At 39.6% G+C, this 72,089-nt stretch overlaps 1 protein-coding gene across 17 annotated transcripts; it reads right to left on the reverse strand.

The window, feature by feature from the left end:
* Positions 1 to 1,788: 1,788 nt before the first annotated feature.
* Positions 1,789 to 48,075, reverse strand: GPCPD1 (glycerophosphocholine phosphodiesterase 1). Of its 17 annotated transcripts, none has more exons than XM_065059143.1 (21): positions 47,204 to 47,389; positions 38,735 to 38,820; positions 35,173 to 35,266; positions 34,255 to 34,339; positions 27,999 to 28,074; positions 26,167 to 26,208; positions 24,797 to 24,920; positions 22,703 to 22,949; positions 21,447 to 21,609; positions 21,225 to 21,357; positions 20,948 to 21,002; positions 18,950 to 19,042; positions 16,942 to 17,019; positions 15,787 to 15,826; positions 14,953 to 15,008; positions 13,472 to 13,537; positions 11,788 to 11,924; positions 10,491 to 10,626; positions 10,001 to 10,161; positions 7,050 to 7,150; positions 1,789 to 3,558 (listed from the first exon to the last, which is right to left on the reverse strand). In XM_065059143.1, the coding sequence occupies exons 2-20, from the start codon at positions 38,781 to 38,783 to the stop codon at positions 7,096 to 7,098; spliced, it is 1,890 nt and encodes a 629-aa protein (XP_064915215.1). In that variant the 5' UTR covers positions 38,784 to 38,820; positions 47,204 to 47,389; the 3' UTR covers positions 1,789 to 3,558; positions 7,050 to 7,095. The 17 variants fall into 17 exon arrangements, with proteins under 17 accessions (XP_064915215.1, XP_064915213.1, XP_064915216.1 ...); XM_065059141.1 differs by lacking the exon at positions 7,050 to 7,150 and adding an exon at positions 44,428 to 44,490 and having other exon boundaries at positions 35,173 to 35,257; positions 47,204 to 47,284; XM_065059144.1 differs by lacking the exon at positions 47,204 to 47,389 and adding an exon at positions 46,619 to 46,651.
* Positions 48,076 to 72,089: the final 24,014 nt, after the last annotated feature.

The raw sequence follows: 72,089 nt of genomic DNA on the forward strand, positions 1-72,089 counted from the left end.
CAGCAATGAAATTCTGTCCTGCCTACCACAGTTCACACATCTCTGGATTAGTTAAAAAACTGTAGCAGTCCCATGGCTGGAGCAAAGCTGCCTGTGCTCAAAAGCCAGAGGCAGCAGGATCCAAACCAGCCAAAGATAAGAGATTTCAGTAGAAAATAAATACTTAAAAATACCTATGGTCTTGGTTTTGTTCCCTCAATCTGCCAGGGATAGTTCCTTGCTTTTTATTTCTCTGTAGATGGACTCTCAGCCACCTCTGGAAGAGCGAACAGCAAACACCAGCTGAGCACACCATAGCACAAACCCAGTAACAGGGTATGAAACTCTGATGAGGAATGGGAGTCTACCTGCAAAGTAAGTGGTCAACACCTTCTGGAAGCAGCCACCAATTTAGGTTATTTAAATTACAGGCTCTCAGCACATCTTTGTCTGAAAACAGTTACCCAGACCCATCAAACTTAATGGAAAATAGAGTTCCCCTCAACAAACCCACCATCTTTTACTATTTTTGCTTTGATGCCTGTGAGATATGAGCCAGTTAACAGCTGTGAGAAAGACAGGGAAAAGGTTTTGGAGGAACTGGAGGCACCAAACAACCTATACAGTACTGATTTACATGCTGAGCAAGTGGAATGCTGACAGCCACCTTTCACCAGGCAACATGCTTACCTTAGTGACCTGGTGCTGCACACTGGAGAGCAGCTGCCAGGGCAGTCGGACTGTGTAGCCATCTCAGCAGAAATATGGCATTTCCAAGGAGCCTCCATCCCATCTGGGTGTCAATGCAGAGTAGCTGTGTGCCCATGTGAGGGTGTAGGGATGGAACAACTTCACAAAAGTACCTAAAAATCCTCTTTGGCAGCATCGCAGAGTTTCCCTCAAAGAGCTGCACATTCAACAGGTGAGTCTACCTTTCAGGAATCATTTCTCCCCTCAGATGAAGTCTCATAATACTGACCCCTAGTCATTGCAGCATAAAGCTTACCAGCAGCTGATGGACACCCATCGAGCAATACATGTGGACACTCCTGTCTTTGCTCATCACCACAGCATTTCCTTACAACTTTTGGTAGGACATTAGTTGAACATAACTCCCTCTGGCCACTTCCCACAACCCTGCTCTGAGGTTCCCCATATCCCAGCAGCATCGCCCTGCCAGCTGTGGCAGAACAGCTGTTGCTGTGGCCAAGCAAGTGACGCAGCAGAAGAGCTTTTTAAAGGTTAGTCAGGTTTGGAGCAAGTTGCTGACACAACTTACTCATAAATAAGGGAGTTGGCAAGAATACATTACAATTGTAATGCTGCTCAAAACTATATTGTAAAATCATCACCACCATGGGTGTATGTATTTCCACACCTCACCCCCACAAACAGAATAGGCAAATGCTGTTCTCTAGGCACCCAAAGGTTGGGAAACTAATTTTTAAGGGTGCTAAGTCCTTCTCAGCTTCACATGGTGATCGGTCTGACAGGGTGCTTCAGACAGCCTAACTTTTACGCCAAACCACCTTCACACAAAATAGCTGTCATGTACAACAGCTCTGTGGGTACACTAGCCAGCAGGTCTGAGCAGCATCGTGTATAACGCTGACAGGGGTGGCACATCAATGGGCAAAGCCCTCCAGACCCATCAAGAGAACCCCACAGGGGTATACAAAGGAGAAAAAATTAAGAATTGATCACATAGATGAGAAATCTGGACTTGCTGTATCAGATAACAGCCCCAGGTTCCTGATGTCAAGAATCAGGTTCAGTGCCCCCTCCCTCCCAAAAACACAGCTCACACACTTCCAAATTTTGGTTTATTTTTTTTTTTCTTTTTAAATAAAAGACAGCTCCGAGATACCTAATCATTACTGTGCTGTTTGTGCAGGACAAACGAATTCTAGATACTAAAATGCACAAGGCAAGTTTCAAACTGCTCAGCAGTGCAAGCTCAAGCACTTATTTGCAATGGCTTTACTCTCTATATAATCAGTTGTATGTAGCAATGACTGTATATAAAGAATATAGTACACACTGTTGTTTTCATTGTCAATTTACAAAAGAAAAAAATATTTTCCATTCTTATTATACATTAACACTTCAGTAGCAAGTTACAGCTGTTGTGTTGGCAGGACCTGCAGCTTCAGGAAGAAAAAGGACATGCATACATATCTTTAAAGAACTCTAGACTATGACTTTATAATAAATTACAGAGGATAGATACCAGCCAACAGAATACCGATTATCTGAGTTCAGTACATTTGTGACTCTTGCTCCAAGGAAAAAAAAATAATTATCTTGCAAAATACAAAAGCTAGTAGCTTGTATTATGCAAATAATACAAACCACTTAGAGTATAGCCTTGTCTTCAAATGTTTGTGAATAATAGGCTTGTGGTTTTAGGCAAAGAAGACTGAGTAGTTGACTTAGTCCTTGCACCCTTCACACATAACTAGCACCATAAAGATGCAAGGACCTCAACAAACACCTAAACTTCATGCTTAATAACTAAAGCATGCATTTTGTAGAGTTTGTGCAAGATACACATTCTGTTTATTAAGGTTATTGTGCAAAAAACTCTCAACCACTGAAGATGTTTCTGTAATTCTGTTAAAATTTCAGCAACATTTCCAAGTTTAGCAGGTTGTGCGAGACTAATGAAAGAAAAAAAAACAACATACATGTGGTTCACCCTTGACTGCAATACAGAGACACTGTACCAATGGATTGGCAAGTCAGAAAATAATGGCAGCTGCCTAAGTGTCCAATGAAGTGGGGAAAAAAATCAGTTAATATGCATTGCAGTTTACTTTAAAATATATAGATATTTTTAAATGGCACGAAGCTTTGTACAGCTGGATCTATCAGTGCAAATACATACATGAGGTACCAATGTATTCAGACCAGATGTAATTATATGTATCTTACAAGCACTCTCAATCTCCTGTTGTCAGATACAGGCTGACAAGCTGTAGCATTGAAATAAAATCAAAGTCAAAACAATTTTTCAGCATCGTCAATACCAGATCATTGTAATTTCCCAACAACTGATCTTCTGAGCTTTCACTCCTCGCACTAATTTTTTTTTTATTATTTTTAAAAACCTAGTGTTAATACTTAGTTTTGTTTTTCAATATTTGAGAATTGATTATAGAAAAAAGTTAAAACCATGTATGTAAACTGGAACAATATCTATAACTGGCTGAGTATTTTAACGTTGTTTGAAATTTTAACAAGTACTGTCAGGAAGGAGGAACACAGTTATTGCTATTTGGGGATTTAAAATCAAAACAAACAAAGCTGAAAGCATAGACAGAACTATTCCAATGGTGACGGTAAATAGATACAAACCAGCATTCTGCCTAGAGTCAGTCCTTTTGCATTTGAACACTCTTCAAGTTATCTACAGTGTTCTCTTCTGAGGAAGTATAATGACATTTACATGGAGCTATGGATTTAAAATGGCTAACTGTGGGACACACACAGCTTTTCAACTCTGGTAATTCTTTCTTGAGATGTTCTAGCTGCTCCACCTGGAATATATTTGGTTGTTCAGGATTCGAGTCATATATCCTGGGTAAACAAGAAAAAACACTGATCAGTATAACCTGACAGTTCACAGAAATGTAAACTAGATGAAGCAACTGTTTTTTTTCCCTACTAGAGTAAAATCAGTTATCGGCAAGTCTATAACACAGTATGTTTGAGGTTAGCACCTTAAGTTTTGCTGTTCATCTTGCAATATAAAATGGTATTCCTTTTATACAATGGTTAATATTTCATTGGATATACTAAAAAAGCCCTGGCATCTACCTCACTCTCCTGACAAATGTGATTTTACAGCTGGCACAAAGCAGTGAAGTAAGAGCAGAGTTCCAGGCTTGACACTTAAAAGCATAAGACATTTCAGAGCCCTGAGATTATTTGAACAGACTGTGACACACTACTTGTACATAATACTGAATGGAGTTTATACTTACTGTTTCAGGAAGTATTTCAGCCCCCCAGCTCAGAACCATTTTTTAAAATTACCACTACAATATTCGAAGAAGACTGAAAACCAGAAAATCTGACTTTCATTCATACCTTATGCAAATTTAACAATCTACATTATTTTAAGTAGTATATCATCTTTTCATTTTCTTGTTTTCACACACATAAACAAAGCTGCAGGATTTCACTTGTCAACATTGTACTAGATTGTCCAAACCCAAAACATGTTTTGAGTTTGACAGTGTAGGTACTTAGCATAACTAAAATACTATTCTTCTAACTCATTATAAAGCAAAAGCAGTCATACTTCTGTAACCTAACTTTGTTACAGCACTTATTGTGATCAGGATACATTCTCACCTCCCAACATGAATTTCTAACATCAGCATGTTATTTATATCCAAAATTTAAATCCTGGCATCCAGTTCCCCTCACTTTCAGCATACAGAGTTTCAGGTATTGCAGGTCTCCAAGTTTGTCTCCTTCAAATTAGAACTTCTGGAATAAATCACCATGGCTTCTGCTTTAGTCTTTTATGAATATTCATACTTTCCTTTATGATTCCTCTAAAGAAACTGGTTTTTCTTGCATCACCCTTTCTCTTTCATACCATAATTTCAAAATATGTCCAAAAAGGAACATGTCACAACTAAACCAATGGAGTGCTATGTGATACACTGCCAGGTGCCTTTTTACCCTGGCAAGGCAACTTGTGAACTGTTGGCAAGTCCAAGCCATCAAAAATAACATGCAGCTCAAGAAGTGATACAGTAAATGGAATTCAAATGAGGAAACACTTCTGCAGGAAATATAGATATGGATCATCTTCTCTATAGTAAGATCAAAGACAGTTTCTGTGAAGAAACTCCTAGAAGGATAAATGCTGTACAGTTTTATGGAATATGAAGAGAAGGCACAGCAGTTATATTACTTGCACAGCACCTATAATCCAATCCAATACAGGCCTAAGATAAGACCCAAAATTGCCTAAAAGAAGCAAAATCAAAGCCCAGCCTGGCCGCTTTCCTTTCAGGATGCAGGTCCAACCTGTGCTTTCTTCCTTTAAGTTAGTTTGCACCTTATAAATTTCTCTATGTATTCAAGAGAAAGCACTGAAATAAGAAGATAATTTTCTATATAGCAATACAACTTAGGAACTGCAAACCTTAAGTCCTTCCCACCAGTTAGACACTAGAAGAGCAAAGGCAAGTCTCTAAGCCCCTTGTTCTAGAACACAGCTAAGCATGTTTCTAAGCAGCTTTTGGTAGGTATTTTATTAGTTCTTTACGAGGTTAAGTGTGAATTCTGTAATTCTTGCTTCATACTTTTCAAATGAGATTTTGGATGAGTTCAACCCTCCAAGCTCCCTTCAGACTGTCCACTGGAACAGCTTGCTCCAATGCGTATATTGTATTCCTTCTAAACCCAAAGCAGAGAAGACAACTTGAAGCACAGCTTCCCCTGTACCTCAGAATTTCTTGTCCCCATTTTTCATTTGGGTCCGCAAAGGTAAACCAGCAGTTGGTGAAGCCAGAGCACAACTCCAGCATTTCTCTTATTAATTATTTCCAACATCACCATCAAAATAAGGAATAAACTCTCATCTCCCCATCCTTCATTCTTCAACAGAACAATTATTTATAAGTAACTATGCACCAAAGATCCAACTTCCTATTAATAAGCAAGACCTGCAGAAGACTGGGTGATCCTTTAAATATTACTTTTTTAAATCAACACCTTCTGCAAAAGCTTTGCAGGACATTCTGTGGGCGTAGAGTGGGCACAGAACCGATGTGCTTAGCTCCCATCAGGTGTTTTTGCAACCTCTGAAAACATATTCAGCAAGTCTCAGTCACAGCTGTTTTTCTTTGCTATTGCTTTTGATTATAACTTTTTTTCTTTTTTTAAACATTTCAAGGTAAACTTGAGTTCACTTTGCAATTCACAAAACAGGAAAGATAAGACTGTCATTGCATAACATCTTAATTCAATAACTGAGTAGACTGAATTATAAATCAACTAATACTTGTTAACTTTCTCTCTATATATCCATGCTGTTATTTAAATAGCATTCAGTTTCAAGCAAATAAAATGGCACAGATTTAGACAGATGCTTTTGCCTTTATTGCCAGCTAAAATTGTGTCAGTTTAGAAAGTTACTAATACTAATAGAGCACAGAGCTTTTGGCTGGAGCCTGCAAATGCAACATGCAGCCATAAGGAATTGGAGTGTTTAGAGAGGAGACAAACACACTGAAGATTCTCATGCAAAAGCTTTCAGCATAAATGTTTGAGGATTACCGGTTTAATATTTTCATGCAGCTGTGTATTACTCAACAAACAGAACTCAGGTCATGTAAAGTGAATTAAAAAGAAGATAATACGCAAGTGTAAATTAGCACCCACCCCCTCTCCACATTGGTATTTTAACATAAAGACTGGTGTAAAAATGTAAGACCGCATTACCCTTTCTGAGTTAAGTATATTCAAACACAGAAGTACTTCCTGGACTGTTTACACAGCTAATTGAGGAGAAAAAAACACCAGTTAAATCATCCCCCAAGTCAAATCCAGAGAATTTCACTACAATGGGTTGAAGTTTCTTCTCTAAATAAAATTTACATCAAACTAATAAAGCATTTTAAGCATGATATTTAATTTTCTGTGTGAATAAAGGATACCTGGTCATGCATTTAAAGTACTTCTTGAGATTAGAGCCCAAATAGAAGCTTGGAGGCAGAAGTGGCACCTTTTCCATGGCTTGCCCTTTTAACACAAGTAGTCTGGATATCTTAGACACTGAGATTAATGATGAACATAGGAAAAAAGAGGAATATTGTCCTGGCAGCTGCATTAGACCATCCGTTTGGTTTAATGACTTTGAGTATGTCTAATAATCTGTAGCCCAAGTGGAGTAAGGACTGGATACAGACAAACAAACCAAGCCAATCAAAAAAAAATTATTTTCCCTGCTCCAGTGAGATTATTCTTTTGATAGCATTGGCATTTATAAACTTCCCAGGTTTAGCCTTGCAGTTTTTCTCCATGCAAAACAAAGTCAGATCCCCTACCTGCATTTTGTTTTGCCCAACACTCGATATCAGCAACTTTTGGTATTCAGGACACAGTTCTTCTGCCATCTTCACAATTGGCTACAATGTTTTGCTCAATTCTACATGGATGATTAAAGTTTGGAAAAAATAGCTTCTAGAAATCATCTCTACCCAGACAGTTAATAATTTCTGACATAATTACCACATGCAATAACAATAACTCAGGGCCATATCCAAGTGACCTAAAATTCACTAAAATTTCTGTATTCACTTCCTAGCTTATTCATGCAAATAACACTTATTAAGATGCTTTAAGTAAAGGTCTAGTAAACAGCAACACAAAACACCAGGCACAGCAATTTTTGATAAATATGTGGACTTGGCCTTAAGTCCAGAAAACAAAAATTCTGCAGAAAGAAGCCATGGAAAAAATAAATCTCGATTCAGTCCTGGAAATAGTCTGGAATTTGAAGATGCAACCATAGCATAAACTGGCTTTACACTAATAAACAGATAACTGCAGTCCCTACGCATTTCTAGACCTTGAAATATGCGTGGACATCTCTCCCTTTACTTGAGTTCGGCTTCACAGTAGGTTTGAATTTATCTATTTCTAAACTTCAAAATGCACAGAACACAGGTGCTTACACCACCCGTATTTAAACTTTTGACAATTTAAACTCTTGATATTAACTTCATACTCTCAAATTATTTGAAGAACTGCCTGTTTACCAAGCAGCTCCAACTGTGAATGGGAAAACTCGCTGCCAGGTTTCAACATTTCCACATGCCATCCAGGTACCACTCGCATTTCAAAATGTCCAGCTTGAGGTATCTGATGTAACTTTCAGAATGTGTGATATTCCTTCTAAGGAACCTCTGTTAAGGGTAAAGTTAATACTGTTCAGACAATTAGTAAATTTTGGAAAATAATTGAGAATTTTAAAGGAATATTCAAATATTTGTTTTGGACTACAGAAAAAAAAAGTCAATAATGTTTAGAAATTAATGAGCCTGCAACAATTATACTGAAATGAGATAATTGTTTGCTACTCAATTGCAGTTTGTAACTTGAAAAAAGAAAGAAAAAATGCACCACTGAACTACTGTTTTTAAACAGCTTTGGAATTAGGTGTTCCTGTCCTCTCAATGAAGTGGAAAGATGCCAAGAAGATGGAAAAGATACAAAAGGCAGGCAGTGAGAGAAGAGAGGACTAGTGTTAAGAATCTAGATGGTCTAAATAGTGCAGGAAGGTTAAGAACTTTTTTTTGTTCGGTTAAATCCACAAGGGAATTCAGCCTATAAGTAATTCTAATGAATTGGTTAGTCATCATACAGGGAGGTAAAAGGTATCCTCCTGTCATACTGCAACTTAAAACACACTAAACAGTACAAAAGGGAACATAAAATGATACTTAGAAGACTTGAAGGCTTAACAGAAATGCAATATTATTTAAGTAGTGTTGAGCAATTATCTGAAGTAATAAAAGCAACATAAAGTCAGAAATAAGGCTGTCACTTGCTTTCCTATTTTACCATAGTAGTGCATATCTAGTACATCAGGAGTAATTAGAAACTCTAGTAGACTGGATCAGTAGACATCAGATGAACATATTCCACAAGAACACTTTATGCAGTAGTATTTGATTAAAACACCCCACTTGTCTATTTATCCCTTCACCATGGAATCAAATTTCCTAACAACCCTGTGACTGTACAGTGAAGAGTCAGGGTACCATTCTGTCTGCATGCTAATCCAGAGAGATTTTTCATCTACTAAAGCGGCCTCAATCTGGACTGGTAGGAGAGGCAGAACATGTAGTGCTGCTGGAGCAGGAAAGACAATTTAAAGTTTCAATGACTTCAGTCTGAAGCTGATCCCCAATGTCAAAATCTTGCTATTCCTTTTTACCACCAATTAATAGGAGATGTTCTATACAGTACAAGGGAAACCTCTGGAAAACCAGAGAAGCACAGGACCCACCACTCTGGAAGGACTCTCAACAGTAAAGAATAGATTGAAGAGAGTTAACTATTTTTTACACTACAAGCCTAGAACTCTAAGATCAAAAATATTGGATTTCTTGCCTCTAGATACATAAACTTGACTCTCAGTTTTCACTTCATAAAACAGAGCCTTGACAATTAGTTGATTTCCCTCCCTCCTTATCCCCCCACCCCCAAAGCAATGCCCTTGCTAAAGCAAAATGTTTAAAGCAATTCTATAATTTGACATTTCAGATACACTTAATGCTTTCTCAATTACATATTCTTTGTAATCTATCAGAAATTATAATTTAATACAGCTTCCCAAACTAATCATTATCTTGTAATAATTAATTCCACATTTTTTATGATAACAGATCTAAAACTTTGAGGTTCTGTAAGGAAGTAAAATAACACTTTTGTTCAAAGATTTAGCACAGTATTCTGATGTCTATCTGTGTGGATGTAATAACTACTTTCTGAAGTGACTGATTTGGCAGTTTGCCCTCAAGCTAATTTTAATAGGAAAAAATGGTGAATTCACAGCTTTGAAACACAACAGAATGCTGGCAAAAAATAAATTAAAATCATTAATTTAAGTAGTCTAAACTGTTCCCATAACTAAATGTAGAAGCTGAAGATTTTAGCTGAACAGTTAAATCCATTGTACTCATGTACAAAATTGAGAAACTACCATCAGGAATGTTAACAGCGTGTATGCCATGCACTAATTCTTTAGAACATCAAATTACATTTACATTAACCTCACTAGAAACAAAACTTATTTTGCTTCATATACACAGCTGAAATAGTGTTAGTTTTGTTCTTGAACTGGGTTTATAGGCTTCTTGTACTTACAGTACAAAAGGAAGATATTCTGCGCTCAGTCAACCAAAAAGCAATGTGAAAATGTCACAGAAATCAGGATACAATAGTTTCTCAGTTTTAGTATCATAATTATTTTTAAAACACAATCAAGTACCTGTCATATATTAGCCCATGAACACCATATTCTCTCAGCTTCTTCCTGTTATCAGCATCATTTGCATCATCACCCCATGAAAAAACAACTAGGCCTTTCGATTTGGCCCTTTTAATAAACGATGGATTCCTCAGCAGATCTTCAGAATGCACATTAATTCCCTGAAATACAAAAGACTTTGATTAAAATCCATGTTTCTGAAACACTCTCCCATCAGGTTTATCTTTTGACACTTGCAGCTCCTTACAATTTCACCCATAACTGCATTTTTTATTATTATTGAGTTTACTGATAGAACTATTTTTGAGCACTGTATTAAAAATCCAGTTGAAACAAAGGACATTATTTTGGCAGCTACCAAATGTTAGTGTAATTATTTTATGAGGTTAGTTGTAATTTTAAGCATTAGCGTCAAAAATGATAAGATTTAGAAGTAGTAATAATTTAGTTTCAGTTTACTGCAGAGTAATACCAGAACTTGTCATCTTACCAGCAAGTTTTCAAACTGTGCAAAAGTAATGGCAATTGGAGTTGTACGAGATCTAAGATCCATAAGTTCTGGATAGAGTTTAGATTCTCCTTGGGTGAGAAATAACACAGGATACTTGTTTTGCTTATGTCGAACCCTGTTAGAAAAACAAGAAGTTTACAATTTGCAAGTGTGTTAAAAAGCAGTGAAATTCAATCTTACTGTTTGAGGAGAATTACACTCTTTGCTGTGTATTCTTCTAGTTCCTAGCTGGTGCAACGAGATGGTACTACAGTTCAGTATCAAACTGTGTAACAAACCACTCCAACTCTTCCTTTTGCTATTATCAGAGATTAACATACAGTTTAAGGGAAGCTAGACTTCAGGTTGAACTCAGATCCATATCCTCAAAATGTTTACATAAAATCCTCAAAGACGATTCAATTCCATAATTTCCTCTTAAGTGCATGTTAGAGTAAAATGAAGATTCATGGTAAGAACTTCTAAACATGGCTAATATACAACACTTAAACATTACTGATGTATTTTTCAAGTTGGATACCACTACACTGGTACGAGATCACAACAGATGGAAGCAAAGTTTTGGGATCAGCGTGTTACACACTATCACACACTTGCTTAACCCTTTTATCAGTACCTTAATTTGATTTTATCCCACCCACTTCCCCTTCAATGTTATTTCAACAGTGGAATTTCTCATCACATGAGATTTCCATAAAGCCTTTCATTATCAGTGCTAAATCACTTCTTGTAACAAAGTACTAGAGCATACTGTTAGTTCATATGTTCATTCCCCAGTTCACCTCCCGTGCTTTTTCTGTGCCCCAATACCTCCTATATGACATTCCACAAAAGGAAAGCAAACCACTTAACACGACAAAAAACCAAACCACCACCAAAACAAATACAAGTAATCCAAAGTTCTTTCATTTTCTGTCCTTTTTAAAAGGAAGATATAGTAAAAAAATCTAACAATGATTTTTGTTTGTAAGTTAGGCTTGTGTGCCCGTCAAGTATGACTGAAAAAGACTTTGTGATACCAGAAGGAATCTTGACCTTTTTGCTCGTGTCAAGACTGAAGCACTGAGGAAGGCACTTGACAAATGTTCTCCTATTTAATTTTTAGCACAGCTCAGATGGTAAAGTGGTCCCAGTTTAACTCTCAGCTATTTTGGCACCCAAATTTTAGGTCTAGTTAAAACACAGGTTATTTGCTTCCCATTAGGTATTCTCATGTCCAAAGTAAATTTTACCCAATTGAAAAAAAAGTAAACACATTATTTATCTATTAACTCACATCGTACAAATATCCGCATTAAAAGAAGAAAATACAATTCTTCTTCTTCCAGCATTGATCAAAACAGTTTTTAGAATAATATCTAGAAAGAGGTTCATATCAAAGTAAGTTGACAAGTTGCCATCCCACTGTCCGTCCTACAAAAAGAAAGCACAAGTTTCAGCCATTTAAATTAATGCTTACTAAAATTACTTTAACCAGCAATGGTCTTTCATTGAACCCGAGCAGAATGAGAATCCAGTTTGCCTGTCTGAATACAGAGGTCACTCCTTCAAGTCCACCAAATGCTAGTTACAGCTCTACAGGACTGTCAGTTTGGGAGGTATGGCCACATTCTAACAGCAATAAGATTCACTGAAAAATTCACTGTCTTCAGGAATAGTGTGGCCAGCAGGACTAGAGAAGTGATTGTGTCATTGTACTTGCTGCTGGTGAGGCCTCACCTTCAATCCTGTGTTCAGTTTTGGGCCCCTCATCATAAGACAGACATTGAAATACTAGAGTGCAGAGAAGGGCAACAAAGCTGGTGAGATGTCTGGAGCACAAGTCTGATGAGGAGCGGCTGGGGGAACTGGGGCTGTTCAGCCTGGAGAAAAGGAGGCTGAGGGGAGACCTTATCACTGTCTACAAAACACCTGAAAGGCAGTTGTAGCACAGAGGGGGTTGGTCTCTTCTCCCAAGTAGCAAGTGACAGGACAAGAGGAAATGGCCTCAACTTGCACCAGGGGAGGTTTAGACTGGATATTAAGAAAAAATTCTTCACAGAAAGGGTTGTCAGGCATTGGAAAAGGTTGCCCAGGGAAGTGGTGGAGTCATCATCCCTGGAGGTGTTTAAAAGGCATTTAGACAAGGTTTTTAGGGACATGGTTTAGTGCTAGAGTTACGTTATGGTTGGAATCAACTGAAATGATCCTATAATCCTATGAGTCTGTGATTCTCATCCAAGGAGAAAGTTTCTAGGAAGTCTCTTTTAACTTAGAAAACACAAAAGAATTGCATTAAGATCACTACAGATATTTTACATTGCTATTTCTAAATATAAAACGCTACAATAAGATTTGTAGAAACGAATGAGATATCCTTTGTCTATGAGAACAGCAAGTACCAGTCTCCCTGCTGTTGACCTTTCCCAGAGCATGAGCTTGTCTCCACGCATATGGACTTCCACCTACCACTCTTCCTTGTTTCCACATACCACTCTACCTCCTTTGCTTCTCCAACTCCAGGCTTCCAGTCCTATCCTTGACACTGTTTCCTCCTAGACGGAGCACTAAGCAATCAAGCTGAATTTGCAGTACTGCTGATTAGAAGGAAAACAGTTGCTTGTGTTATTGCACCATGTTGTAGCTGCCCCTGCACCAGACCAGGAGAGTTTGAATTTCTTGTCACTTTTCCCATATGTAACACGCCTGACCTGCTGCAATCCATTGACTTTAAAAAGGATATTCCACTAAATCAACTCAACCCCGTAAATCATTTCTATTCTTTTAAGAGTAAGTCTGTTCCATTTCCTAAACCAGTGCTATTATACTCCCCATTTTAAACATAGTGGGTTATAATAAAACAAAAGAGCCACATCAAAAAGAAACAAAATTATGCCTTTTTTTGTAGCTCATAAATTGCCAGGTCAAATTACAAGCTTTAGCCATGGGAATGGCAAAGTATCAAAATAAATTGCACTTACCCTTTGTTGACAGATCCATTTTATCTCTATGTTGAACCCAACATCTTCTGAAACAGACTCCAGGACCTGAGAAAATTCATTATGTAGAGATGCCACACCAAAGGAGGACAACTAAGAACTACGAGTGTAAGTACTGGGGAATACATTGGAATTTAACACCAATGTAACAGCAGAACAAAAAGCTCTGTTTTTCACATTTAACACAAGATAAAGCTACATCTTTTCCTACTTCAGTTTCTAGTTAAGAAATACTTGAAAAATCAATAAAATCGTAATGACAAAATTTTGACAAGTTACAAATATAAGTCAATCCACCTTAACAGGCGTAAGAAATGCCCGTTTGTACTCCTAAAGAAATGGTTTTTTACTGCTCCAGGAAGTTTTTCTGAATGCAAAAAGTATCTTAAGTAAAAGTCCCAAGTATGAAATCCATAAGCTCGCCATTGGGGTGATGAGATCAAAAGTATGTGACATTCTTGTAAAGAATTAAATGTATGATGACTTCAAATCAAAAGGTGAAGCTAATAGCTAATGAAATTAAGGAAACATTGGTAGATGATTCTTTAACCCTATAAAGATGACAGGCATAGAAGGGACTAACATACCCTTTCTTATAGGAAGAAAATTAAACTTGCAGAATCAAACCAGGTAGAGGAATGGAACCTCAGTAGTTTAGCCCATTCCACAAAGTTCTTTATTTTCTGCAGTTATGCAGTAATCTGATTAGACAGTAAAAAAAAACAGAGTAGGGCGTACGACCTGTAATTGATAGATATTTCATACATGCTCTGATATAAGCCTATAAATTACCGGATATTAATCATTTCCATGATCCAAATAAAAAGCAATATAATTGTATAAAACAAGACTCTAGAAGACATGTTCATGCGCAGTTCAGACATTAGGAAAAACAGTAAGAGGAAGAAAAAATAGCAATTCTAGGGAAAAAAACACTGTAAATGGTATCAAACTATATTTGGTCGACAATTGTCAGATGTTTCTGTGCAAAATAAGCCAACACAAAGCCCCAAGTTGGCAAATAGTCATAAATGGGAACATACTCGAAATTCACTTACGATTTCTTCAGGTCTGCTAGATAGCCAAGAGTCTGTGATGAACTCCCAAAGGCCTTTTTTATTTTTTTCAAAATTAGTAAACAATTGTTGATGCTTTAAAATGCAGTGCCCAATTGTTAACAAGCTCCAAAACTGAGTGTATCCTGAGCTATACAACTTGGGTTCCTGAATTAGGAAGCTGAAGATATGCAAACTGTTACTTTTAAGCATTAAAAAGGCTCCAGTGGCCAACAATAAAGCCTTTAAAGGTCCCTTCCAATCCAAACTATTCTATGATTCTATAACTCACAACAGAGGCCTAAAGCCAAAAATTAATATTCCCTGGACATGTGCAAAGCTGAAAGAGAAACGCATGTTTTCATGTTCCACAATCATCATCTCTATTGCTGTATATTCACTGCTTACTCTCTGCAGAGAAGGAAATGGTTGGGTCTCAGAGTTTTCTTCTTCTTTAAAAGATGCTGAAAAGAAATCCAAAATATTGAATCAAAACATAGCAGCACTGATAAACCGAGCAAGAAAAGTCTGCCTCAAAATCTTAAGGCCTTTAAGAGTAAAGAATGGAATCAGGTCTCTCGTTTGATTATGAGCCTTCTCTCTAAAAGTGACATACTCCGAGGATGCTGTTGGCAATTTCTGTTTTGCCAGTGAGAAATTTTGTCAAACCCCTGTCAAAAGTATTGCTGGAATATTTATCAGAAACAGCTTCTCCCATCCCTCACTGTTTCAGTCACTGAATCACATTCAGTAGAAACAGCCTTGCCTGTCAAGGCTTATTATTTATTTAATCTTTTCGCAGACATGTAGGGTGAGGGAGATAACTTTGCCCTTTTTTCCTGACCCTATAAAGGGGATGGATTAGAGCCAAAAATTTACAGCACCAAGACACCCTACAGCAGTTACCAAAGTTCTTGTTAGCAATTCTGAAGAGCTGCCAAAAAGGTACAGTTAGGGAAGTGTAAGATGGAAACATTAGTGGCAACTGTGATACAAATCTCTATTTATCTATAGATTCATCTTCTAACCTCCTGTCCCCTCTTCCCAAGGAAGTAACTTCCATCCACATATTTACTTCTTAGAAAAGAACTGTACAGCACGCACAAAATTCAAGTAGCTAAACAAGCATTTAGAAACATTCAGGAAGAAGCAAAATGTGATGAGAACAAGTGACTGCAACCACAATATATGCCATTACATAGTAACAAACAGATCTCAAGACTCTTGCAAACTAGTACATACCATTGTGATCTTTTACTTTCAGGGCAGTCACATGAGCCAGCTGAATGGCATAAGAAGAGTAAAATTAACAAATACTGCACCCATAGATATCTTGCTATAGGTAAAATATAAGTAATTTTCCTTATAAATTGTTTTAAGTTCAAAGGTTTACAGTGTTAGTAATTTGTAAAAGAATAAAGGAAATCCTAGTACACATCACAATTTTCTTTCAAACTTTAAACCATGAAGATTTCAAAGAAAGATAAAAAAAAAAAGAAAAAAAACCCTGAAAATGTTCTTACTGAAAATTCGGAAAACATGTTAAAGTGTAGAAACACACATAATATAATTTAAGATTAAGATGTGAAGTCGCCTGAACATTAAACCCTCCTCTGTCAGATGTTACGCTCCATGTTTCCAGTCAAGTGCAGAGCACTGACAGTGGGTTTAGTGTAGTCACATACTGAGATAGAATCAGGCCACATCAGAGCAAACTACCTCACTCCATTCAAAATCTCCACAAAAAGGGGGAGACCAAGTCATTTTAAGTAAAAAAAGATTATAGTTCTTTGATCAGACAGATGCTTAATTGTCTGAGGACAGATATCTCAGCTGGGTCTTCGGTGGCTCAGTCTCATTCCCTGACTCCCCTTTCAAGAAGGCAGGGTGCTTCTGTTTAGAAGATACAGTGATACCCAATGTAAGAAAAATGAGGAATTTGTTCTAACCAGGCTGTCCAATCCATACCACTGAATCATAGACCCTTCTACACCTCCTAAGAGTAGTTCAACATTATTTGGATCTCTCTTGTTAATGCAAAAACCTTTGAAAATTAGATAGACTTCATGACAGATATCTTTCTTCTTCAACAAAGACTGCAAAGCATTGGCTTTCAATGAACCATACCACCACTTTCAGCCTTCCTTATTTTCTAAAAATTATTAAATGGATCTACACAAGTGGTCAGGCTATCTTTCTAAAAATATAAGTAATAAAATTTACTCAAGTATGGTGCAAAAGTAATGTTCTTAGAATTAGCTACTTGTTCTACTAGTACAATTTTCAAAATATGCTCTGCCAAACTATCTATAGTTACTCCAAAAAAAAAAACCAACCCTAAGCTTCATACACAATTTGGAATTTTACACATAGCATATCTAGCCAAAGCAACAATACCTTCAATAACTGCAGCTGATCAAATGTGAGTTCTTTGACTGCAATCTCAAACAGTTCCAAAGGTTCCGTATCCAGTTTCTTTGAAGAGAAATAATACATCATTAAGCACCACTGAAAACTACGAAAAAGCCTACATGCTTTTAATATGCTAACATTAAAGGCAACTCATTTTTTCCCTTTTGTTGATAAAAATACAAGTGACATCTTATTATAATACAAGTAAGATGATTGGTTTCCGGGAGACAACATAGGCACTTGGAAACATAAAAGAGGTGTCAGTTTGAAAAAATCAGATTTGGTCTTTCATACAGGTCAGAAGCTCCAATGTTCTTCCTTCAGAAAGCTTAGCACATTTATTTTGTAAAAATCTTGATCAGTTAACATATTCAGGAAAAAAGTTCGGAAGTAAAGAAATGCATTAAAAAAATATTCCAAGGCAGTTCAGTTTATTATTATCTATCCAATGTGTCAGAAACTAATAAAAAAAAGGCAAGTGTCTTGTCAAAAATGAGAAAGACGCACACCCTCGCCCCCAAAATAAAAATCTGGTGTAAAAAAAAATTTCTATCAATCTATTTTTTACTTCCCCTCTTCACTATAAAGGAATTTTTACTCAACAAGACAATACCAGTTCAATACACACTGAATATGCATTTCCCTTAGTCAAAGTTCCATTCTACAACTGTTCAAATCCAAGCTTCTTACAAATTCCGGTATCACTAGGGGTAGTGAGAGTTCAATTACATAGATTTAGTGATAAGACAGAATTTATCTCAGTGTCTGCTCTCCAATACTATTTTAATTTTCACTGACAGAACTAAAAAGGAAGAAAACTACAAGAGAACAGTGTCCAACCTCCCTGCACTGCTGCTGAACACAAGTATTCTGGCCTCAGCGCAGAACATGCAATGGACCAGATGGAAATGCACCTCAGTGGTTTTTGGTTTTTTGAGTCACAGTTCCTTATGCCTATGGTTCTCATTATTAACGACCATGACATTTTATGAAAACATTCAATTGTCATGCTTCATAAAACTTGGGTATTTGGGAGGTGTTGTGCAGACTGTTCAGAGCCCTTTTTAAGGAATGCTTATCTGTAAGTACAAGTAACAGTATTATTCCCTGCCTCTTACATTCCAGTACTCTTGATGCTTACAAAAACAGCAGAAAAGAGCTTTTGGTTAAAAAAAAAGGAACAACAGCAACCTTATGAGGTACACAAGGAAACAGGACACTTGTTTTCAAGAGCCATTTTCCTGCTCCTAGAACCGTCTTAACTCATTTCCTTCTGTTTGACCGAGCAATCCAAAAGCAGTTCTTCAGCCTCGCTGTCCCAACAAGACATGAAGTATATTGTTTACCTCACAGTTAAAGGACATGTAAAATGCTGAAGTTAAAAAGGGTTACAGTTAGAAAAACTATTGGAATCCAAGCCATTTGTGGCTAATCAAACTCCCTAAATGAAGGACATCCTTGTTTCTTCCACTTTTCTGCTTTCCACCTACTAGCCACTACTGGGATACCAAACAAGGTTGACTTTGGTTTGACCTAAAGAGCTTTTATGAGTACATAACTGCTTAAGAGAAGTATACATTTAAGTGGCAGCAGGAGTAACAAATCATGCTGAGAATCACACTAACTCTCCCTCAAAAAAAGAAACAACCATAAAAATCTTACTCTGACAGTCTAAGGGAGTCCCAGGGGTATTACTGAATACAGAGAAGTTGCCTTTGTTTTTCTTCCAAACCATAGATGAAAAAAAGCTAAAAAATAACTACAACAGTTTGAAGAGTCTCAAACTACGTATCTGAAATGTTGATGTTGCTACTACATCAAGTGGAAAAACTCAGCTTCCCTGCTCTACTTTATGCACATAGTAATGCTGCACACTTATTCCCATTTCCATCACTTTATTCCCCATAATTATTTATATGAGAGACTGGCTTTTTTTTTTTTTTTCCTAGAATAGTCACATTTAAAGACAAAATACAGATATCATCTTCTTTACCTTTTTCATGGCCATGCAACATGTGAGATCATGGTATACAATAGGCACATGATCTTTAGAAAGATGTACATCAAATTCCACATAAGCTGCTCCCTAAAGATAATTGAAAAACACACATAACAAAACAAAAACACATGAACTATTTATGCAAAGCACTTCAGAACTGCAGACAAGTTGTCAAGTATCCACAGGTCCTGGGCATCAACCAGAAGTTGAATGCAACTGGCTATTACCAGTTAAATCATAACAAAGGATTAGAAATCAAAAACAAGCAAGACACATATGGGAAAGTATTTTAATTACCATAACACAGTTCTGATATATATATATATAGCTTGCTTAATCTTGTAAACCCTGTGCTAACATTCATATATCATAAATTTGATTTCAGAGAAAGGCTAAGATGATGTTTTTAAAGGTAACTGCCCCTGCAGTGCCCATTCTTCCTCCTCACCACCCCACAAGTGATTGCTACAGATTGGTAAAGCTCCAGGGAGATACTTCATATAGTAGGGAGGTTCTGGAATCACTAGTAATGCAGTAGTGTGTTATAACATGCGCAAGAGCAGAAATAGCTGCGTCAAGTATTCTCCTGTACTTTTCAACTGAATGTTATTTTCTGTTAAGTTTAAAAAGGAAGAAAGATCAAATGAATTTTTGAAAAGAGGAGGGCCAGAAAGAAACACACAGGAACAATTTTTTTACTTATTTGGGCTGTCTGTAAATCATTCCTTTGAAAGGCCTCCAGAAATAACAATCATTGAATTGTCATCCTGACTGGAACACTCTTCTTCAATCAGTACAGAAATAAAATAGGACAGGCTTTTTTTCCAACACTTTTGTCAGCAGAAATATTTTTAGAGTGGTGGCCTTCAGCTTTTTCAGTCTACAAACAGTTGAAAGTACTTTTCTGGTAATGCTGCTGATGACTTCATAGTAAATTTCTGCCTCAGTGCACACTTGTGGGCTTTTAAAAGCTATCTATAAACCTACAGTATCCACCCAGAAATTAAGAACTACTGTTCAAAAGGATAATTGAGTAGCTGCGGTTTTCTTACGCTCTGCAGTCAGTCCAGACATTGTGTTCAAATTATACTCTGACTCCCAAACAAGAGAGAGCTTTCAGCTATGACTCTTGAGGAATACAGTACTCCAGAATCAGTAGCCAATAAACATAATACTCCAGATTCTGCTCCCATCCTTTTAACAACTTTAAAAGATGTGTAGTAAGAATCTACACTTAGTGAAAAAGTACCTGAAAAGGCTCAGGAACCCTACCAGTAAGTGGCAGGTGATCCCACAGCAGCATCTTTATGTGACTGTAACCACAGCTCTTCACGATGAAAACACGAGCTACACAAGGAACCTCTGAATGTGCTTCTGACTCAAGCTACTCTGCGGCAGCATCTCACTAGACTGTCTGGATCAATTTTATCACAGATCACTTCAGTGACCAAGATAAAACTGACCACTTCAGCCAAAGAATTTAAGCACCTAAAGCTGGTATCTCCCAAACTGAAAGTCCCATCTCAGAATTCCAAGTCTTAATTGTAGCAAGCACTGAACGAAAGGATTGTTTTATTCTACCAACTCTGTTCCCAAGTCTCATTTCTGGACACCCATTTCATGTACTCAGCAATCCCTGAGTGAGACCTTTGCCACCTGAGAGTATACTGACAGACTCCAGCAGAGCCAAAGTTTTATTCTTTTGTTCAAAATTATTCCAACCCTATGTCTCTGCAGGGTTGAGATTCAAATATTCCCTGTATTAGAACACCTCCAGCACATATAAGATCGAAGTTTTGACTTTTTTTGAAAAACTTGAGAATGAGAGACTAATCTAGCTATTACTTCTCTTAGGGAACTTCCACAGTGATTTGATATAATTTTTTATCAGTGCAATTACCATTCACTGTATTGAATCATGGAAATTAAGCAAACAAGCCAGGCTAGTTTTAACTATACAGGTACTATGTGCATGCAAATGTGCGTACATACATGACTAGCAGCATTTCTCAGGGAGGCAATAGTGTTCTCTTGAACTTTAGCAAGCCTGAAATAACACCAAAGAAAAAGGTTTTGTTAGATGCAGCATAGCACAAAAGTCCATTGAAACAACTGAAATATAAATCATTTAGAGAACACCCACATTTGACATTGAAATGACTTAAATGATTACGGGTTATAGCTTTTTATTTTAAACTGTCTGTTTCCCCAATTGATGTCAGTGAAACTAAACATAAAGCCCCCCAAATGAAAATGCAAATGAATTTACTTGGCTGTTGTTGTAGAATTTCCCGCTCCCCTGTGTCCAACATCTAGAGTTGTTCTTGGTTTCCAATATTTTGCATACGAAGCCTTCATATCACAAGTATATCCCTGGATTGGCTTAATAATTATGTAGTCCACTACAAGAAAAATACCGAACACTTCACATGTTAACAGATAACGGATGACTTAGAACAAAGTTATCTACATCTGTTTGCATCAACTGTACCTCTAACTTTTCCAATTGTCCTCCTTGGATTTCTGCTCATAATAGCAAGTGTAAGAATCCCAGCACTTTTTCCAAGTTCTGCAATTGTGGATGACAGGAGGCAGGCAGAACCTACATGACCTGGGAGCGCATCGCCTTGTACTACCTTCTCACTTAAATCTTCCTAAAACAAAACAAACAAAAAACCAAAACACCTTATGTTATATGTAGGTGAGAATTCTGAACAAACTTTTCATCCTTGCTGTTCAGGAAGATATATACAGGCAGTTATGTAACAAAAATTTGTGTGTTACAGAAAACACTAATTTTAGGCTAAAATTGTTTAATCTTACAGTATGTTCCAAATTACACTCTGGAATGTGAAACTGTTGATGGAAATCTACAAAACTCATGTACATTTGTCTTTGAAAACTCTTAATTTTGATAAGCTTTTCAGAACAAAATTGCATGTGTGGAATAGTCTGTCTTGTGAAAAGCCCAAGTCTTGTTTAGAACAAAGATGAATTGGAACAATATATATGCTTAATATACCTTTGCATTCATTTGCAGGGAAGGATGAGCGCAACTAATATGCAGAATGCACTTGACCATAGTCAAGTCCAGGAACTATGTAGCCGCTTTACAATTATGAGTGTAAGTGCATTAAGGACATTTTTAGATCAAAAAGAGTGCTTAAAACTTTCTTCTGCATAAACAGTATGGAGAGAAACAAGTTGTTTTCTTTTAAAAAGGACTTAGATTATTAGGGTCTTCCAGGAAAAAAAAAAAAAAAAAAAAGAGTGCAAACTAACAGATGAAGTAGTAAGAATCCACAAATATCCAGTTTTAATTTGCACTGGTTAGTTCAGAGAAACCTCTTGTTTATAACTTGAAAATTAAGGTCAAATATTTGTAATGTAATTAGTTCATATACACAGTGTTCAGGTTCAAGAAGGATGAGCAAAACTTAGCTCTGGTAAAGGATAAAAATCAAGCCAACCTAACTACTTGCAGTACTGCACACAAAGATTTGAGTCTAATTTGTACTGACTTCTAAATAAGCAGAAACTGCAAAACTTTCTGTGCCATATTGAGAAGACACACAAAACCTTTCTACAAAATAGGGTAGTAGCCAATAGCTTCATAACTTGTTTACACAAGTCACAAAGGTCAAGAATATTAGCAATAGCCCTATCCCAAAAGTACAATCTTCAAGGTGATTGACTCTAACTCCCAAAGGCAGACTGGAGTTGCTTCTTAGTGGTAAAGAGACATACCTCAAAAAAATCAAAGATTAATTCCAAGTTATCAGGCTCCATGGTCTGTATTGTGTATTCTATCCACCGGTCTGGCTGCAAAGCATAACCACAGTCTGGCTGAGAGTGTCGACATTTATATTCATTGTTACTTATTAAGGAGAACTCCACAGTGTTTGCCATTTTCTGAGGGACAGTAGGGGATGTTTTCTCTTGACCCTCCTCGTCATCCTCATCTTCCTCTAGGCCTTCTAGAGTCAGTTTTACTCTGCTCAGCCAGAAATACAACACAAATGATTAATTTACAGAAGTGTCTTTGGAAATGCTAAAGAATTAGAAAGAAGCTTGAACAGAAGATCATGTAACACAAGAATTCTTCTCAACAGTACCATCTACAGTACAGCACTGCACACAGTGGACTCTGACAAGAGTCAGTTTGCAGGTGTTATCTAAATCTTATTTTAGTCAGATTTAAGTGCTCAAGTCTCTTCTAAAATTGGAACCTGGGTAGAAGTGAAAATTGTACTAGTGGTCTGAGAAGCAGCACTTCACCAAACTAATGATTTGGGTTACCAAACACCCAGCCTTTCTCCACAGATTGATACCCATAATCACAAAAGGCTGGTGAAAAGCATTGAAAACAGCAATAATCCTCAAGATCAATACCTGAACAGTGGTAGTTGCTAATAAACGCACACACACAACTTTAAGTCTCTCTGAACACCGATAAGGCAGACAAATGTATTCCAATAGACATATACAAGATAGCCTGAAGTAATTAGTAAGTCCCTTCAGAGATCCTGAACGGTCATTAGAAATAAACTGAATGCAATTTCTGAAGAATCCTGGAGTGAGAAGAATAAGCTTCTTTTGTAAGGCTCAGAATGCATTATTATACAGAGCAAACCTTCCACACAGAATTAATTATGCCAGTGATGAAAGCAGATATGAGTAAACCAAATCTCTTTCTGAATCATCTAAGCAACAGATGGAATAAAGAGTCATCATTTAGTTAGATGCCAATTCACTAGTAAAACTGAAGTCATATCTCAAAGAAACAACTATAATCATAGAAATTCTTTACACTGAGTCCATGTCCTGGTTTTGGCTAGGATAGAGTTAATTTTCTCCCTAGTAACTGTTATAGTGCTGTGTTTTGGATTTAGTATGACAATCATGTTCATAACACAGTGACGGCTTAGTTGTTGTGAAGCAGTCAAGGGCTTTTCAGCTTCTCATACTGGCCTGCCAACGAGAAGGTGAGGAGTGCACAAAACATTGGGAGCAGACACAGCCAGGACAGCTGACCCCAACTGACCAAAGGGACATTCCACACCATATGACATAATGCTCAGTATATGAAGTTGGGGTAAGGAGGAAGAAGGGGGGACATTCTGAGCGATGGCATTTGTCTTTCCAAGGAACTGTTACATGTGATGGAGACTGGCTTTCCTGGAGACGGCTGAACACCTGCCTGCCAATGGCAAGCAGTGAATGAATTCCTTGTTTGCTTTGCTTGCGTGTGCAGCTTTTGCTTCAGCTATTAAATTGCCTTTATCTCAACCCGTGAGTCTTCTCACTTTTACTCTTCTGATTCTCTCATTCCTCCCACTGGGCTTAAACCACAATACTCCAACATTCACCTTGACTAGAAATCTGTAATGCCAGTGGAGAACTAACCATGTATTAAATGGAGAGGGCTGTTTACTTTGGTAAGGAGAAAAAGTAATAACAAAAAACCTGGAAGCTTTCTCCCTTTCCTTTCTCTGTATTTCCAATTCTATTCTGCTCTTTTCAAGAAGAAAAAAGAACAAAGAAGCTGAAAAGTATTAAGTCAGCAGTGAAACTAGCATGGCTTTGTTTGACTGTCTTCATTTGTTGAATCTGAAGAAACTCTTTTTACACTGTATTAATAATGAGTTCACTGAAACACACCAATGATTAAATGTTATGACCATATTTTTACAAAGTGCTTAAATACTTGGAAATTTGACTGATTGTACACCTCTATTAGCAACTCAAAATTGATTTAAAGGCTACATTAGATAAAAAAGAATCACTAGCATTGACAATTAACATCAGATAAATTGCCAACTGAGATGAGCAAGCTCTTACCTAAACCTTGATGTTTTAAACTGCTTCTTAGATATCACTACAGGTGGTTTCTCAGAATAATGCAGACGCAATCTAATTTCTGTTTGACATGTCAGCCACCCAGAATCCACAGTTTCAATACCATCTATCAAAAACAAGAAGACACTTTAATAGCTTGTTTTACAGAGATCTAGACAGTTTAACATACAAAAATATAAATACAATTCCTCTGACACCATTTTCCAGACAATCCTCCTTATCACTAGCCTCATTCAATAGTATTTCCAGAGAACCTATTGAGCGCATCCTTTCACTCGTCTTTCCTGAATTACCCAGAACAGACAACAGCTACTGCAGTTGTTTGCTGGCTTTTAAAGGGATTAAATAGGAACAATGATCCTTGCCAGCTTCCTGGGTAAACTGTCCGCAGGAGGGCACGAAGTATTCTAGTGTTAATTTTATTTATGGTATCAAGGGCTAAGTTCTCCAAAGGTAAACATAATATTCTGTTGTCTTGGGATCTCTAAATACATGGAATAACACTGACAGAAACTCTGAAGATTCATACGCAACTTGAGACTCCCTGTCTATTGAGACACAGGCGTTACATTAGCTCAGCGCAATCGATGCCAGTAAAGCAGCGTAGGTCTGCAGGATGGGATACAGCAACAGGTATGATGGAGAAACAAAGCACGGAGAAAAATCCTCAAGCTCAGCACCTGAACAAGGAAAGCCTGCAAAGGGGATGGCCAGAAAACACAAGCTGCCAGACAGGGTGCTGAAGCAGACCACACAGTTCCGAGCAAAACGTATCATTTGATAAAGATATGAAGAAAAATGAAAATATTTAAGACAAGATGTATGAGACATGATGTTAGGCACCACAGAATTGAGCATTAAGTGAGAGGTGGGTTAGAACTGCCAAAAGTGAGACATATGCACACACAAGAACATGAGGTTTGATCTTATGAGAGGTTTTGGCAGTTATGTGCCTAACCAAAGAGGCAGATTGTGTACATTTAGCGTGTGATAATATTTTTCTAGGCATAAGGAGCTTTTTCTAAGGCTAGGTTTTAAGAGGAAGCTAACACTATTCTGTATTTCCAAAAACACGTGCTCATGATCTAAAGTTCACTAATTTCAACCTTTAAGACCAGCACACTGAGAATATTTCAACTCTTCCTAGAAGTCCTTCATTAACATTAGAAGGGATTACAGACTGAGTATGAATTCATTAATGATAGATACAAGAATAACAGTATAAGCAGAGAAAACAATCATTTACAGGCAATTCCTGTCAAAACTAACTTACTAATGCAAGTATTTTTCAGCTACAACACCATATCTTGTAAAAATTAAATACACAGTAAAGGTCAATATATCTCACTTACTACGGACTCCAAAGCGTCCATCGTCAATAGTGATTTCATTTTCTAGAATTAAAAGGAGGGGAAAACAATGGAAGAAATTAATTAGTATTCACATTATAAAGAATCATTGCCAACGTAAATTAATTTTACTTTTCCACTTCTAAAAGGTACAGCTAATAAAAAAAAAGTAGGAAAACTGAAACAGACAAAGAATAAGCATGTTTATTGCAACCTTCTATAAAGCTTTTTCCCAATTTATGCTTTTTCTTGGTTTCCGCAAGAAAAAACAATCAACACACAAAATGCTATAAGAATTGTTACCTAAAGTAATCTGAACTGAGAAAAGAAGGTTGCATGGTTTCCTAGTTTGCTGCAGCATTTATCAATAGTACCTACACCCTACTAGAATCTAAGATGTTTTTCTTGTTAGTGTCAAAGACATTAAAGTTTCTTGCAAACATACAAGAAAGCCGTTCTCCTGCACATTTACAGTTAAAGCTTCTAAATCTAGTCACAATTAAAATGCTTATTCTGCCCATGTGGCAGAAACCAATCTACAATGAAATACTCAAAATGCTCATTTGACAAATATTTCTATTGTTACCCTCTCTCCAATGCTCTAATAACCGAAACCTTAAGGCACTAAGTAAATTGACCACCATTACAGAACTGTAGTAGTCTAAACAAACTATATGTTTCTCAAAACATATATCTTAACAAAATTTTGTCTCTATAGCCATTAATCCTGTTTTTTATAAGAAGAATCACAGGCCTGCCCTCAATTTTTAATAACTACATGCAACAACTTATGACCATTATGACCAAGTGCTAACATCCTGGTTTTGCTGCATTTTCTTAAAGACTGCTTAGGAAGCACTGAGTATTACTTGGGAAAAAAAGAAATCCTGACTGTTTGGAATGAAGTTATCCAAATTCAGAGCTAAAGTCAAGACTCTAACAGAGGGGGTAGGCTGCCGCCCTAGTCAGTTACTGACAACTACAGAAACGTAATCTCCTTACAGGAACAGAAGCACAACTAATCAAATTGAAGTTAAAAAAAGGGCGGGGGGAAACATGATCATGGTACTCTTTGTGATTAACAAACAGTTTTATACTAGTTTCTTTCTAAAATACATTTTTTCAATACATGAGAAGGTATTTAATAGATGTAAACTCCTAAGTGTGGAGGAAATAACATTTTTCATATGCTAGAAAAGGTAAAACATGCCATCCCATAGCAGCATAAGAGATCTAAATTACGAGCTACATTCAAAAGTTATTCCAGTCACTCTTAAAAACCAACATTCTTCCCTGTTCAGAAAAGCATTAGGAAGGTGTATGTAAGTCTGCATGCCAACATTTCTTCCAGCAAAATTAATTCCTGCAAAATTGCCAGGTAAATAAGCCCATTCATGTTTCTATTTACATTAATCCATTTACTTAAAGAAGTCTAATTAATATTTTTTCCTTAAAAATTTTACTAATGAAATAGTAGTTAAATAAAAACAGCAGTGACTTCACACCCTCCCCCTCCCCACATTTTGTCTGAAAAAATAATATGGATCCTTAGTCTCAAAGAATTAAACTTACAGAAAATTATTATAATTCCTAATTAACAAAAAACCAACCCACATAATCTTAAGGATGGCAGCAAAGAATTTCACATCACATTTTTAAATTACTTATTTATATATGTATATATATTTGAGAGTAAGGCCCATGTTGTGCACAGAAAAAGTTTATACCTCCAACATATTATTTTAAAACTATAGTTATCAATCCCTCTAAACCAATGTGCAGCATATTAGCAATCTTATGCATATGCCTCAAACAGATGCAGTTGATGCCCATACCTAAAGGGGTAATTGATCGTGGTTGTAGATGAGTCTCCCACGTGTGAACTATGACTTCGCAGGGACCATCGATAGTCTGTAATTTAAAAGTTAAATGTCTGCAATAATTTCTTTTGTTATATCTGATTTTCTACCCATGAAGCTGTTTGGGATGGTTGTAAACTAAACTTACAGATTTAAGAAAAAGGAGAAGAGACAGAAGAAGGGAGGGAGAAAGAATGAAAGAAAAAGAAAGAAAGAAAGAAAACAGATCAAGCTTGTTTCTTACCCCTGCAACTGCTGATGATGCTATTTGATGTGTCAGGTATACACATGACAAAACTTGTGACAAAGACTGACAGGGTGGAGAAGTTACATGGAATTATTAAATATTTACTGCTTACAGCCACTCCAATGGACTACTTTAGTTGCCTTCTGATACAAAAAAGTGTCTCTCAACTCATTAAGTGTGCTTGCTTTTTGCTTAAGATACTAGAGCAACAATTTATGAAAAAAGATAACCCACATCTCTAATTCCAAAGAGCACTCAGCATCTGCTCATACAGTTAACAGTTGCAGGGGTGGGTTCTCCCTCAAAATTTGCTTGACTAATTCAAAGTCTATGAAATACAGTTATTTTAGTTGCGGTACAGGCAAGCAAATTATTCACTATCTAATTAAAACATGAATACTTGGAATTTTGCTGCCTCACAAAGAAAAAGACACTGATACGGTCCAATCAGCCAGCAGCAAAGCCCCTGCAGTCTATTTCAATTGAAGCACAATAAAACAGATTCTTCCACTGAAAAAAAATTACCTTCCCTCAAAAGACTACATTTGTTGGCAAACACAGCCAAGACTCAGACAGAAAATCAGAACAGTAACTTAATCTCTTCTTTCAGAACAATTTACATTTGAAACTTTCTAGGTTAAAGCTTTCAGGTAACTGCTGGCTAACAACAAAAAGAACATCCTGATTCCCAGCTCAGTCACCCTAAAAACTTTTCCCTAACATTGCGTGGTTGTTACCATCAGTCATAAGAACCACTGTCAAATAACTGCAGAGTTTGTCATTTTGGTGTTCTGGGCCTAAGTAACTCTTCTTTCCAAAAGACTTGCTACTGCTGCCAGTCACGTAAGCTTTAATGCCAACTTGTCCCAGTACTTCAGGTTTAAATAGATTTCAGATCAACAGGGACATCCAGACAAGCTTCAAACTCAGCAGTCTAATTACACAGTACCATAATGCTTTGTTATCTTACAGCTCACTGTATAAATTCCTTAGCAACAGATGGAATTTCTTGACATATCAAACACATTTAATCTACTATGCTTTTGGATGAGTTAACAGCAAAAGCCAAATACTTTAAAAGTGCTCAATAAGACAGGTTTGCTCTCAGTCTCAGCTAAAAGCAATTCCATTTTTTTAATTCAGAGGCCTCCATACTTAATGGGTCATGTCAGAATAAAATACATACAATTAAAGTTCTACTTTAAAACCAGAATGCATGTAAATAAGATGACACTGTTGTTTTCAGTTTATTCCTGTTATAGGGCAGTTTTAATTCCCATCTTCTCATTGTTGCAACAATGATCACTTTTGTGGACTTATAGAACAGTAAATAATCACAAAGTTTCTTCCCAGTTCTTTCACAGCAGATCCACAGTGTCATTTCACAGTCACAGTTTCCTAAGCTGAAACCTGTGTTTGCCAGCAGGGAGCCAACAATTCCTAACAAGCTTTCCAACAGTGACTCCCACAAACACACACAGAACTTGTAGCTTAAAAACCTGGAAAATGCAAATCTGTTCTTACATGGATTAAGCTGTTTTCTTCAAAAGGTAAGCAAAGGCTTTCCTTGTAGAAACCCCCAACACACTGTATTAAAGTACCAATATCAGTTTATTTCTTACACTTCTGTTATCATACGTTTTCATTTTAGGTTCTAAAATTATGAACGAGAATTAGAGTAACATTATCCCAAAAATAAGCCCAACACACTGGACACATTCAGCAAAATTTCACCCCCTGAAAAGAATATAGTGGGCTGGTTATGCATTTAATTATGCACAATCCCTGCTCAGACTGTCTGTGTGTTTATAGGCATTTAAATAATGTTTTAATTACATGTAACAGAAGCCATTGTTACAATGATGTTAAAACACTGATGCAATTTCAGCGACCACATTTGAAAAAGAGCCCAGTTCAGATCAGCCTATAGCAGAAGTAAATGATGTGTCACCAATATTCACGGTACAGAAACGTTACCTAAAAAGCCTCTGCTAGGACACTCTTACAAGGGCACCTGTCCAAATGTCACATAAAGCATTCCAGTGGGCAGTACGCTGAGACTATAGTAAGTGGAACTGTATGGCATGGATCCCTCCCTACTAACACAGAGATCAACTCCTCTTACATTGTCAGAAGCTGGGGGAGTTCCCCAGTAGTGATTAAGCACCTCTGAAATTAAGGGTAAAATGCTTGTTTAATGTTCTAAAGGTTCAAAGCAGTGTGCTGCACACTCTGCATTAAGTGCGTGGGTGCTCAACACAATTAAAAAGCGAAAGCACTTCCATGGATGGTTAAATAATAATTTAGGAGGGCAGTTCCAAACTTCCTGATCCAAGGCAACATAACAGAGTAGGCATTAGGAAAAAAACCCAACACATAACTACAAGTCTCCAACTGCACTGTACTTCTTAAAACTATGTTTTAAGCATATCAATCTACTTCAACAACATGAAACAGGTAAAAATATTAGACCTAACTGCTGATGCTGGATTTTGCTGATGCTGGATTTCTGACAAAAATCTCCCTGGACTTCTGTACTATATAAGAACCAGTAATTATGCACAAAACTAAACAATCAACCAAAGCCATTCCTGCCAAAAGTCCTGGGCTAAATAGAGATTTTGTAGCTTTAGTATTTCCAATAATAGTTGAACACACAATCTGCTGTCTCAGCACAGACATGGTAGAGGTGTTCCTGTGTTATTATCAGGTTAACCACATGTTATTAGTCTAACAAAACCTTTTCTAAGTCACTTAGATGTTAAAGACATTACTGAGTCTAGACCTAGGTTTCACCTTTATTATTATATTCCAAGCACTAGATTTACTTTCATTTTAGAAAAGTAAATCTAAGTCTCATTTGAAACCTTTAAAATTAAACAATATTCTTACAAGTGTGAAAAATGTACACCAATGCAGCTTTAAAGGCATGCTACATGCACAGATAGCTTAATTCTTTCACACTTTCCTTGAAGGAAATAACCCTAAACTTGCATGTTTATTTACTGTTCGAAAAAGAAATATAGAACATAGCTTAATAGAATAAGGCATGTATTTACCAAGGTTTTCGATATGCATCATGCAAACAATACATATGATAACATCCTCCTAAAACATACAATATACAAAAGATTTAAATTCCAGCCAAGGGGGTTTTGGTGGGTCACTCCTCCCGCAACAAACAGAAGGTACGTGTAAAATAAAACATGGGAAGATTCTCACAGTAAGGTAACTGGTACTAGACTATGTTTACGAAAAGGGCAAGCCTTGAGCAAAATAGTTTAAATTACTGTCTTATTTCATCACGTGTATGTATTTATTTTTATTTTAAAATGTTTACAATTACTCTCATATTGTCCTTAAAATGTTTACAACATAGTAAAAGCTCTTGGTATGCAGGAGCCAAGACTTGCACCAATTTTATAGTACAATGTTTTCTGTGTATACATTCATTTACTTGCATTCCTACAAAAATTCTATGAATTCTATGAATTTCAATATAGAGTATAAAAAAAAAAAAACACTTTATGTAACCACAATCATGTTAACACCAAAATGCTTCAGTGCAAACAAACCAAACTTCCCATGATAGTGTACTACCCTTCAAGCAAAATAACAAAGATCAAATTATGACTTGTTTTTTTTCACAGGGAAGTAAGAAAAATACTTTTCTATTTGTTTGGTGGGGTTTTTTTGGTTTTGTTGTGTGATTTTGGTTTTGTGGGGTTTTTTGTTTGCTTGTTTTCAAAATGTGAATTACTCTATCCATTTTCACATCTAGTCTGTGGCAATATTTTGGATAATAAGAACTATAATTTCTGTGTATAAACATGTATTATCGCCAGCTTTGCCACCATATCCATGTCAAGAAAGGAACAGTAACTTCAGCTGGATCTGTCTTCAGAGTGATTTAATCAATCATGTGGTGTCAAATTCACATATTCGGACCTTAAAATATATTTAAGATGTATTTAAGTTATCCTACTACAGACCATGACACACACAATTGTGCTGATATAAAAAGTTAATGTCTGAGGGATCATATATTGCAAGTCTATCAAATTTAGGAGATTAATCATAGCAATGAGTAATGAAAAAAAAAAACCAAAATAAAAATATTCATAATAATTTAACTTAGAACTGTCTTTTCCTTCTCAGAGTTGTTAATACCAGAGTCCTCCATATACTGTCTCATCTGCACTACATTGCGCATTATATTCCTGTTAGGATTAAAGGATCTTGCTTTTTCATTTTCTTCAGAAAATTTACAAAAAGAAAACATTGTAGGTGGAATTATTTTTTTCAAGAAACTTTACATCGTAAGGAATAAAAGTCCTGTACACTTAAAAGGTAAAGGCTGGACACCACTAAGTGGATAATTATGTACCCTGGCAATTTACATACTTCGTTTTGTAAAGTGATTTTCTTTTTTCCTCCTTTTTATACATAGTAGCTCTTTATGCTGGTATTCCATAAAATGTATACTTACCTTGGCAGACTCTGCATCACACGGTACATAAAGCATGCACGATACAGAGCACCTACTTAAAGAAACACACTCACCAATACATATCGTAAACTTTTTCAAATGTTAAAACAGAAATTGTGTGGCCTATGAGCACATTTTCTGCCAATCTGTACTCACTAAGTGTGTTTTTTCCTACCATGCTGTTGCTTTTATTTTAAACTTATGGGCTTTTGCAAAAAAATGTAAGAGTTCCATCAGAGCCTCTAGGCTGTAAGAACTGATCTACTTTTGGCCTCAGAAAAAGAAATCTATTATTGATTTTCCCTTCTTTCGCCTCAGAGTAACAACTTAAACATCAGTTTCAGATTAGACTATTTCATACGCTGTAATAAAAAAAAAAAAAACAAACAGAATTGTGTGTCAAACTTTTTTTTCACTGAAAGGCTAGTCCAGCTGACAAAAAAACACATGCGCTTGACAGTAACTTAAAATATTTAAAAGATATAGATGGATGATACTGCAAGTCATTTTGCACATTTAGCTACAGCCTTCATAATCCCAATTTCAACGAAGAACTAAAGGCCAGGGTGAATAGCTACAGGATATTAATAGAGTAAGAAAGACAGCAAAGATAACTGTAAGAAATAACCCATTTAAAGATATTATAATACTTGTTATCGAGAAAAACAGGTAAAGAATAGCTGCTTATTTTCACAACTTAGTCCAAATTTTTTTTCTGGATGCAGTCTCATTCCTAGTCTGAAGAACTTCCCATTTACCCTAGCTGGATTTTTACAGACCAGTATACTGCCACGTAGATTCAACTCACATGCAATTTTGACATCAATACCTGTAAAAATACATGTGTGCCTGTCTCTTGGGTTTTTTCCCCCCCAAGTCATGCAAATACCTATATACAAACCTAGAGAAAATACTAGGATGCCCCATTCCTTGTCTGACCTTTTCACTCCAAGAGATTAACATATGTTAATTATGCAGCCCAAAAGCTAGTTAATACTTCTCATGCTTCACCAAAAATCTGAAATAATTTTAAAAACTGTAGTAGTTTAGACAAATTTAAATACACCTGCTCACACTAATAATTTTTCTCCTTCTATTGCTTGCTTCCATGCTAGAGATCCTTGTCTTCCGTAAGTCCATATACAATTTGAAGTGAAGAAGTTGTTATCATTAGTTATAATGGGGCTATAACTTCACCATATCATATAAGCTTTATTATAATGTCAGGCATTTCACTACAACTGGAATTTTTAAAACACTAACACTGGTAAAAGAGAAAAGGCAATTTCACAAAAATCATTACAGTTAACAGTATATTGTCTTCTATTTCCAGAAGTGAACTGCTTGTATTTCCACAAGTTTTGATGTTTCATATTTTGCAATTTAAGATTTATTTCTAAAAACTCAACTTCAACTCAGAAAAATCCTGTTTACTATACATAAGGGTGTTTTTTATTAGAGATGAGCCAACTTAACATAGAAAAGGTTGTACATACCTTAGGTTCTAGGAAGTATCCTTTAAAATACCGATACTGCACAGGTTCTCCTCTAGGAAGCTCTACAGTAGTTTTCCATAATTGACTGCGTAGAAAATAAAAAGATTGAAAATACAGGCTAGCAGCCATTTTAGACATGTCTGTCTTAAGTGATATTCTACAATGAAGTTTAGCTGCAAGAAAGGTTTTCCAAGGTAACTTAGCCAAACATGCACAAAGCATAATAAATGCTTAGAACTGAAACTGCACTTTCTAATCAACAGAAGTGCTCCAAAGGAGCAAGAATTCTCATCCTTATTTAACAGATGGGGAAAATATGATGAAATAATTCAGGGACTCATCCAAGATCACACAGCAAGTCACCAACAGTATTATAAATACATCATGTGAGCCCTATTTTCCTGTAACATACAGTGATATGCAGGGCACCATTTTAAGAAAACACTGAATTCCTCTATTTAAACTTTCTTCATGTACACTCATGTTTATATGCACACAAACCACTTAAGAGTTTTAATGCAACTCTGATTTTAAATAATCTTCTCCCCATTTTGCAGCCACAATACTAACTTGTGTATGTTAAAAAGAAAGTAAGCACTATAAACCTCTCCTATAACTTGCTGTGTAGTTATTGGACTAAGAATTATCCATAGCAGTTTCTTATTAAAAATGTCTACAACTGAACTACTGAAATATGCCAGCTACAATGGTAGAAGCATTACCTGTAACTAGAAAATCACACCGAAGTTAAACATTCTCTTAGACACATTCCTAAGCATTCAAAATGTTCAAGGGCATCATAAGAAATTCCGGTGAGTTTTACTAACAGTAGGTGTCGCTCAATAGTTTACAAACTCAAAGCCAGAACTCCAGCTACTTCAAAAGGAACAAGTATAAAAACCAAAACACCCAACCTACCGATCATCAGTTTGGAGGACCACTGCAAGTTGAGGATTCCAATTTCCCAGAACACTGCAGCTCCCACATATTGCAAAAACCTCTCCTAGAAAAACTCCAAACAGAAGAACAATTATGAATACAGATGGAAAGGACAAACTACTATTTTGCTTTCCCAGGGTTTTAACAATGCTTTTAGACACAATAAAAAAAAATCTGTTGCAGAAAAAGAAAATGTGAAGTTTTAAATATATTTAGGTACGATGTGATTAACCTTTTAATCTTGCTGTGCAAAATGTAAGAACTACCAGAGCATCTGAGCAACTTTTAAACCACATGCAAATAAAATAAACAATCACGAACAGAACACAGATATTTACTTCAGCCTCTCAAATGAAATACCTAAATGTAAAGTTTCAAACAAATTCACACTTAAACCAAATCAGACATAAGACAGTTCGGCTACAGTCAAATTAGTCCCTTAATTGGGGGCAAGAGGAACATTTAAGAAAAAAGGAGAGAGGGTATCCAGAGCTACTCTGCACAGCGCATCAACTGGAAAAGCAAGAATCAAATTGATAGCTGAAAAGTCTGAAGCAAAGAAGTAGTAGTCTTAACAAACGGAAGATACAAGCATCTCTGATGGTGATTTCCATTCCTCAAACTGGGATGGCAGTAGCAATAGCGTTGGAACCACAGTAATCTGAAGATACAAAGTAGGCAAGTATATCTTTGTATGTATACCTTTTATTAAACCAAGTATCACAGCTGGAACTTTAAAGTCTGAATTAACAGTTTTGAGGAAGTCCATGTGCCTCTAAAATTGTGTCAATTTTTTTTCCCCATTATAGGGGTTAATCTAGTAAGAGATCAGCACCAAGATTGTTTATGAAAGAAACCCCTGCAGACCCCGTGGTTGCAAAAAATCTACAAAAATCAGGAATTAAGTAACATCATTTGTTCCTAAAAGCAGCTTGCTGAAATAATTTTGGAGAACATCTTGAATTACAATCCCTTTTTAAATGGAATATTTGGTCCAATCCATAAAAAAAAAAAAAAAAAAAGAAAAAGCTTTTTGGATACTTGCTATAAGCATACAAATGCAGACAAAAAACAGCTGTATGAGTATACTTACTATGCAATTCACTGCACACAATTGGCTAGGTCAGGTGCTTTACCTTTTTCATTCTGTACTGAGGCACATTATGGTTTGTTTTTGCAGGGAGGAGATAAAGGGGAGAGGGAAGACTACCTGAATACTGCACAGTCAGAATTTCTGACTGCATATATTAAAAGAGAAGCAAAAATTCTTTTAATGACCCTTTAAAATAGCAGCATTTAGTACATCTTAGTGTACATGCTGGCCGACCTCTGAGGTGCTACCTAAATTATATTGGTCTTAGTAACAGCTATTATAGAATCACAGAAAGTCCTGAGTTGGAAGGACCCACAAGGATCATCGAGTCCAACTCCTGTCCCTGCACAGGACAAACCCACAGTTCACACCATGTGTCTGAGGGTGTTGTCCAGTCTCTTCTTGAACATTGTCAGGCTTGGGGCCATGACACCTACCCGGGGAGCCTGTTCCAGTGCTCCACCACCCTCTGGGTGAAGAAACTTTTCCTAATAATGTCCAACCTAAACCTCCCCTGGCACATCTTCCTGCCATTCCCTTGGGTTCTGAGCTAGAATAGTTTTCTGGACTCCTTTTTTAAGCAAATGTGAACATTCAGTGAACACTTGTAATTCCGCAAGGTACAACACACAAAAGGCAACATCTGAACAAGATGGGCAGTTACCCCTAAATTGACTTCAACAATTACACTACAAGAATGAATCAGGATACTTAAATTATCCCAGGAAAGGCACGAGTGAAATGCATGATAAACTGGAACTGCCTTTTCAAAGGCAACTCAGTGGTGTTTGGTTTGGTTTTGTGTTTTAAGCTCAAGGATCTACAACTTCCCCCTTCCCTTGCCACGGAATCCGATGCTGCTCCTGGCAGAGCTCCTGTAGCTACAGCAAAGAGGAAGCTGGTGCAAGCATTCTGCCCAGCCCCAAACCTTCCAACACCGTCACTGATGCTACAATCTCTCTGCTTGGGCCAGCTCCATTGGAACAGTATTCCTGTGTATAGTTAGGAGCCAGAAGCTCCATTTTTTATTTCATAATAGTTAATCTTTGGCCACCTCGCAGTCTCTTGGTATGGGACTGTGTCCCAATGAAGTCCTAAAGGAGCCACAGCCAGTAAACAGTGACACTCTTCCTTCCACCAGAATAAGGAAACAGTGAAGCCCTCCACATCACAAACACATAGAAACCTATATCAACATGTTGGCCTTCATCACCCATATTGATTCCAGAAGTGGTATGGCTAGAGGGATTGAGTCAAAGCATTAATCCTATGCTGGTGATACCCTTTTATCCTGTGAATTAGCCTGGAACCACTGGCTTTGACACCAACAGAAAGGGACAGTGATGAGGACACAGGGAGCACATTTGTGCTCTGAGTGAGGATTCTTGTCTCACCGACTATTCACCATGGTGATTTGACAAAATCAGTACATGATATTCCTAAATAAACTGAAAATGTTGCTGTTTGTAGAACAGCTGAGAGCTCTGAAAACCTACCTCTTCTCTTTCCCAAGACTGCATCTTGTCACTGCCGCATTTCAAATATTTTCTCCCCGACCAGAACCAACACTATCAATACTGTCATACGTCTTTGTCACCTCTTTATGCTATACATATGGTAAATACGTATAGTAAGTAATATTTCCATGTAATTCTTTGTAACCAGCCACTGAGGCAAGATCTAGCCCTCCCTAACACTAATTTTTGTTCGAGGTGTTATCAGAACAAGAAGTTACACATCTGAAGTCAACTTTGCTAGTGACGGTGCCGTCACAACATTGGAAGCAACACCGTAAGCAAGACAAAAAGAGCATGGCTTGCAGTACTCTACTGTATAGATACACCAGTACTTCACAGCCTCATTTGATCAATTTATTCTTTAAAGTTTTCTCCAGAATGCTATAAAACCACTCCTCTTTACTAGAGGCTTCATGTCCACATCATATGTCAATGTTCAGTTCCCAAATTCCTATTGAAATGGAAGACACACAGCAGAGGTCTAACATGGGCCAGGTGTCAAAACTTTAAAAATGTTTTTATCATTTTTTCCCCAACTATAATACACACTTGTGCCATCTGGTATTTGTCTGTAACAAGAATTTTGCCCATCTGTACATGCTCCCACATTCATCTGCTTCTGTTAGGCAGAAGCAAATGAATGTGGGAACAACCACCAATTATTTTTCTTGTGATCTTCCTTGAAGTTCCTAAAGATGAAGGTCAAAGTAATAAGCACAATTTATCAGCACTAAATCTCAGTGTTCTACATTTTCAAATTCCTCTGTGAAATTTCTTAATTAATGTACTTTACAATGACTTATTATTTTGATATTTGAACAGACTTGTTCTTTACCTCTGAGGAAAACAGAAAAGACAGCTTTTGAAAATTCTTCTATTCAGTTTTATTCTAGTTAAACCATATAAAAAGGAGAAAGCATGATTTGGGTACCTGGTGCTGATGGTGCTCTTACTTCGAAAGTGACTTGAGAAGAGGTCATACTTGCAGAGCTTTTGTCTTAGGGTAGTTAAAATCTCCTATAGCGGGAGGAAAAAGATACTACATTTCAGGAACAAGACACTACATCTGTTGCTATTCTAAGCGAGAGGAAACAAATCCCACCACTTACAGGGAAGCAAGCCACTGTTTGAGTGAGCAGTGAAAACTGAAAGCTCTTTCAAACAACCGGGAGCCTCAGAAAATAGCACTCAGCTGCACAAGATGCTGTTGCAACACTGGCACGAGAAAAGGATTACTAAATTAAATACCATACTCAAGTATCAGTATCATGCAGTATTCATCAGTCTTACGCTGAGATTTTTCAAAAACCTTTGTTTTGACTATTTTTGCTCCCAAAGAAATCACTGGCAATTACAAGACATTTAACATTATGACCTTTGGGTAGCAGTAACTTCTGACTGTTTCCCCATGCATTCTTCAGCATCTCCTTCAAAACACAAGAAGGGTGTCATAGACAAGCACTACCACCTCGCAGAAAAAAAGGGTGTCTGCTGTCACAGGCAGTGCAATGTTCATCATCTGGCGCTCTGCTCCCCTGCCAATACTTCCAGCCTTTCACATGGAGCACCAACAACTAGCAGCACCAAGCAGTCTTCAAATCACCACAGCAGGAACGGAACGCATACAGCTTCTGTAGCCAGGACAGTAGCTGGAAGACTGACACTGCTTCAATTTTCCATTCTCCTCCAATACACAATAATGGAAGAAGCTGGCAGAATCTCACTCTCTCCATTGCAATACTATTGATGTAAAATACCCCTATGTATTATTTATGAAAGCAGTAGACACATCAAAGTCCAAGTCCAGGTGTTGCTAGACTAAATGTCATCACCCAACTATATCCCTTCAGACATGGGCTGCAAAATAATCGTACTAATTCTATGCAGAATTAACTCTACAGTGCTCTCAAATAATCCGTTTCTTTAAATCATTGTTCTTTGCATTGTTTTTTTTTGTTGTTGTTGGGGTGTGGGGGGAGACAGCATGAGGTTTGTTTTGTGGTTTTGTTGTGGTTTGTTTTGTGGTTTTGTTTGGGTTTGTTTGGTCTTGTTTGTTTGTTTTTTAACCAAGCAAGTAGAAAACTTTTATTGCTACTTTTGAATAGGAGGAAAACACATAATTTCAGCACAATATTGAATTCTTTAATATCAGCTTTAATAATAATGACAAGAAGAACTACGTCACTAGAGAAAAATCCACCTTTCATTAGCTCTGCTACAAGCCCTTGCCTTCAAAGGGCACAGGGCAGTTTAACAGATGCCTTGAAAACACAAAAAGCAAACTAAAGTCAGATACCTAACAGTGAAGGAAAAAAAAAACCTCATAATCAATCATCATTCCTCCTGGGCAATCAGAAAGTTAGTTAAGGTCTGAAATTTAAACACCAACAATTTTTCTTTTGGATCTTCTCCTCCTCTTCATCTTTCAGTCTATTAGTTTTCTAACAATTGCTGCCTTTACATTCCTCTTCTCTTCCCTTCACTCTCTCCACATCAAGGGAGATGACTTTTCAGTGGTAAAAGGAGAGCAAGAAAATTATAGCAACACAGATCTTTCTGGTCATATATTCCATTTCTGCATGTAATCTTCTATAAGTAACATTTCTGTAAATTATAAAATCCCAAACTACTGAAGCTAGAAATATGCACACTTAATAAACAGGAATTCCATGAAGAGCACACCCTTTATGAACTTTGTCACACGTGCATCACTTAAGTGGTCTATACATTAACGGTGACACATTCATTTCAGCATTCATTTTTAGCAGTTATTATAGACATTAAACACAGCATGTTTCAGCGCTGAAACAAAACCTGGACTTGTGAAACTGGTCCAGTACGACACAAAAGTGTCAATTTGAAGCAGAGAATAAAAACTACTAGTGTGCACTTAAAATAGCCCAGAATATTTCAAGGTCTTGGCTGTGTTCATTGAGTGTCCTTGCTTGGACACGCTTTAACTGAAAACACAAAGGAGCCAAAGGGGAGATAAAGTAGGCAAAAATGCCTTGACAAAGACTGCAAAGCAGGTAAGTGACAACTGAAGCCAGAACCCAGTTCACCAAAGCAAGAACAGGCTTTAGCCTTGTAAAAAAAAGAAATTAAAAAAAAAAAAAAAAAGCTGTTTCCAAAGCCAGTGCAACATGACTCAAAACTAAACAAACTAAACTTGACAAAACCCAACATGTCTAACTCCAAATTAATTAACTACCAATCCATTCCTGGAAAAAATCTGAAGTCTTGTTACTAAACCTATAAAGCTTTTAGCCAATCTTGTAAAAATTCTGTGTACCTACTTGCAATACATTTGCGTGCTTTTCGACATCACCTAGCAAAAGAATATTAATTTTCTATATAACAGTAGTTAATTGTAAGAAGATTTTCATAAACTGAGTTTGTAAAGTTGCCAAAATTCTTCTCAAAAGCATTTTACCTTAAAGACCTACTCAACTTGCCCTAGGGATGTGTATTGGGAGAAGGAAAACTCAAATGTACATCATGAACCACATGGATGATTTTTCTAGCAGAATTGCAGCTACAGGTATTGCAGTTACATTCATGTTTAGGGTCATTTTGAAGAAACATATTTTCTAGCAGAGCACTATATGTAAACATACAACAAGGAAAAAATAGATCTGCTTTTTGTTAATGAATCAAGTCTATGTTGTATATTATCATGTACTTATAAAGCATTCTTACTTTCAACACATGACACAAAATTGTTTTCTTTAGGGGAAAAAAGGCATAAGTTTAACTGTCTCTTTACTCCTTGTTCCTGAGAAGAGGGAGTAGTTTAATTCCCATAGACAAATTACAAGAAACCCTAGGCAACCAAATCCTCTGACCAGTAGATATCAAGCAATCTTTTAAACTCTATGTTACTTCCTTCAGACTTTAAGTACTGCCTCACCCAAGCAGCTGACAATAACAAAATCCTCTCTGCTCCCCATGCCTGTAAAGATGGACTGTTTGGGAGAGTGTAAAGAATGCTCAGCTCAGAGGGGTCATAACTGTCTGCTCAGGGGAACTGAAACAAGTTACAACCATTAAAAATGTTAAATACTTCCTAGTCAGCAAATATTAACAAAGTTAACCAAGCAGATTTACAAACTAAAAGTCCTCACGCAACTGCCATTTCTAAACAACCTTTGGATCCAAAAGTATTAAAGCCGAACTCACATCTGCTGCAACTACATGCCACCAAATACCAGCCTCAGGTGCAGACAATTGCCCCTCATCCTCCCTGTGGTCAGCCTTTATGGACTGCAACTACAGGTAAGCAAGCAACGAACACCTGAATCTCAGCCACTGCCTTCACAGGAAACAGGTGTGTCACCCAGGTAGACATTCACACAATGGTATCAGCACTTTAAAAAAAAAAAAAAAAAAGTTTATCTACATAGATTTTCTTCTTTTTACAACAGAATTATGTTCTTTCCTCCACCATGTCACAGTCCAGGTCTCTCTCACACACTCCTCCCTTACCTTTCACAATCTCTGTACACTTCCCAAGGAGATGGTGACGGCACAGCAGCAAGACTGAATCCCGGGGCTGTACTGACCTGTCTTCAAAAGCTTGACTCAGGTAACCCTGCCCCCATCAACCAACCTCACTATATAAAACAGGCTGTCTGCAAGGCTTCCACAGCAGGAGGAAGATCAACAGCCTAGTAGGTTGGGTCACACGCAATCTTGGCTCCCCTGCCAGGAGGCAAAGCTCTCCTCCTGGTTTTACATGGGAAGAAAAGCAACTAGGCATCTTGTAATTTCAGAATTCCACTTACTTGCCTTCATACACCCACAAGAAAAGCCACAAAAATTTTAAGCATAGTATTCTGCAGGCTGAACACAAAAGAAAAATTGTACTCTGTGTTCTAATATTGCCTTTAAAGCTTTCCTTTCCCATTTTTTTCTTCTTCATGGGCACTTGAAGGAGAACAAGAACAGCAGGAGTTAATGTACTTCCCTAAACAAAAGGGAACCTAAGCTCTCCCCTCTTGATTCTAAAAGTGCACTTCTAAAAGATGAAGGCAAACAGCCGTGGACCCCTGAAGGCACTTCCAAGAAAATAAAACACTTCAGACTCCAGGCATAACATAGTCAACGACTAACGTATCAAAATATCACAGCTTTCCTCTAAAATGAGGTAGCAAATGGATGAGGAAGACCAAGATAATTTTTAGTTGTAGTCAAAATATACCAGAACATGCACTTAATTTAATAATACCAAGCTTGAAATTCATTTGAACCTTCTGTCTTACAGGTCTGGTGGTAGGTAAAACCTCCTTTATTTCCTTAATCTTTCCAATATATTTTAAGAGGTACCAGCTGTTTGCCATCCAATCTCTTTTACTTAGTATTCAAGACTTAGATAAATACACATCAAGTAATCTGGGACAAACCTAGGATATATCCTAGCTGCAAATACTGAACAAATTTTAGACTTATAAAAATTCATAGCATTCAAAAAGGCAAATGATGTACTCTCTCTTGATACAATAGTGTTTTTTAATATTAACTCAACTAAGTTTGCAAGGCTCTGCTTCTAATGCTCTAAGGGCAGGCAACGTTTGACAGGCTTGAAATACAATTTGATCTTTTTTTCTCCTGCAGAGGCTTACAAGCCTGAAGACCTTTGACTTTCTTGTTGTTGTATGGACAGATGGCTTTCAAAATTAGGTAGGAAACACTTGAAGCAACTATATTAAGATAGACATGAATGAAAAGCTGACTTTATCAACTATGAGTTGGCTCTCAAGGCTGAAGAATTGTTGGTTATACTTTGCAGTAGAATGAAAAAAATACACATTGACATGTGATGGGGGAAGAGCGGGAAGACAGACATACCAAGCCTCAGGAAATTCTACACTACCTTTCTAAATTGGGGGCGGGGGGGGGGGGGGGGAAGATTTATATTGAAAATAATCAGAACTCATAACAACAAATTAACTTCAAGATCAAAGGAGAAGTAAAATGCCACTCTTCCAATTTATGAGTGAAATAAAAAGTCTTCTAAGTTCTGTCCTCTCTAGGATGCATCTAATGCAGTGTGACATAAAACAACTCATTTTAGCTCCTAGAAGTTAGATAACACAGATCATTGAGACTTTGACCCTTTGCATGGACGTAGTCAATTAAAGATAATCAATATTTCGCAATGTGCTCATGAGAAAACCAAAAACCAGCAGACTTAAACTGAAATACACTGTGTAAAATTTCTCCCCCAAAGCCGCAAAATCCTATCTAATAAACTATTAGTAGAAATTTCTCATGTAAAGCTATCAAGCCAAAACTCTCTTGGGTAACATTATTTTTAAGGATGACTGGATAATACACAACACAGATTTTTCAATAAGGGTAAAATACAGCTTATAAAACTATCCTTTTAATGGGTTAATTTTTTAAGATATCGAGATATATAAATTTTTATTAGGTACTTAATAGGGTTTTTCAAAGGTAATTAGACAATCAAAAATCAGACAGCTAGGTACCTAGGTGCCATGATAGTCCTGTAATGCATTTTAACACTTTAGAAAATCTGGTCCTTAATGTAGTAATATTTTTAACCACTATATTACTGAATTTGCTTAGTTATCTGTAGAAAAATAAAGACCATTTACGTACAAGCAGGCTTTTGTGTACTGTTAGCACACACTTCGTCACAGACCACAGCGTAGACTGCTGGTACTGCAAAAAATAAACATATGCTAACTTATTTCAAAATATCACTATCTTTTTTACACATAAAAATCTAAAGGACGAGGACTAGAAGGCTGCACCATTTTTGCTTCTAATTTTTTGATTTTAAGCACCACCTTAAAAGTAGAGGCTCATAAGACCTATCAACACCGAGGAGAGGTCCAACTCCAGGCTGAAGCAGGGGAAAGGTGCCATAGCCCCAGGCAAATCACGAGACAGCTGGGAGTGCGCGCTGGCTGGAGCGGGACAACGCAGGGCACCACAGCCCTGCCACCCGCCTCGGGAGGCCTGCGTTTGAACACTACCATGCGCTGCAGCAGGAGGTACCGCATTCACCTCTTACAGTCTTGAAAGCTGTACTGTACACAGCAATAGAAAAATCCTCCGTGCATCAGATCTGGTGCTGTGCTGACCAAAGAAGATATATGAGCCTAAGCACACAAAACTGCTGTTTTAAAACAGTTTTGTCATTTTTCACTCACAGCATTAGACTCCCAAGCATAAAAATATCAATTCATGCTACTTCAGACTATAACTTTAATATTTAAATGTTATGTATTCAAATCCGATTAAATTTGAAGTACGAAGAACGGATTTTGTTGCTTGTGGTTGTTCCTAATAAGGTCTCAGAATATTATGAACTACATCTAAAGTAACACATTAGGTATGTAATGAAATAAAGCAACAACAGCTGACAACACCTGGATTTTAGAGCAAGGTCAGAGGATATGCTTGTCAGGACATTCACTCTAACGACTGAAGGAGAATTTTTAGAAACAACATTACAGCATCAATTCCCTTGTTTCCACCCAAACAACCAGAAGGTTCTTCCCATCCCCTCCTTTCCCCCACACCTTGACTGTGTGAGAAAGGACAGCCACAAAGTCAGCAGCTCTCTCATACTGCATTGCAGTATGGACAGAAAACAAACTTGCATACAATACTTAGACATGCTGTTCTGACGCAAGGCAGGAATTTTACCAACAGGGCTATGCTGACATGCAGAAAGAACAGCCTGAGTACTGTTTTGAAACAGCATCACGTTAGTATATAGCAACAGAGAAAAATACATTCGAGATCCTATTTTCAGTATCAATTTAATGGTTTGCAAGGCTGAGTCAGACATGGTAATCAAACACAAGATTCCTACCTGACACACTATGTTCACCTATAATGCATCTGCTTTGTTTTAAATAACAGGAACTCAATGGTTTTCAGCATTTCTGAACTACTTGTGCATGACACAGACTGTTCTGTCTCAGCTATGTCACAACAGCTTCATAGACAAAGTTCTTGAAAAAGACAGGAAATGGCTGGGATATATTTGCAAGCAAAGTATAACAGCCTCGGTTTGATTTCTCTTTGCTGACGTGTTGTTTATTATTAACGTGTGGCCGACAAGATCTTAACAACAAGTAGTAATTTAGATCTTTGTAATCATACTAACATTCCACACTTAGAAATGACACGGACAAACAACACATCTAATGCTTCCCACAGCTCCCAGTACAACAACAAACAACTTTTTAAAAGGTTTTTCAAAGCCAGTATCCATTTTATTGAGGAACAACCTGCTTTACTAAGAGATTCTGTAGCAGTTTAGACTAGCAGTTTCTATTCAAGACAAACAGAAGTCCTCTGATTTTTTAGTACTTTCTATAGTTATTTTACAGAGAACAGTGCTACAATAGAAATACATATAAGAGTCTATAAGGAAAAAGATATTTTATGACAAAAAATAATTCCACTTGTCAACTATTTCACTGTACCATTAACTTTTAAAGTATTTTGAAGTGAAATCTCCATCTAACAGTGCATGCTTTAACAAATTAAAACACTAACACCCTGCAAGACAACCTATCGATTGAAAAGGGAAAAAAAAAAAGAAAATATGGGAAAATGAATCTGCACCTCCTGCCACAGCCTGGTTAGGAAGCAAATAACAAAGTTAATCTGGAGTTGTCTTATTAGTCATAGGAGATCAGGAATAGAACACAAGCTGTTAGTATTGTTAATGTGTTCCTTTGGTCCAGATCAGAGACAAAGAGCAGAACACACGCACCCGCACCAACCCGCCCGCCGCACCCCACTGGCCCGCCAGACCGACCGGACCTACCGACCGCTCTCCACCCGCCGCGGGCAGCGGCCCCACCGCAAGCCCCGCACAGCGCAGCACCGCGGGAGGCGGCCCGCCCCGTCCTCGGGCCCGCCCCGTCCCGGCCGCTTACATAATGCGGCAGCTGCGCGACCGCCCCGGGCGAGGGCTTTCAGCGGGGACGTTAATAAACGGATCCGGCGTGTCCCGGCCCGGCAGCTCGCCAAGCCATGCTCGCCAGGTGACAGCCCGGCCGCCGCAGCGCCGCGAGCGCCTGTTGCCCTCCCGGAACGATGCGCCTGCTCTGGACCGTGCGGCACCTCGGTCACCCCGGCGGCACGCAGCCCCTCTCCTCCCGCCACAGGGCACACAGCCATCCCCTCCAGGGGAGCTGCAGGCGCCATGCCACAGCCCGACCGTGCACCCGTGTCCCGTATCCCCTCAGGGCCGAGTGCCATCCCTCCTCTCAGCTCACAACACCCCCAGGGACGGCTTCCCCCGCGCCCTCCCGCCACCGCGGCGCGAGTCGAACCCCCCCAGGACCACGCACGAACCGTCCGCTGCCGCCGCACAGCCCCACCACGACACCCGCCCGGCAGCGCCGACCTGGCCAAGCGCCTCTCCCGGCTCCCAGCCCCTTTGTGCAGGGCTGCGGGCGGCGCTGCCCGGGCTCCCTGCCCCTCCTCTCGCCCCCGGGGTCCGTGGCCGCTGCCCAGGGCCCTCTGACAGCGGAGGGGAGGGGAGGGGGCGGCACGGCCACCAACCGGTTCCAGCTGCCTCCGGCCGAGCCGGAGAGGGGGCGGAGCGGCGCGGAGGAGATGGCCCCATGTGACCTCCCCTTGCCGACGCGTCACTGCCCGCGCCTTCGGCTCCGCCCTCCCCGCCGCACTCAGTAAGGAAAGAGCGGGAAGGGTGGGAAGACCGTGTCTTTCCCTCGAAAGCCCTAGGGTGGGGTCAGGGGGCGGGGCTAAGGAAAGGCGTGGCGGCGAGAGGAGCCGGGGCGCTGGGAGGGGGCGGCCGCGCGGGACAGGCGGAGCTCCGCCCCCCAGCTCCTCCCAGGGCCGGGCACCAGCAATGCCCCGCATCGCAACCGACCGAGTGCCGGACATCGTTCCCCCCACACCTCCCGCGGGGCGCGCGGCACTGCTCCCGCAGCGCCCTCCCGCCACCGGGGCGCGAACCGACCCCCCTCAGGCCCCAGGTCTCCTCAGGAGCGCGCACCGACCGTCCTCCACCGCGCCCCCGCGGGTCCCGGCCGGCCGCGTGGGCTAGCCTGGCGGAGAGCTGCACCGGGCTTCCCAACCTGCGCTGCCCAGCTCGCTGTTCCTCCTCCCGGAAGCCGGTGTCCGCAGTCGCTGCCCAGGGCCGCCTGGCAGCGCGGGGGATGGGGCGCCCGCCAACCGGTTCCAGCTGCCCCCGGCCGGGCCGGGGAGCGGCTGCCTCGCGTGACGTCACTCCCCGCAGCTTCGGCCCCGCCTTTCCTACTGCAGCCAATCAGAAGCGAGCAGGAAGGGCTGTTCCTCGAAAGCGCTGGGCGTCCGAAGGGGCCGGGTTGGGGGCCCGTTCCCCGGGGCCGGTGGGGTGGCTGTGCGGACAGGGCTAAGGGCTGGGAAAGGGCCTTGCTGAGGCAAGGGAGGATTCCACCGCCATCACCTACTCACCCCCTGAGGTCACTTTGCCTCAGGCTGGGTCCCCAGTGCCCAGCCTGGGAGGGTGCGGGCTGCTCAGGGGCAGGTAGCTCTTTCCTCGAGGTGCTGTTGGGTTGCAATGACAGGCCAGCTGTGAGCTCATGGCATCATGGGCACAATGACTTTTCTTGTGGTATGGAGGGACAGACAGCATACCTTTCTTGAGAAAGGCTTTGGTTGCTGTGGATTTGATATTTGTTGGTGGCTGTTTATTTCCATGAGTGTTTTTCAGAGCCCCTGCTTGTGCATGTGGCCCAGACCCACTGGCAGGATGCAGCCTCCCTTGCCTACTGAAATGTGGGGTGGCAGGAACTGGCCCACCACACAGCTGGGTCGAGGCTCCCAGGGAGCCCCTCTGCTTTTGGCAGGCTCTGCAGGCTTGCCTGTGTGCCTGGTCGTATAAGCAAATGGGCTGTCATTCATGGTACAGCTGAAAGCATGTTGCAGATTAAGTTTAATCAAACTAAATTTTTAATTGGATTCTATTCTCCTAGCTGTATTCTTTTGTTTGAATAACTATTTTAGCATAAGTGGCCAACTCACTGGAATTCCAGGCCACAAGTCATGGTTGCTTGGTGACTGATGGAGGGGCCCTGAAGACCAGCACCAGGAGAGAGAGGAAACTCTTGTCAGAAGAGGCTGCGAACCAGCTAGTAAAAAGGTTGCCTGGGGGATGGAGAAACAGCATCCAATAAGACACAAAGAAGCCCCAGACCCACACTTACCATCAGGCATGGACAGAGTGTGAAGGACATGTAAAGAGTGGGTGCATAGATTGTGAGGGTTTAAAAGCCCAAGCCTCTTTTGCCTCAGGGTCCCTCCCCTTGAGAGGCGCCCAGCCCAGACTGTTTCTTTGCTGTATCTTTCGATTTGTTTTTTATCTTTTGATTAAATTAGTTTGTTTTGTTTTTTTTTTTTAAGCACAGACATCTGGACACATTCCTGTGTAACCTCATCTAGGTGTTCCTGCTCTGTCAGGGGAGTGGACTGGATGATCTTTTGAGGTCACTTCCAATCCCTGACATTCTGTGATCTGAGACTATGCCAGGGGAAACCTAGGGTCAAGAGCATTTTTTTAACACAGGTTAAAACAGCCATTCCCCCCCCGTCTTGGGCAATGGATGGACATAGACCTGGGCAACCAACTCTAGGTGGCCCTGCCTGAGCAGGGCTCTTGGCCCAGATGACCTCCAGACGTCCATTGCCCCCTCAACCATCCTGTGATTGTGTGATCTCAGAGCTGTCTGGTGCAGGTTTCCCTTTGCAGAAGAAAACTCCCTGCTGGCTCATTAAGTCAGAGAAGTGGTGTTTTTTCTCATCTGTGCCATCAAACCTGGGGTCAAGAACATTTCTTTAACAATGCCACCAAGGCATATCAGTGTGGGAATGTCCATGCTGGGGTTTCGAAGACCCAGGCAAAGTGTGATACTTGTCTCAGTTTCAGGTTGGCTGAGACCAGACCCTTGGATGAAGACCTTGGGCGGCTTTGCTGCACTAAAAGATAGTTGTGTTTGGCACTACAACTTTGTGGCTTTCCCGAGACTTGATTTACTGAGAAAAAAGCTGTCCCACTGTAATTCACTCAAAAACGTATTAGCAAATAAAGGGAAAATGTTTTCCTCTGCTTTTTTTTGGGGGAGCTGGTGCTCCATTTTGCAGCAGAGCTTTGGAGTTGTGACAGTATGACGAGTCCAGTCATTCTAATAGTAAGCTTGCATAAATAGTGTGATAAGGAACTGGATTCTGCTTTATACAGCTTGTGTCAGCTGGTAAAGAAGCTGCAGTCCGTATGTGTGGAGAAGCCCCTTTATCCTGTCTTGCATTGGGATTTAGTGCTATTGCTAATATGCTGCTCTGTGCTTTCCTTCTATCCATTGTTTAAATAAACAGAGGACTATTTTCCATTCATTCATGCCCTGCAAATCCAGCCATGTTTATAAGTAATTTGTCACATGGACCTGGATGTTGTAGGGAAAATATCAGATGTTCTATACCAGAATAGTATGCAATACTTCTGAATTGCTGAGGTCTTTATATAAGTACTGGAGGATCAGAGTACCATGCTTAAATTAAAAAAGGGCGAGGGGAGGTGTGCAGTAAAGCTGAAAGCAGTTTGTTTTGAAATCAAAAACACATGAGGAATTCCTCTGGCTAAGGAAGAGGGAGGGTAGGTGAAAAATGCTTGTCAGAAAGTGAGAATCTTGTTAAACAAGAATGTGAAATGTCCTAGTTACAAACCCTTAGTAATTAAGTAAACATTAGGAGCTATCATTTCTACATGTGTGATCAGTGTACTGAAGAAAGGAAGAAGAAACTTTAGAAGAAATACTATTTAGAAAAGAAATTGCCTACTTGTGTTCTCTTGCCTTTTAAAATATTTATTAGTTTAAGCAATTTGTTGTAAAGCTGGGATAGAATTTAACACTTTCTAACATGGTTTGTTTTGTTAAATTTTTCAAAAATGGCTCTTTGTGGTGCCAGCATCATGTTATGAAACAGTATCATTAAATTTTTGTCAAGAACTGGAAGTGTAACACGTGGTCTCTTTCAGCCCTAGTGTTTATTCCAGAAAATGTCTGCAACCAGTCAAAACTATTATTGTGTTTCCCGCCCTAATTCATTGTAGCAAAAAGTTGCAATTTAAGCCCTAAATGGATTAATGAAATACTCATGTGTTCATTCTATTGGAGATTTACATCCCCCTACTACTTTGGTAAGATAAGAAAAGCTAATATAATCCGCTGAATTGAAATGCTAGAAAATTCTCTTTTTCTCCTTGTAAACTAATGTGGTTGATATCAGCTAAACTCTGACATTCTGTTCAAAGACAAAATGTTTTAATTCTTCAAGTATATATTCATTCATTTGGAAAGAATGTGAGCAGGAATTTCTATTCTGCATTAAGAGAAACAGCCGATTCTACACAGCATAATTTGTCACAGCAACTTTCAAGGGCTAACTCTGTTTGTCAAAATCAGAGATAATGTTCTTCATTCCATAATTGATAAGGCTTTTCAAATGGAAGAAATGTTGGGGTTTTTTGTTTTATTATTTTCTCTAAACAATTACTGTTACCATGATTGCATCAGTAGGACTGCTCTTTGGGTTGAGGCAAGTCTTCTGCTCTGTTCTCTGCCTCAACCTGTGAGATCCCTATCTTGCCTTGTTCTTAAGCCTTTCACTGAAATACAAATTGTAATAACTTTATTCCTGTGAATAATTCCATTGCACTACCTCTTGGTCTTGCTGAATAAAACAAAAGCAGCTAATTAAGAACGATGATCAAGTTTGTGCTCAGTGTGAAGCAAGTAGGAAAAAGGTGAGATGAGAAATATTGTTATGTCTTGGCTTAACCTGGAAAAAAGTCTACATTTAATTAAGCTTGCCAGTGTACTTTTTCTTTTCTCCCTCTTAAGGAGTTGCTTCAATATGGTTAGATCAGATAAGGTCATACTTGGCCATGACACAGCAGGCAAGTCTCAGATACTCCTTAAGACAATATTAATATAAAACTGTACAGTAATTAGGGCATGTAGATTAATTTATAGAACTCTTCTTAAATATCTGTCAAAAAAGTTAAGATTGCTGGTCTGCTTCTCTTAATACATAGCACCAAAATAAAAACAAAAGAATGGGGGTTTGTGTCATAAAAGCTGAGTCGAATCAAGTCGCTGTTTGCAAAACTCACAAAGAGAACCGGAAAGACAAAGCTACAAGATCTGTTTCAAGTGTGCAAACACCAGCTCTGTTTGAACTATGTGTGCACACATTGGAAAGAACATTTTCCCCTTTCCACTGTAGTGATTTAATAAGAATTACTAGTACTTTGCCAATAGCGCCTGGCAAACTGCTTTTTCTTTGTTCTGACAGTGATACTGCTGTGCTGAAGCGGCTGAGGAGTGACAGGTGCAGTGTGCGTGCAGCGTCCCCAAATGCTGCGGAACCTGCCTTCAAATGGCACTGTGCTCCCAGCCAGGACACGGGCTGTGAAGTTGGGCTGGAGGTGCTGTGTGCCACAGGCAGAACATCAAAATAGCCTTCAGGCTGTGCTAGTTGAGACGCAAAGCCCAGTGGGACCTATGCAGCCTGGCTTTTATAAATAATGACAAGAATACTTGCCCAAGTGCAAGAAATAAGTGGTTGAGGCTGACGTCTAGAATACGCTAGCAAAAAGGCACTAGGAAATGCCTTTGAGGTTTTATGTCTATTTCTGTAGCCATTGTAATATTTTCTTCAGCTGCAAAATTATAGCTTCAACGTATAAATCAAGCTTGATTCATACTATAAGTAGTTACAAAGATTGTGAACATCAAATTATAGATATGCTGCTTCCTCCTTCATAGTTCACATTATCAGTTCCAGTCAACTGGTTATACTGACACCACTGCTTGCACCTGATGAAAGCCGCGTGTATTTAGATTAATTGTGCTCCTTGTTTTACTGCATTTGATATTTCTGCAGTTGTTCTGGCTCTGGTGGGTTATTGTGAATAAAAATAGCTGGTAAATTTATGCAAATGAATGCAAAGCATTAGGCATTCAGTATCTCCTTAGGTGTTTTTTATCTTTTTGTAGAATCACTTATTCTTGAAAATGCACTTCTTCTGACCTTTGCTGCTGAGGGTATTGCTGTGTCATTATCTAATGTGAAATCTGGAAAATTTACAGGCAGTAAAGTAATGCTAAGAGACTGGAAGATAACAAGCAAGAATAAAAATTGCAAGACAGTAGTACTATTAGCATGGCAAATGCCTTTCAGTCTCATGGAGAATGATGAGAAAAGATTATTAGAAAAAGGCCTGTGCAATGGCATTTTCTCTGTAATGTATACTGTAATACAGTATGATATATTCTTCTCTGTGGATGAGTTAGCAGTTAGTCAGGGAACACCGAAACACATCAGAGAAGTGGGTGATAAGAATTAAGCAAGAAGATAAGGCTGTGTTCAAAACTTTTTAAACGTCTACAGTAAGGAAGCCTAGAAGGTAAGTGAATGCTACTCTATATTTGCAATAGCTCAGATATCTCTTCAACTAGGGGGTATTATTTCCTAATACAAGGACTAGGTGTGCTGGTAGCAAATGCAACAACATAACAGCGAGGTAGACAAGAGCATGACTAAATATAAATAACCAATATAAAGTTAAACCCTATGTGGCTACTGTTAACAGTCATCAAATTTATAACATCAAAAAGAATAGTTACAAATATTTCACTTTCTCCTGTAGAAAATTCAGTCCTTTTCAAACACTGTTAATTTTCTTGTCTATTCTGGCACCAGTGGCAGACAATGTTACAAGAGAAAATAAAACATAAATTCCAGGTGCTAATACAATATTGCAGAAATGAGTTTCTTATTAGAAATAAGATACATTATAATCTTGTCTTCAGGATGCCTGAGCACAATTTGCTTCTTGTTCTAAGGTGGTTTATAGTTTCTGAAATGAAACATGTATAAGTTTTATTGGGAAACACCTAAATAAAGAACTAAAGTACACATACCATCAAAGCACCACATTTAAACTGGCCCAAGTTGATTACAAATACAAAACTTTTTTTTTTTTTAATATGACTAAAACAAGTCATGTTGTAATTTTTATGTGTATATATAACTTAAATTATATAGTAGGTTACATACATAAGTTTTTTTGTTTATTTACATATATATAAATGTATCTGTCATATTCTGTGAATGCCTAGATCTGTCTGCATGCAAATTACAAGCCATTCTCTTGTGTTCTTGCACAAAATCTTCTTGTGTTGTATTCTCCATCTCATCATCCTTGAAACTGTACTCAAGACCTCCCATGCTCCTTTCGTCAGCAGCACCCATTGCACTGTGTCAGAGACAAGGGTGGTCAGCAAATGAAGAACAATAGCAGTTGTGGAATATAACACAGATAATTTTTTGTTTGGTCCTTCTCTTCTCTTCTCTTCTCTTCTCTTCTCTTCTCTTCTCTTCTCTTCTCTTCTCTTCTCTTCTCTTCTCTTCCTCTTCCTCTTCCTCTTCCTCTTCCTCTTCCTCTTCCTCTTCCTCTTCCTCTCTTTTTTTCTCCCTTTCCTTTCTTCTGGAGGAACACCTGCCCTAAGATAAGGAAAGACAGGGTTTCACATGACAGCAGGAACATTTGACTCTGGTGCAGTTCAAAATCCTATTTCAAAGGTCAAGTTAAAATGTGTGGCTGAATGTTATACTCTGCCAGATAACAATAATAGTGATGCAAGTGCTTCCTTTGGACTCTGCAGTTCAGGATGATGCCCGGTATTTCACAGGACGGAAGGACAGTGGTGCTCCCAGTGCCCATGTGAACACCAAAGGGCCCAACAGGGGAAGAAATATGCCAGTTCTTACTGTCTGTTGGAGCTCTCTGCCTCCAGACTCAACATCTCTTGAAGTGTGCCTGTACTGAATATACTTATAAGGAGAAAGTAAGCTGGAGACCTCAAAACCAATAGAGGTAAAAGTTTCTCCTCCATCTGCTGCACATACCAATAATTACAGAGAAATGTGCTTAAGTTTCAGTTATAGACATGAAATTGTTTAAAAATACAATCCTGTCTATGACTAATATTTCTTCCTTTTTATACTTATTAAATAGGTACCAATTCACATGTGGTAAATCTGTTCACCACACTATCGTTCCTGGGAAGGCAGCCATACCTCAGGGATGCAATTTCTTTCTTGTGAGCAAAGCTCAGCCTGAAGCAAACCTAGGGGTATCCCTGGCCTAAGCCAGTCTAACATCTGGCTGCAGCATTTTGGTTCCTTTACACCTGCTCTTGCACTCCTACCTGCCCTTTGTACTCCCTCTGGCCCTTGTCTAACCTTTCGCCAAGCTGTACTCTAATAGCTTCCTCTCAGAAAGACATTTTTTGTTTGTTTTGGGTTGGTTGGTTGGTTTGGTTGTTTTGTTTTTTTTTTTCTTTTTGCTTTGTTTTGTTTTGTTTCGTTTTGTTTCGTTTTACTTTTATTATTAATAGGTTAGTTCTGTGTTGGGTCAGTAGGCTAAAAAAATCCAAAGCCAGGCTGGAGGAATGCTAGAGCTGTCTTGGCACAAATGAGGACATGAGCAACAAGAAGTTAAGTCCTATTTAGCTGCCAGGGAACTGCTTGCTGTGACAATGGAGTTGTAGAAAAAACAGCTGAGAGACAGATTTATCACTTGAGGTTTAAAACAGAGACAGCTATTGGTGAGCAACCTCAAAGAAGACTTCTGTAGGAAAACAGAACATGTCAGATACTTCACACCTACTCTGTACTCTTGGCTGTCTCTGTCATGCTCAGCCAATAGGTCTTGTAAGCAGCATACATTTCATTTTCAATGCCCACAGCATTGAAAACGTCCAAAAATGTTTTGTTGTGTTTTTTTTAGGCTAACAAGATACAAACCAAGAAAGCTTTCAGGGCAAGTATGACTCCTATTTTCCTTGCTGGGAGGAAGTAAAAACTTTCATCTGCAAACGTCTGTAGATATATACAGTTGTTTGTAACTTTAAAGATGACAACATCCCTTGTTTTCTAAATCCAGGTTTACTCACAAGTAGGTTGTTGCTCCAGCTGAGTCTGACAGTTCTCCTCAGTGGCTGTCTCTGCATGAACCTGTTCACAAGTTTACCATTCACATTTTAGTCAAAGCTTTAAAAGTTAATCAATATCAGTGATTAAAATGACAGCATGTACAGCTGAACAATGCACAGCATTTGTGTAACAGCAGTAGAAACCGGTTTTTCAGGTTCATCCTGGACACGTAAAGGACAGATAAGCTTTGGAAACAGCACAAAACCTATTGGAGTATTGGCTGGTTACTAATAGTAGCAAAACAAAAGCTGCAAAATCTAGGCTGTAGCTGGTGTGAGGTAGTGAGATCTCAAAGCTAGGTTGTTGGTTCGTATGAATGCCCTTTCTGTCAATCACAGAAAAGTGCTGAAAATGTCCCCAGCTGCTCTCAGCTGTGAGACCAAAAGAGGTCAAGGTGTGCCAGAGGGCTGGCTGGATCCCAAGCCTGTGTGCGAGGCCAGCACAGATAAAGACAGGCCACAGGCAGGCAGAGGACTGATTAACCAAAATGTGCGAGGCTCTGTGTTACTGGTGCTTGCAGCTCTGCTGGCGAGACAGCAGCCATGAAGCTCTGCCAGTGTCCATGACCTTGGGAAACTGTGTGTTGCTGGAACACAACTGCTGAAGGAATAATCCTCCTGCTGTCTTGTAATTCTTCCTCTCAGGACCTGACCCTGGGGAGAGTCAGGTGAAATAATGGTTAAAATAGAATCATAGAATAATTTAAGTTGGAAGGGACCCTCAAAGCTCATCTAGTCCAACCCCCCCTGCCATGAGCAGGGACATCTTCAACCAGATCAGGTTGCTTACAGCCCCATCCAGCCTGGCCTTGAATGTCTCCAGGGATGGGGCATCTACCACCTCTCTGGGCAACCTGGGCAAGTGTTTCCACCCTCATTGGAAAAAATATCTTCCTCATGTCTAGCCTGAATCTCTCCTTTTTCAGTTTAAAACCATTACCCCTTGTACTATAGCAACAGGCCCTGCTAAAAAGTCTGTCCCCATCTTTTTTACAGGCCCATTTCAAGTACTGAAAGGCTGCAATAAGGTCTCCCTGGCGCCTTCTCTTCTCCACGCTGAACAACCCCAACTCTCTCAGCCTGTCCTCACAGCAGAGCTGTTCCAGCCCTCTGATCATTTTGGTGGCCTCCTCTGGCCCCTCTCCAACAGGTCCATGTCTTTCCTGCGCTGAGGGCTCCAGAGCTGGATGCAGGACTCCAGGTGGGGTCTCACCAGAGCAGAGCAGAGGGGCAGAATCACCTCCCTTGACCTGCTGGCCACAATCCTTTTGATGCAGCCCAAGACACAGTTGGCTTTCTGGGCTGCAGGTGCCAGCTCATGTCCAAACTTTCATTCACCAGTACCCCCAAGTCCTTCTCTGCAGGGCTGCTCTCAGTAACCCATGGGGAAGGCTGCCAGCGAGGATGAGCTCTGCTGCAGTCCCAGACTGAGTTTGGTCATCCTGATTCCAGGCCAGCACTCCACAAAACATGGGAAGCACATTCCTACTGGGTGCTATTGGCAAGAAATGGATCACTGTTTTGAGGTGCCACTATCAGTCACTTGAAAACTAACTTGCATGAGTTACTCTAGAAGACCATTAGGGCTACACCTTGCATTTCCCTGGGCTGCAAAAAATCCAGCTGATTTGCAGGGAGGTGGTCTGAGGCTACTGGCCATTTTGTTAATGATTGCCTTGAGCCAAGACCATGGTGCAGATGGGTGTGCTACTCTATGAACAGCACCCACCTGCTTCCATAGTGGAAATGTATTTGCCTTTAAAATTTGCTAGTGTTGAATTATGGCCAGCTATTCATTGTATTACAAAATTTTCATATTTTTAAAGTACAATTAAATGTGTTAGCATGAGGAGGAGTGAGAGCATAGAAGTAATCTCTTAGTGAGTAGCCTGTGGCATTTCTCTGCTCTCTTCCAGAACAAGATGCAGCTATAATTATTTCTGCTGTCTCCCTTCCGAGTATTGCTCCACAAGTAGTTATACCCCTTAAAAACCGAACCAGCATTATTAAAACAAACCAGAGTTCTAGTATCCTGAGGGCTCTGAACATGAACTGTGTTAAGGGATCATATGACATTTGAAATGACTTTTGGCAGAGTAAACATTCACCTTTTTTCAGTGGAATTAGAATCACAGGATGGTTTGGGTTGCAAGGGAGCTTTAAAGAACACAGAATCACAGGATGGTTTGTGTTGCAAGGGAGCTTTAAAGAACACAGAATCACAGAATGGTTTGAGTTGGAAAGGACCTTTGAAGATCATCTAGTCCTGTCATGGACAGGGACTTCTTCCACTAGGTCAGGTTACTCGAAGCCCCGTGCAACCTGACCTTGAACACCCCAGTGCTGGGGCATCTGCAGCTTCTCTGAGCAGCCTGTTACAGTGCCTCACCACTTTCCTTGTAAATAATTTCTTTTGTTGTGTCCAGGCTAAATCTATCCTCTTTCTGTTTCAAACCATTGCCCCTTGTCCTGTCACTACAGGCCCTGGTAAAAAGTCTCTCTCATGTTTCTTAAAAGCCCACTTTAAGTATCAAAAGGTCATGACGCGATCTGTTAGATTAATGAATACTGAGAATCAAATAATGGAAACAAGTGTGATCTTTAAGGGGCTTTCTCTTTCTGGTCCAGATCCCAGGACAGCATGCATGCAGTCCAAATCTGTGAAGGTTCTTAGAGGCTGACTGAAATGAGGAGTCTTTTAGGGAATGGGTGTTAAAAGGCACCTCCAAAATCCCATTCTTTCTACTCAAGGATGGAATTACTGGGAGGGTTTTGAACAGAGTAAACTGATTCTGAGACAGGGAGACTGCCTTGCCTCAACAAACTATTATGTTAGCTTTCTAATTCCTTTATCCCATAGATCTTCTGCAAAGTATCCTGAATTAAGCCAAAAGTCAGGCTGAATTAAATCAAAGTAATTGGAAAAACAGTAAATGAACCAGGGTTTGACATATTCTGCAACACATTTTGTAACTTGTGTGTAGGAATTGTCACCTCAAGCTGCAGAGCCCAGATAAAAGTTTACTTTTTCAAACTCTCTAAAGGATAGAAGGGAATGATTCAATTAAAGCAGGAAAAGAAAAGTAGCAGTCACCAAAAAAACAGAGAGAAAAATTCCTGGAAAAATACATAATGGGAAAGGATACAGTTTAAAGCCAAAGCAACGGGAACTGACCTTAATATGTTATGGCTACTCAGTCACTTATTTCCTGTTTATTTCCGCATACTTTGTTTTGCAACATGCTCCAGACCTTTAATTTTTTGTTTCTAATCTAAATAAATAGTTATGGTTTGTTTTGTCAAGTAAACTTATGCACAGCAGATGTTTTTGTAGAAATGAGTATTCAAAAAATGCTTTTTGTTTCAATAAGGAAAGCATTTTTCAAACTATTAAGAAACAAAGCAAAGATATCTTGTTTCAACTCATACAATCTCACGAAATGACTGCACTGCTAGAGATGTTTTTATACATATTAACTGAGTTAAAATATTTTAAGTGCTTTAAAATTAAATATTATGGGCTATGGAGATTAAAATGTCTGACTGTCAGCATCTCTTTCCTGCTTGTGTGTTTTTAAGACTAATTCCGTGCTGCAGGCTTTCCTGTAGCAGCATCATACGAGCTCTGCCTCTCCTGTTCTGACTGCAAACCTCACGTTCTAGGACATTAATATCCTGTCTGCACCACTGGAAGGGTAAGAGGGCAAGGCGATGCAGGACTCTTTCCAGATTTCAGTAGGAAAAGCCCAATAACAATTGGCTCAATAAAATAGCTATTTCAATGCAATAGTATAAAAACAGGAATATAGATAGTGAGTAAATCTTACAGCTCTTCAGGCTGGACAGACCCTGGGTGGATTTCCCCGGGGTGTGACATGAAGATCCTGTCCTCCCTACGGTGCTGGGATGCCTTTTATTTTGCATAACAAATCAAAGCAGTTATCTTGTCCTGACAGCCTGGACTGTCACTTCTCTTGTAACACACACCAGTGCACAGCACAGGCTGTCACGGGGCACTCCAGCAGGTTCCCTTGCAGCAGCCACTCATGCTAATGTTAGGACTGCTCGAGCACTGCATATGGTGCCTGTTTGGACAGACATAGTGTGTTCCTGGTCACTGACTCCTCAAATACAATATCTGCCACAAGGCTCCCAATGCAGATTCCAAAGGCCCTTGCCACTTCATCAACATTGTCCAAAGCCGACTGATGGATTCAAAATGTACTGGGAAATGTGAAAATATAAACACACAGCCTAGCGACATAAACTGCGGTGATCGAGAGTGATGCAGACAGAGACGCAGACAGAGATGCACAGATACAGAGTTCTTGTTAGCAGCAAGAGCAGAGCCAGCAGAGCTGAGGCAAAATGTGCTCTAATTAACCTTTCTCAATTAACAGCTTTACAGATATGGGCCTGGACCAAGAGGTTAGACAGGATGTTTTTTTTTTCAAAAAATGTTATTCCAAACACACCACACTTACCTTGTGACTGCTTTCAGTCACGTTCCCATGCATATCTTGTGGGTGGTGTTCCGACCCACTCATTCACGGCCCACAGGCCCAACATTTATACATCATACATACGGGCGTCGTTTTCCAACCCAAGATGTCATTCTCATTGGCCTGGGCTATCACTCCTTACACTCATAAAAAATAAACTTCCGTATAACCTGTCCAAGGCTCTTTATGTTTTGACTAATTGCTGTGATTTAATCGTGTTAGTATTATTTGTCTGGATGGTCATGTTAGTATTGATCTTCCTTTATCATCCAGGTGGCTGGAACAGCACGTCCTGCCATTCCCACAATAAGCCTCGATTTTCTTAGGGAGCTGGGCAAAAGAAATTAAGTGTGTTAAAAAATATAAAGCAAAATTGGCACTAGCTGAAAAGACAGTAGGGAGAGTGACTTGCACAGAATAACACTGAGATCGTACCAAAACTTTATGCCTCGGGCGACATTGTCACCTTTACTTGCCCAGTTATACATAGGTTACAACTTCAGCCATAACTTTTCAGACAGTAGCTATATTTAAAAATAGAACCATGACTTTGCACTAAGAATAGTTTTGCTCTCAAGCCCAGGATGCAGTGAAGCCTTGTGACTCATGGCCATCCTGACTTCATTATCTGCCGTTTTCTAAACATTAATTAATGGCTGTAATATCATAGTTTACTCTCCATCTTATCTCAGGGCTTCATCCTGCAGCCCTTAATTGTATTATAAGCCTTGTATTCAACAGGACTGTTTGCACAATGGAGGATTATTCATGTGAATAAATTATTAACTGGAAAGCAAGTGTACAAGTCCCCTACAAGTATGCCACTTGGCTGTCCCCAGCTCAAGAAGTAATTAGTTATTTGCCAGAGGCCACTTCCAGCATCTATATCCATCAATTAGTAGGTGTTGATTTCAGTATGCTTTAGTTTAGGGCTTAATACTGTGGTCTCTCATCCTCTGGGACTTGGTAGTGACTTCCACATTGAATGCCTCTTCCCTGGAGGACAAGGGTTGGGAACACTGTGGACACAGTACCCATAGCTGTCATGGGGAGAAAGGACCCTCTCTTCGTCCCAAGCCATCAAAGCCTACAAGGCCAATATAAGTGCTTATGCACTTCAAATTAGCTGAATCCAGGACCTTCAGTCCTAAGTGGCAGCAATTTCTCCAGCGGGTCATGCTTATCATTCCATGGCCCCCGTTTGTCCACACAGGGCTGTTGTTTATCTGTGGTCACTCTCCTTCTGTAATACCTCAAGCAGAACTGACACTGTATTGAAAAGAAGAGCAAGACACATGAGACATCAAAATGTGGAGCCATTATTCTGCTCTCCCATGTTTTCTGTGGAGGAGTGCTGGGGGAAGTCCTGCAGCCCTCTTCTTCTCCAGGAGAGTCCTGCCATGGGTGAATAACTCACCTGGCAGAAAGCCTGGCTCCATAAGGCATCTTCTGAACCTTTTCCCAGGAAGCAATCTAAGCGGTGAAGTCACAGCCCTTCTGTCAGCAGTTTCAAATCATTTGATCAATATTGCAATGGGCTAGTGAACAGCCAGTGCCAACAGTACATCAGACCATGGCCACGTTGTCCCACGCAGGCAGTGTCCATCGGTTCAGAGGTCTGCTAACCAAGCCTGGCCACTCATGGCATGCATAATGCCACAGGAAGGCACAGAAGCGTCAGGCAAACATATTACTTTGATAGTGGGGTTTGCAAAATAGTGAACGCTGGGGGTTGCAGCACCTTGCCATCATCAGCTTCAGATGAAGCCTCCTTGCTGCGTTGGGCTCACTCCACAGGAACTGAGCATGACCCACTCTGATGGCAAAATACAAAGCCTTTCCCTTGAGCACGGTGTGCCTTGTGGAAATAAGTCACACACACTTGGGGCAAAGCCTTTGGCTCTGTAACCTCTGCAAACACTCTGCCCATTTCCTTCTGTTCTTTCCTGTGGGGTGTCCATTGTGTCTGTACTGTGCTACACACCTCACTGGGAGCCAACCCACCCAAGAGGAGAGCAGCTTGACCAGGGAAGGCATGGAAAGGAAAGGAGAGGAAACTAAGGTTGAAATGTGCCAGATGATTTGGCACCTTGAGCTCTCTCCAACGTTTATACAGGTATTGTAGAATAAGTTTAATCAAACTAAATTTTTAATTGTATTCTACTCTTCTAGCTATATTCTTTTGTTTGAATAACCTGTTTTAGCATGAGTAGCCAAACTTAGCACGAGTGGCCAAGCTCACTGAAATTCCAGGCCACGAGTCATGAACTTATCTACACCTGGTTGCTTGGTGGCGGGACAGCCTTGAAGACCAGCACCAGGAGACAGAGGAAACTCTGTCAGCAGAGGCTGCAAACCATCTAAATAAGAACAGTAAAAAAGCTGCCCGGAGGATGGAGAAACAGCATCCAATAAGACACAAATAAGCCCCAGACCCACACTTACCATCAGGCATGGACAGCGTGTGAAGGACATGTAAAGAGTGGGTGCAGATTGTGAGGGTTTAAAAGCCCAAGCCTCTTTTGCCTCAGGGTCCCTCCCCTTGAGAGGCGCCCAGCCCAGACTGTTTCTTTGCTGTATCTTTCGATTTGTTTTTCATCTTTTGATTAAATTATTTATTTAAGCACAGACATCTGAGACTATGCCAGGGGAAACCTAGGGTCAAGAGCATTTTTTTAACACAGGTTAAAACAGCCATTCCCCACCTGTCCTGGGCAATGGCTGGACATGATCCTGGGCAACCAGCTCTAGGTGGCCCTGCCTGAGCAGGGCTCTTGGCTCAGATGACCTCCAGAGGTCTGTTGCCCCCTCAACCATCCTGTGATTGTGTGATCTCAGAGCTGTCTGGTGCAGGTTTCCCTTTGCAGAAGAAAATTCCCTGCTGGCTCATTATGTCAGAGAAGTGGTGTTTTTCTCATCTGTGCCCACAAGGCCTGCAGATAATGTGTTTAGGAAGTGAGAACATGTGGGAGATGCAGAGTGGAGCTCTGCTCCACCAGCTCCCACCTTTTCTGCAGTGACTTGGGGAAGTGGTACTGGTTCTGGGGAGACAAATGAATTAATTTAGGCATAATATTAGGAGTAATAATTTAGAAACGAGGAGCAGTACATTCTTTTTCAGATCTCAACTGTATTTTCTGATATTTGGGTGCTTCATCTCTCAGCGTGCAAACGGGAAAACAATAACTGGTTTATGAACAGTAAAGTATCACTTTTACTGAAATTGTCTGTATTCAAAAGGCAAGAGGAAGTAATTATCATTGCTTACATCAGCCATTGCCTTGCAACTAATGTGTTAAGAGAACTTGTCCTAGAATAATCATTGTTTTATAACTGCATTTTTTCTTCTAAAGTGTCTAATCTTTGTTTCTTCTACTTCTTGTGGTATGACCAAGTCTTTCACAAAGAGAGATAAAAATCTTAAAGATGGGAAACAGCTAAAGAGTTTGGAAGAGCGGAGAGTTTGGAAGGAGCTATATTTGTCTTTAATCCTATTCATATTGCAGTAAATAGACATGGCTTTTTTATTTTCCCAGACAAAACGCCACATCATATTTTGCACTTCTAAGTTATCTAACATAAAAACAACAATATCTTGGATAAGGATAGCAAAGGAAGCCTGGGATATGAAGGCTGGGTGATAAGGGAAGACCAGAGAGCACTGATAGAATATTCTTCAAATAGAAGCAGCACTTTTCCTGGACAAGTTAAAAAAGGTCATAAGACCAGTCTCAACCAAAAATGCATATGCATTTTTCTTACTTATTTGTCAAAGTGGTGAATAATGGTTAATTTTGAGTTTGTAATGTAAAGAGAATTTGGTAAAAATCTCCAGAAAAATAAATCACTTGTCTTAGATTCCATGTTATACTCTTGCTCAATAGACAAAGGCAAATTAAGCCTGATTCACCAGCAGAAGGTGTTCTGTGTTTCATCCAGCAGCAAGATGAGATAATTTAAAATCCCAGAGCTGTGTCACAGCACATATACTCAATATCACTTTAAGAATGAGCAGGAGTGCACATCACGCCCCTTCCTCTCCATGTTAAACACGTATATTGATTCCTGTGACGGCACCATAGAGGAGCATACTTTTTTTTTACTTTAATAGTAGTTTCACTCTTTTCATCATATTTTTACTCTTTTCACTCCACAGTCAGGCCACTTGTACCCCTTGGATGCCTCTGCTATTCCAGAGCAAGGATGTAGACAAACAAAGCAACCTGCTTCTCAAAGAAAAGTACACAAACATTGAAAGGTGAAAGGAAAGCAGACATGGCAACTTAGGCAGATTTAGACCCTGGAAAACTCTGTAAGTCTCATTAGACCCCTCCTAGAAATCTCAGACCTTGAATCCAGCACTTGGGCTCTGTGGCTCCTGCTGTGCTCAGCCAGCACTTGAGAGCAGAATCCTGCCCACTGTACACTGTGGGCTTAAAAAAAAGCAACCAGGATATGAGTTGTGGGCAGTGACGTCTCCTGCTCATGCTTCCTCCATGTGCAGGCAGGCAGATGGATGTCTCTATTGTTTTGCAGAGACTTACAGACAGCCTCTGTGAAGACTTGCTGCTACCTAATGGCCCAGGTGTGTTTAACTCCTAGTATAGAGCACAATTTCACCCTAAGCAGATCTCTGCTCTGCAGCAATGCCACGGATTTTCCCAAAGGTCTGCTCTTTTAAAACATGGTTTGTAAATACAATCTCCTCTCCACTTAAGAAGATTGTATTTATACAATCTGTCATAAAAACTGCCAGGCATTTTCTGTAGAGAGAAGGAGGAGAAGGAAGAGGAAGAGGAGTGTTAGGATAGGCATTTCAGTTACCAATGGGACAGATTTACCAAGAACAAAAACGTAGAGTTTGATTGCAAATTTGTGGCAGTCAGTCCTAGAGGTGCCATATAAATGCATATTCCTTTGGACAGTGCCAGTAATAGGTACACTGGAGGAACCAAGGAAATGGTCCTTGATTGTAGGACGGAAGTGCATTGTCAGCACAAAATACACACATTCAAATGCTGTGACTTTTCTGGTGCAACAGAGGCAAGTTCCTTCAGCTGCAGGGAAATTATGCTGTTGGCTTGCTAGGGAAGAACTTCCAATACATCTGTCTTTTTAATCCCCAGTTCAGCCTAGCAGCTTGCTGTGGTGTTTCTAAGTTTACCACATTGGCAGTTATCTCTTCAGTTCTTCCTCATATATTCAAAGCACAAAATAGTTTTTTCACCTTTTAAATTCACCACTCAGGAAACAAGTGGCATTTTAATGGCACATTTTTAATGGACTGGTTAGCATCATCCCTTTTTTGCCAGTTGAGTGGCACAGACCTATCCCAAACCAGGAAGCAGATTATTGCCCAAGTATCACTGTACAGAAGTTGCTGTGTCAATACTGGCATGGTCTGGTAGGTGTTAACTTGGTGCGATGACTCTCGTGAGTGACAGGCATCTAGGACACACCTGCGGAGCCTGCAGTGGGGGGCCAGCATTCTTCATGAGAAACCATGCCTTAGTTTCTGGAAGCTGATAAAGAAAAGGTCTGAAACTTTGTCTCCCAGATAACAAAAATTAGTTAGGAATAGGTTTTTAAAAAACATCATATGCCTCTCTTGCCCTGAGCTGGAGTGCTGGTGAAAGATTGCAAATTCAGGAAAGGCCATTTCAAGGAATGTTCAAGATCTCACGGTGAATTGTTGGAAAGTAAAATGTGGGAAAGCAAGATGTGCGGTTCCAGCTATCTGGATGATAAAGGCAGATCAATACTAACATGACCATCTGAACGGTTGAAGACATAATACTAACATAATAATATATAAAGAACCTTGAACAGATTACTTTGAAGTACGTTTCTCATAATTGTAAAAAGTTATAGCCCAGACTTGTGAGAATGGTATCTCGGGCCGGACAACTGCACCCAAGTGACTGGGATGTGTGAATGTCCTTGGGCCTGGTCTGTGAATGAGTGGAAAAACAAGTGAGACAAACATCACATGAGTTTCGTGTGTTTTTAATAACAATTTGTGGAAAACCACCTTTTGTAAACATCTTAGTCCAGGCCCATACCTGTAAATCCTATAAACTGTCAATGGTGAATAAAGAAGGGCGCCTAGGCCTAGGTCAGCTCTCTGCTTGGCCCGGCTCTGAGCTCCTTCTTGAACAAGATCTCTGCCTCTGTGTCAATCTCTGTCTGCGTCCTGGCATGAGTCGTCCCTAATCGCTGCCGTGAATTAAGCAGTTCTGCTTGTTTTTCATCAAAAGCTCAGTCCTGTTTCCATTGAGCTCACTGGCAAAACTCTCTCTGCTTCTAGTGTGGACCAAAAGCAGTATCAGAGATTCGTTGTGCCTTATACAAGCCTTGCTGCAGGGCTGTGTTGCTGAAAGTCACTGTTTTCTGACACAGTTCTCAGAGTGGCCTGCAAAATTCCCAAACTGAAAGAAACCACAGCTACAGCAGAGATCATGTTCCAGCAAACAATTCAGCTCATTTGGTTATTTGGATAGGTAGTTACCTGGGCTTGCAGTAGGATATACACAATGAGGAAGAAAATAGATGAAGATCTGTCTTCATGAAGGCTGAAGAAGCTCAAGTTTACACAGGGAAACAAACAAACAAACAAACCACAAAACAAAACCAACAAAACCCCAAATCCTTTGTTTGGTTTTGTAATCTCTCTACACATCTTTGGAGTTCAGTTGCAGGCAGTTAACATCTAAAATTGTGATAAGATCTTGTATTTTCTTGGATTTTTTCAAAAACTGTGGAAAGGGTTCAGATGCCGTATTTAAGCCCACAGACATAATCTCAGCAATGGCCTTTTTGGTGTTCCCACCGTACTAAACAAAGGCAGCTACATTTACACATAGATTTTCTTGTTGTGATGGGTGACTTCAAAAATCATGGTCTTTCTGTCCCTGGGAAACAGCTGCCAGCTGATTTTATTCTCATCCTTGCAGAGTAAGGGAGGAGCGGCAGCCTGGCTGGCCAGCTTTAGGAGAATCGGAGCTGCCAGACCCAAGTCAATGCAGTTCAAGCTACTAATTGTAAGTATTGTCTTTTTATGTATTCAGGGAAGTTGTGACTGTTTCCTTAACCAAGAATATCAGCTACAGTTTCCTGAAGCCACATAAATACTTTACACCTCACAAGGCAAAAAGACCTTCAGGCAAGAAATTATCTTGCCACGCTTCTCCCAGGGACAGCCCAGAGCACAACCACCGTTCTACCCTGGAAGAAAGGGATGCTCTTCAGGGTAAGATTTGTTTCACTGCACATAATATCCATCTACAGCCAAGCATCTCCTTTACCCTCCCCTCCTCATCAAGGGAGGAGAAAGCATTCCTAGAAGAGAGTTATTCTATATTATTTAGGTATTTCCCTTAGGATGTAAGAAGTAGCAAGTCAGACATGCTTGTTGCTCTTCACCAACTGAAAATCTGCTCAGCATGTCAAGAACTCCATGAACCCAAAGGCAAGCTTATCAGCTATGTCCTTGAAGGTGCTCATGGAGCTAGTTTCCAACAAAAAAGCTGGAAGAAACTAGCCTCTGCTTTAAGGGATTATCTTCAACAAAGATTTGTCAAGCTGAAGTACAGCAAAGGGTGAAGCCAAGGCACGTGTTCCTGTGACCCAGTTACCTCCAGGAAGCTCAAGCAGGACAGAAAGGATTCTGGCTTCCAGCTACAGGAGAACAGCTGAGCATTAAGACATAGTAACCCACAGTTAATTTATTCCCCCAAATTAGAATTACTATATTTTTTTTTCCTGCAAATTAGCAGCCTAATATTGGTGCTGATTTTAATTAACTAGCCAATGTGACACAGGATAGGCTGAAGAGAGATTTCATGCAAAAGTTAATTATTGCTCTGACCTAGTTTCAAGTGTTGCTTAAGTGGAAACTGGGGGGAAGTTGACATCAACCAGTTATGGATCTTTTAGCATCCATATTACCGGTCATATAATGAGTAGTGCCATGTGACCCACAGCACTTAAATTAGTAACCTAGAATAAATGAGTGAACACACAAGAAATAAGGAAGTAATTTCCAAGGCAAACATAATTCCTTCTTCATGAACACAGAAGAGGAAAAAAGCCCTTCTTGCTCAAGCTGAGTACCTGGTTTACAGCTGAGATCAGCTCAGGGCATGTGGTGGGTGATATGGGCTCTGCTGCTCAGCCAGGGGGTAGAGTTGATTAGCACCCACATAGTGGGACCAAGCCAGTGGACAGCACATAGGAGCAGAGCTCAATACCTTTGCTCAATGTTACTGGTAAGAGCTGTACACTTGGGGGACGCTATTTTGCACCTCGTGGAAAGTGTGCTGTGTTTACAGAAGCACCCTGATGATAACTCATTATCTCTTTAACAAGACTATAACTATATCTGAGTTTCTTCCTTTTGTTCTTCCCAGATCTGTGTTAATCAGATGTGTCTCAGATTAATAATGGTTGCTTTGATTTATTTTCCCATTACTGAATATAAGACACTTTGGGATTGTATTTCATCTTCTGCTTGTTTCTTTGTTTGTGAAATAAAAGATTATTTATCTTACTGATCATTTGTAAATTCTTCATATAAAAGCAGATATCTCCTCATCTCCAAAAAACAGAGCCCACTGTAATTCCTGCCTTGGGCACACAGCTATTTATAACCACTAAATGACTTTTTCAGACTGATGCCAAAGAACACAGGACATTGATTATTGCCTTATTAATGTTCACAGGCTGTGTTTTGCTTGACAATGCGCCTTTCTTGAAAAGTTAGCCATCTGAACAGGCTGGATAGCTGCACTGTGGGAGAGGGGAGGTTTCAGTTGTCTCCTGTTTCACAAGCAGGAATCTGAGACACAAGGACATGAAATGACTTTACTGAGGTCACGCTAGTGCAGAGTCAAGCCATCCCATCCTTTTCCCCTGCTCTACTGATTATTATACTATTTTATCTAGTTTTCCTCTGTTTCTTCCCTGAATTGAGATGCTCCTGATGGCTGCTTCCAGTCCCCTTCACCCTTCTGCACTCGGGATGGATGACTGATGGCCAAAGCTGTGCTGTGTGCCTGTGGCAAGCAGCTTCCAGCCTGCACTCTGCTGTGCTGCAAGACCTCTATCTTGCATCTCTTGAAGCATGTTTGATTTCCATCTGTTCCTTCTTCCTGTGCCTCTAGAGGCACAGGAGAAGTGCCTGGCCTTTTGTAGGGCCCAGCTGATCCCTTCTCTTTGAGACTGTGCACCCTAAGCAGGATTAGAAGTCATGTGGGTCAACATGCCCCAGCCATGTCTAAAATGCAATACTAGCTGTCCTGATAGCTGGTGGCTGCCCTCAGAGGAGGTGATATGTCTGCACTAAGGAAACCAAGACATGGTCTTGTTGAGTACATTCGCTTTTGGAAGAGGATTTTGCTGTGGTAACCATCCTCAGAACAAAACACCCCTCACCTGCCGGATAGTTGAGTATGCTGTTGAGACCTCTTCTCCATGAGAATCCTGAGGTCCTAAATTGCATATCCCTTCTCTTGTCTTGGTTCCTGACTCCATGCCTTGCACAGTTCTCCCCTTTGAAGAAGGGCACCCCATGAGCTCTGTCACTAAAACTATGGAATACTGAGTGGTGGTGTCCATGCCCACATGTGGAGAAATGCTCTCCCCCCTTCTTCTGTGGGTACTTCCGGAACACTGGACCTTTGCAGCATGATGCTGGTTTGGGCTGAGCTCCACAGTGGTCTCCTTCAGCATGTCCTTGCACAAGATTTCTGTGAATACAACTGAGCTAACCTGGTCCTGGAAAGAGACATGCTTCAGTGATGCTTCTTGTCTTTATTATAGGTTTTGCACTTTTTGTTAACACGGTGATGCTTAGTGAACTTCCTAGCTCAAATAAATACTACCTTCCACCCCTCCCCTCCATGAGGGATGTAGGGGAACTGAATAGGCAGCTGATAAGAGATTCCTGGCAGAGGACCTTGGCCTTGGCAACCTGACTCAAGGCACACGGTTGCTTGTCTCTGTCTACACACACCCACTTGAGTGGATGCTACAAGGCTTGTTTGCAAATACTGGTGACTCCAGCTGAAAGGTGCCAAGTGCTCATAAGCATCCAGCAGGATGGTGTTGGTGACCTCCTTTGTGAAGAATGTCCCATTGGTAGTGCCAGCAACAAAGTTCTGGCATAACCAAGAGGCAAAAGGACAATGTAATAGTAGCCTCTAATCTCCTGAAGGTCTATTGAAAAGATTATGGTGGTGGCAGATGGTATAATAAAAAGCAAAGGTCACAAATTGTGGCTTAGGAGATTCAGGTTGGATGCTGGGGAAGGTATGCGGCCATGAGACAGATCACCAGAGGGGTTAGGGGAACTTCCATCCTTGGAGAGGGTTCAAGTATTTGCTAGACAGTCACAGCTGACCTGTTTTATCACTGGTAATCATTGCCTTTTGAGCAGGAGGTTGGAATAGAGACTTCGAGATGTCTCTTCCAACCAAATACTCATATGATGACAATCTTGCCTGTTGGCATGTGCTGTGGGAAGACCTAGGGTGAAACCTGTGGATTTGTCTGTGTATTTTGCCAAGTCTGATGAAACCATGTAATGGGAGGAAGGAAGAACCCAAATGGCAGCAGATACCAGCTGGCTCCCAGGCAGCTTACACGCTGTTCTACCAGCAAGCAACTCCTCTGGCCTTTCTCTAGACATGGGGCAGCTGCAAGGCCAGGTCTGTGCTCTGAAATCATGCCGTGCAGTATGGGATACACTAGAGCTACAAGCAGACAGACATTTGACCACTTCTGATATTGTCATGAGGGGCAGGGGGAAGAATGAGCTAAAGAGCATTATGAATGGTGAACTCAAATTTATCTGCTAGTAAAAAATGAATGTGACAGTCCAAGTGTTGATTAAAACTATTTGTGCAACTCTTACGTCACCTGTCTATATCTTATCCAAGTCTGTCCAGTACCTATGCACGTATACCTGCTTAAAGTTTCTGCTTACTTGCTACATATTAACTTCTATCGCTGGTCAAGGCTAATGACTGCAATAATTCAGAGGCTGTATTATTTCCACAAATGGAATACCATCCCCAGGGGCATGCAAACACATTAGCTAGAGCCTATTATGGACTTAATTTTGTCCAAAAATTGCATTTAAATGCATTTTTAAAAATAGCTATCATATTATAGTATTACGGACTGCTAGTGTCTTTGGCATTCAGTATAATGAATCAGTGGTCAGTTATTTCTTGGCAGAGAAGTAAAATGACTGTCTTGGATCATATTTGAAATAAGACAGCATGTACAGCATAAAAGTTAATGGGCAAGAGACCATATAAATAATATGTTGTTTTACTTATTTTTTGTTTGTTTTTGTGGTTTGTTTGTTGGGGGGGGAGGGGGCATGGGAACATGGTGGGAAACATCGCTTAATTTTAATTGTATTAGGCCTTTGAAGCCATGACAGAAGGAATTGGAGCACTACACAAGGATCATGTGCTACTGGGAGGCAGTTGTATACTAGTCCTTTGGTTTGGGGAAGATGGAACCTTGTCTGTAATTTCAAAGGCTTATACAACAAATTTTTCAAGGGGAAAATTCAGATGAACTCTACATCTTGTAGTTACACAAGAGAACTGGATGGGTAACTGTTATTAGTGCTAATGTAAAAATCCACTGCACTTCACTTGATTCACGGACACCTAAATGTACCATTAGCGATAAGTAGTCTCAAATTAATGAA

Source organism: Columba livia, chromosome 3, assembly GCF_036013475.1.
Source record: "Columba livia isolate bColLiv1 breed racing homer chromosome 3, bColLiv1.pat.W.v2, whole genome shotgun sequence".
In the NCBI taxonomy this organism is placed as follows: domain Eukaryota; kingdom Metazoa; phylum Chordata; class Aves; order Columbiformes; family Columbidae; genus Columba; species Columba livia.

Excerpts from the sequence above, each read along its gene's own strand:
- GPCPD1 (XM_065059128.1), bottom strand. The coding sequence starts at position 38,783 with ATGACCTCTTCTCAAGTCACTTTCGAAGTAAGAGCACCATCAGCACCA. Across the intron at positions 35,267-38,734 it reads AAGAGCACCATCAGCACCAG|TTTTTCTAGGAGAGGTTTTT; the intron begins GTACCCAAATCA and ends TTCTGTTTGGAG. Across the intron at positions 24,921-26,166 it reads TGGACGCTTTGGAGTCCGTA|ATGGTATTGAAACTGTGGAT; the intron begins GTAAGTGAGATA and ends TGTTTTTGATAG.